Source organism: Mesoplodon mirus (genome assembly GCF_964341445.2).
Source record: "Mesoplodon mirus genome assembly, chromosome: 2".
Classification (NCBI taxonomy): Eukaryota; Metazoa; Chordata; class Mammalia; order Artiodactyla; family Ziphiidae; genus Mesoplodon; species Mesoplodon mirus.
In genome coordinates this window covers 95,911,918-95,984,006 of record NC_138977.1, presented here as the reverse complement: position 1 = coordinate 95,984,006, position 72,089 = coordinate 95,911,918, and positions in this window count along the sequence as shown.

The following is a 72,089-nucleotide window of genomic DNA, read 5'->3' as shown; positions in this document are numbered from 1 at the left end:
TCCCAAAACCATGGTAAGGCTTCATGAGAGACTAGTGAGTACAATTTTTAAGGAATACTTTGACAATCTACCCAGGCAGTTATATAACTGAGCTCCATGTAGAATAACTAACACTGAATGGGTGCTTCTTGAACCATTTTTGAGGACCAACTCATGCCCAGTGCTATGGCAAAGACTCCGGACTCAGAGAGGAACAAGATAGTCATATGTCCTGAAACCATGGACTTTATATTCTAGCATGACAAATTTCTGACACATCACATTTAAAGCTCTTCTTTTTAAAAGATATTATTTATTTATTATTTATTGCTTTAAAATGCAATAGTAATACATGCATAAATTAAAAATTCAAATATACAAGCGTTTAAGTATTATGATAAATCTATTTTATTCATTCTCCAGTGGAAACTAGCTTTAAATGCTTCAGTGTATATTCCTAGGTGTGTGTGTGTGTCTGTCTCTCTCTTCCTCCCACCCCTTTCCCTCCCATCTCTCTGTCCTCTCACAAACACACAATTTTTCAGAAGAAATATTACTTTTCTATCTATATATCTTATTGTATACTTATTTCTGTATAGTATTTTTCTTCCCAGGTTTATTTAGCAACACTTCATTATGCAGTTATCTCTATGTCAGTACTTATTAATTTATAATATTACTGTTTTTAATGGTTTTATAATGTTTCATAGTATAGTGGATACACTCATCATGATATATTTACTTTTTGGATTGTTTACAATTTTCCTTATAAAAGGTATGCTTCAGTGGCCATTACTGATCATAAATCTTTGGCTACATGTCAAAGGCTTCTGTAGTATAGAGCATTAGTAGTAAAATTATCAGCCAAAGGATATGTTTGACATTTTGTTACACAGTGTCTATTAGACTTTATAAATGTTATATACTTTATACTTCCATCAGAGGGTATGAAAATATTGATTTCTGATGCTCTTACAGATATGAGATATTAACATTATTTTTATTGATCAATTGATATATTTTTCTTAGTCAATAAAAAATGAAATTTGTTTTCTCTAACATATGTATTATTATTACTATTGAAGTCCTACTACTAGTTTATATTCTTAGGCTACGATTTATAGTTCTACTGAGAACTGACACTTCATTTTTATCACATGTGTTTTTCTATTGATTTTTTTAATTTTTGAGGATATTTATATATTACATGTATCAGCAATTATTTCCATTTCCCAAGAATAATACAGACAATCCAAATAATTATCATTTATTGCCTATCTATTATGGGTCAAGCGCTGTGCTAGAATCTTTACAGATACTATTTTTATTTCTTGCAACAACTCTGTGAGGGTGAGATTATTAATTTCCGTTTTACAGATAAGAACTAAGTCTCAAAGGAGCTAACTAAAGTACCTAAATAATATCAGAATTAAAAAGTGATGGGCATTCATCCTATATGTACATAAGGGGTAAGGATAGAATAATCAATCATCCAGGTTCACATGGCCTTAAGCAGTTTTAGCCCTGAAAATTACTACATCCAGGAATCTCCACAGTCCCAGACAAAACAGGAGAGTTGGCCGTCCTAGATGAGCACATGTCCACTAAATTGATATAAAGCAAATGAAGGTGGCAAATCTTGACAAGAAAAAAGCATAATTTGAAGATTAGAATTCTAAATAATTTGAAGTTACCCCTTTTCTGAAACCAGTCAGAAGAGTAAGATATGGTTCTGAAACACTCTACTATAAAGGTGGAATCTGTTAAGGCAGGTTTGTAATTGTAGGCCACCAAATCACTTCCATTTGAAAAAAATATATTCTGTCTAGAAAGCCAGTGTTCTGACTATGTAACAATAAATATGAAAATCTTGTGAGTTAAGTAAATCTGTAAGCTAAATTCTGTGCAATCAGTTGTTAAAGGGCAAAATAATTCTGACATGCAGCACTTTGAGGTTTTTGCAAATGTGATTATCGCTACAAGCTTGTCACTGATTGAGTTTTAGCCATTTTTTTTTCTTTTAAAATTAGATCCACAAAATACTTTTTCACTGCTAATTTTGTCATACATTTTTAGATTTTCTGTTATGGAGACAGTGGGACAGAAAATATTAAATGGCTAAGAAATAAGCATTTTCTGACCTTTTAAAAATAATTCTATATCATAAATACAGTCCATACACAAGCACCATATGCCTCAATTTTGGTCAGTAACCTAAGAAATATAAGAATGCTTCTTATTATTGTCTCTTTCAGCTACAGAAAAATAACTCATTTGAGGGCTTCCCTGGTGGTGCAGTGGATGAGAGTCCGCCTGCCGATGCAGGGTTCGTGACCCAGTCCGGGAAGATCCCACATGCCACGGAGAGGCTGGGCCCGTGAGCCATGGCCGCTGAGCCTGTGCGTCTGGAGCCTGTGCTCGGCAACGGGAGAGGCCACAACAGAGAGAGGCCCACGTACCGCAAAAAAAGAAAAAAAAAAAAAAAGCATGAAGTGTTCATGAGAAGCTTGGAGGGTTTGAGAAGTTTGAGAACCTCTGCAATGGATATTTGGAGAAAAAATATGAACACAAGTGGGCACCTGGATGGCAAATAAATATTTGAAAAGATTTTCAATCTTCTGGGTAGTGGTTGTTAGGAAAATCTGTATTAAATCCAAATCTAATCTAAACTAATGTGTATATCTAACTTGAAATATAATCTAAATTTAAAGGCAAATTAACTAATATAAAGTACATATAAATAAAAACCTAACCTGAATCGATATTAAAGTAATAAGGGGATTCATAGACAAAGAGAACAGGGAAATTACAAAGGTGAATTATTACAATATTTATCTAATATCTCTCCCAAATCATCCTACATTTCTGTACATGGAAGAGACCAAGGCTGGATGTTTTGATAACAAGAGGAATTTTAATAATCCAGAGGAGAAATGATGACAGTGTGGCCTGGAATCATAATAATGAAGAGGGAGAGAAGTAGATGGCTTTAAGAAGAATCCACATAAAATGACTCAACAGTACTTTATGACTCATTCTAAGTAGTTATAGAGTGAGAGAGAGTTCTTTACGATGTCATCCAAGTTGCCTGGTGTCATTTACCAAGATAAAAATATAGGAATAGGGACTGCCTTGAGTGGGAAGATAGTCTCAGTTTAGAAATGTTGAATTTCAAGTGGAAATGCTCATCTATTTCTACATAAATATTGAAATAAGTGCTTGGAGCCCAGGAAACAAGTCTCAAAAGGAGCAACAGATTTCGGAAGAACACTGATGGTGACTAAAGCCACAGGAATAAATAAAAAGTAGAGGGTTTAGAACAAGAAGGAAGAAGCTGTAAACCAGAACCTTGTGAGGGTGGCAGAGAAAAGAGAGCACTTAAGAAGACTGAGAACCAGTGGCCAAATGAATAGGACTAAAACAAAGAGGATGTGATTTCAAAGAAAAAGGCAAAGATGGGGATGGTTATCTATTTTAAATGCTTGTGAGAGATGAAGTAAGGCATAGATTGAGAAGTATCATCCAAAACGGGGTCCAAAATGTAAGCAGTGACCTTGACAAATACTGTATCAGAGGAACGGCTGAAGTGAAAGTGATTGAGAACTTAATGACAAGGATTGGGAAATGAATAAGAGAAAGCAGCTGTACTAATCAGAACACAAAGACCACATAAACAATTTGTAGCTTACCAAGACTTATGCTGGTATTGTGGGGAAAACAAGCTTTTCCCAATGCTGCTTAAGGTAAGATTTTAGGTACGGAAGATCTATGATGTTTCTGCTAACAGAGATTCAAACTACCTTGAAATATAAATAAGACCCTAACATTTACAACTGAGGGGCTTTTTTTAATTCAAATATCATGGTAAATTGATAAATGGCTCAAATACTTCAACAAATATGTCAAATTCAATTACTCTTATATCTACAACACCATGTATGTGAAAAGCAAAACACAAAGAAAATATTCTATTATTTTATTGATTGATTGGTTTTATTTGAAGTTAGAAGAATAAAAAGCATCTAAGTTCATATTGCATCTTTCATTGTTCAGTTTTCAATACTGTTATAAATATAATTTCATCTGTCCTTCCAATACCCTGTGGGACAGAGAGGAAATATTATTATTCCTGGTTTAGATAGAGCCTATAAACTGTTTTCCAAACAAATCTATAGTGTACATATATGGATTAACACTTAGTAAGCTGAATTTTTCTAACACTAGATAGTTAAGTGAAAAGCACTATGTTCTCCACCTATGAGTTATCTAACATTTATTAAATGCTTACTATATTCAGGCATACATTAAAATTTTTTATGCATTTAATTATCTAATTCTCAAACTCTGTGTGGTGGACTCTATTATCATAGCACAAAATTGAGAGTTGAAAAGCTCAGGAAACTTTTTTGTTTCACATAATTACTAAATGAAGGATATGAGTTAGGAATACAAATTTGAACTCATTCATTCATTCAATAAATATTGATTCTATCCCTATTATATGCTAAGCACCAATGTGAATTCCTGAAATATATTAATGAGTACAACAAAGAAATCTCTCTCTCATTTTGCAGCTTAATTTCTATTGGGGAAAAATCAGACTACAAACAATAAACATTAAAGAAGTTAGGCAGTAGGCTAGAACAGGTGTTGGCAAACTTTCTAAAAGGCCAGATAGTAAATATTTCAGAGTTTGCTGGGAATAAGGTCTCTGTTGTAACTACTGAACTCTACCACTGTAGTGTGAAAGTAGCTATAGATAATATGTAAAAAGATGAGCATGGCTGTGTTCCAGTAAAATCTAATTTGCAAAACAAGTGAAGAATTGGGTTTGTCCCATAGGCTTTAGTTTCCCAACCCTTGTGCTAGAAGATAATACATGTTTGTTTTGTGGGTTTTTTTTCTTTGTGCATGTGTGTGTGTGTGTGTGTGTGTGTGTAGATTCTATATTTGTCTATTAATCTATTAATCACATCCATTAATCACAAGGCCAAACTAACAACCAATGTTGTTTACATCTCCCCTGCAATCCAGCTTTCATGGGCAAGTAAAAATCATATTACAAACCCTCTCACCAATCCTGAGTCCATACCCCCAACTACTTCCTTTATCTAACTCACACACACCAAGCCAATATTTTCCCTGCTCTAAAACAGGGCAGGTTCCAGACAATTTAGAGATCATTCCTATATCCCAGAGCCTGCTGGCCTTATTCAAAGTAGCCAACACTATGCTGTTTCCCCTGCTGTTTCCTGCAGCAAATACAATGAAGAATCTGAGCCACGTTTTCCTTTCACTCCTCTTTCTGTCTCCAAACTGAACCTGGTGCTTCCCCTATGGCCTGCATAGTGTAGCATGACCCCTCCTCTCAGGAACTATAAGTAATAAAAATCTTCTTTAAATGGCATTGACCTCTCTGTGTCATCACTCAGTCACCAATATAAATCAAAACCCAGACATAAATCAATGCCATGGAGAAAAGAAAAAGTATAGCAAACATGTTTGTTTGAATCCTCCAGGAAGCAGATGCCAAGTCAGGAACAGATGCACAAGAAATTGATTGGGAAAACGTCTATGAAGGAGAAAGTGGAGGAAGCCAGAGAAGGCAAGAAGAACCTTAAACTGTAATGCAGATCTGACTCCTGTTAAGGAGAGATGGAAGGAGAGAATACTGAGTAAGAAGAGTCTTGACTGTAACATAGTTCTAGGAAAGTTTTAGCTAGTCTGAAGGGGGGGCTTTGAAGCAAAATCTTCCATTAAAGGAGCCCATACCTTGCAGAAATGGGCCTCTATTAAAACTCCAATAATGCTCATTTATTGACTGGGAGCTGAAGAGACACATGGAGAGAACAGGAAGTCAGGGGTATTGTCAGAGGTTGACAGAGAAGGGTAGCAACCTAAACATTAGTCAACTACTCGCTGACCTGCCAGAGATCTGGGCAGTGCATTTTCATGGCCAAAACTACATAGGGGGTAATGAAAGGACCTGGAAGTGGAGTGAGGATGAGTAGGTTGATCTCAGTGTTTAAAAGTTGATCAGAATAGGGTTCATTGAAAGAGCTGATATCTGAGCAAAGATTTGAAAGAGGTATGGTGTTTGCCAAGTAGATACCCAAGAGAGAGCATTCTTAGACAAAGGAATCCTTGGATTAAAATCTCTGGCTGTAAACCGTACCCAGAAAGATCCATAAGCAACAAGGATATCAGTGTGGTTGTAGAAAAGTCAGTAAGAGAGAGAGCTGGACAATATGATGGCAGGTCATAAAGGGCCTTGTGAGCCATAGTAAATATTTCAGCTTTCACTCTAGACAAAGGTTCTGGAAGGTTAGGACAAATGAGTAAAATTATCTGATTTACACTTTTTAATTATTTTTTTCTGGCTACTCTGTTAAAATACAATGTAGGGGACAAGGGTAGAAGCAGGGAGAACCAGTTTGGCTGTTCTTACAAGAATCAAGGCATGGTAGCTCAGACTAAGGTCATAGCTGTGGAGGTGAATGGTGAAAGGTGGTGGGATTTTGGTTATATTTTGAAGTTAGAACTGACAAGATGTCCTGACCCCAGTACCTGTGTTCTTCTTCATTACGTACTACTGAATTGATATCTTCCTGTATGTCCCTTCTATTATTTTTTTCATTGAAATGATAGTGTTCATATTCATTTATTCACTCATTCAACTAGGAATGTCTATAAATACTTGTTGCGAGACAAATACATTCTTAGTTTCTGCCATAGTAAAACTTTGTCTTCATTTTAAAATAACATTCTAACATACTCATTATAGATTACATATGGATGCTATAGACAGATGTAGATATAGATATAAATGATATAGATACCTGTATGTAGATAAAGGTATAGGTATATATGTGTGTGTGTGTGTGTGTGTGTGTGTGTGTGTAAGGATAAAGGTAAAGGTAGAGGTAGAGATAAAATTAGAGATAGAAATAGAGGTAAAGATTGAGATGATAACAACAATGCAAAACCAGGTGTGAAAAGTGGGGTGATAGAAGTTTGATTCTGATATGGTAAGGGCAAAAATGCAGATCCTACAGTTGTCATTTCCCCCTGGGTGAATGGAGACAGGATATATTTTACATAGAAAATGACAAGAGCTGTATTTTTAAACTGACAGCCAGAGGTAATAATAGAACGGGGAGAAAGAGGAATATGAGCTGATGAGAGAACATTGCAGGCCTTGGGATCAACATGATCAAAGGCTCTGAGGCAAGAAACAGTCTGGGAGGAAGCGAGAGATAAATCCAGAGCTCAGGCAGGAGCTAAATTATGGGGAAACTTGTAGGATACACTAAGAGGGTTTATCCTTTAGTTATTTACATACTAGTGAAGTTTCAAGTATGAGATTCAAAAAAATAAGAATTATATTTATAAGAAATCTCTTTGGCAGCAAGCAGTATACAGATTAAGATTGTGTAAGAAGTCATAGAGAAGTGCAGAACAAAATAGACACTGCTTTTTTTTTCTTGAAAGAGATTGTAGTCTAGAATGAGAACTGTATATGTAAACACAAGAGATCATGGTAAATACTGGCAGATTTTCCAGACAACCAATATTTCACAAAGAATACATAAATATAAATATTATATATATATTATATATATATATAATATATATAATACACATACAATTTTTCCACTAAGGCATAGTATTTCCAAGAAATAAAGTTGAAAACCTTGTAATAATGACCTTAATGATACTTTTTTAGTTAACAAAATATTTGTACATTTATTTGAAAATGAGAACTTCAGCCACCAAAAATTTGTTGAAATGGCAGATGGATTTATGATTTAGGCTGTATCAAAGTAATGAAAACATTGGTTAAGATGATCGATATGGTGTTTCTCAGAAACATAAATAGTGATTGCTCATTCACAGCATAAGAATGTATATCTGAAACATACTGGAGCTTTTGGTGTCTCCAGACAGATCAGATTCCTTTTATGTTACAAATGGATGCCTAACAATAGCTGCAATAAGAAAAAATCCTCCTGCTAGAATTTAAAATGACATGAATTAAGATCTCATCTTATAACAGTGGAAAGGGCAGCCTCCAAATAAAATAGAGCCCTTGTTTGTGCCATAAATCTATATAACTATATTTTAATGAAAGGCAATTAGTTGAAAATGTAATGTTTGAATGTTTTATATTTGATTCTCCATTTTATCTAAGGAATGTTCCTTCTAAGAAAGAAAATGGTTCTGAATGCTCTTGAATCTTCATTTCAAAATTACACACACATGCACATACACACATACAGGATAGCAGTTTGTTAAAGATAATGACTTTCACCATTTACTAAGATAAATACTTACTAGATATTTACCAAATATTTACTAGATAATACTCACTAGATATTTACTTAATAGATATTTACTAGTATAGATATCAACCAAAATGTGATATGTTATATTGGTGCCAATTACAGAGTGGGTTTAATTTGTATAGAGATATTTTCTTGATTTCTTTAAATCATTCTTCTGTTATAACCTTATTAAATCGTAATTTTGTTGTGTTATTTAAGTGGAAGTTATTTATAAAAATAAAGTTCCAAAAGATGAGAGTCAATTAATAGTTGAAATTCAAATCAAAGACTGCAAATCTTCTAACCTTCATAAAATCCCTGAATTACATTTTGTAAGCCATGACCTATGAGTTCTTTCTGAATTCCAGTGACTTTAAAATAACATTATCTGTAGGTCTCTGTCTAATTAGAAATGGCAGTTAATAAAAACGCTTTATATTATTCCACCAACTACCAATTTATTTCAGTGTTATATTTCAATAACCTGAACCAAGCAGAGATTTTGCTTGCCCAGAAATGGCCTTGCCTATCATGATAAGCAGCTGAAAAACACACATAAGCTGTGTGAACCCGGCAGAATCCATCTGGTGAACCATCTGTGTGAGGACTCACAAAAATTATACGCCATCTGTTGTTTCATTTTTGCTAAGACTGCCAACCTTGTCCTCACTCCATTATCTAACTATTTTCCCTCCCTGTGGCCCTTGTCTGTACATTTGCTTTTATTCCCCATTGGTACCATATATCTAATTTCCAAAGCACTCTCATTTTTGAAAGAAATTAATTTATACATTTAATTTATGCAACTAAGAATCCAAAAGTATTGCACTAATACCATGGTGTTCTTAGCAAATGAGTGCATTATTATAAATACCAATTCCTGCCTAGTAAAGCCTAAATATATACCTTCTTGCCAAACTAATTTCAATGTCAATATAATGTTTAAGTATAATGTTTATCTGATCGTCTCTTCCTCTTCTAATCTATTCTCCATTCTATAACATAATATTACTTCCTAAAACATTCCTATTGTCCCACTTCCACCAATCAACACCCATCAAAGATTTTCCAGTTCCCCCAAAATAAACTCCCCTAAGATTTTAGCTCAAGTTCTCATGTCTTCACAAAAGTTTTCTTAACTACACCTGTGGTCATCATAGGCACAGTCTATACCAGTAGCACTCACTTAACACTTGCTCCATAATCTCATTCTATGTTGTAAACATGGCTCTTGGATTTCCATTTATTTCTTCCAATTTTCCTTATTTTCCTTGCTGTATGTCTTGTATCCACAAGTGGCTACTAAGCCTCCAGAGAACTGGGGAAATGTCCCCTATTTGTTTTGCTTCTTTAACATGTACACAAATAGCTCTGAGCCCTGTCCACTTAAAATATTTTTGTTTAAAGTATGGAAAATTAACTAAATAACATTCGATTCTATTGTAGTAAAGACAAATTTTAAAATAAAGAATTATGCTGTCTTAGAGAAACTTCAAAATCTGTGTCTATAGACACCCATTAGAAAGGAAATACTATTCTTGGTAAAGCATACTCACTCTTTTTTGGCCCTGGCTTCAGAATAAACACCAGCTGCATTTGCTCTGGACTTTTTGAAATGACAGTATGATCCACACACCTCCTAAGAGTTAGTGTCTGTTCAACTACATTTTGGGACTTGTCCAAGCATAAGACATATTGTCATGGTGTCAGACCACACTGGAGGCCAAAGACCCTAATAGAAAATTATAGCAGTTGATCTCTATCTATGTTTGTGTCTATCTCTTTATCTGTATCTAAAACAGTATATCTTTGTTTCTATATCAACTTATATAGGTTATAAGTGTATCAACAGAAAACAATATATATCTATATAGATGTGAATAGATAGTTGTAAATAAAGAAAAAAATTATAAAATAGGACAGGGGACAATACATAAGTACAGTTATGAAGAATGCAGACCTGTGTTTCTAAGTAGAATAAAACCCCATCTATCTAAAGACCTAAGAGGAACAACCACATGCATTCAAGAGGAAAATGAATCAATAATTTCATGTGTTCCATTGTGAAACAGCACTCAATTTTCAAAATATGATATGCCTTGGAAATTAGGAAGAGACATATAAAATAATTACAGGAAAATTATAGTCTTTTTGAAGAGCAAGAAATATTAAATCACACAAGAACCTACTGTGATCACTTGCTCAGAAAGACTTTCCCTTACCCCCATACCTAAAATAGCATTATATGTCATTTTCTGGCAACTCACTCTTATTATTCTTCATAATATTTATCAGGATATGATTTTTAATTTACTTATCAAGTTGTTTATCTCTTTGATATCTTTCTCCATTAGAATACAAACTTCCTGAGAGTAGGGGCTTTGCTTTTTGCCTTTTTGTTCCCATGCTTGGCCCCAAACAGCTACTCAATACATTTACTCTTATCTAAGGAATGCTTAAAGAGGAAAACTCTGAGGGTGTCCATTTTTTCTATATAAGGCTACGTCCCAATCCTGTACTCTAAACTCAATTCATAGTCCTACTGGGTCAATAGTTCTAAATCCAATTTAGCTTTTGCCTTAATTATTTTAAATAACCACGTGAATATTGTTCATATATCCCAGACTTTCTGGCAGAAGAGAGAATAGCATCACAGTAATTAAAACCACACATTGTATTTCTTCTCTACATACTACAAAAAATAAGATGTCTTCAGCTTCCTGCCAGTCATTTTCTAAAGCTCCCAGGGTGTGTTGCAAATATGTTTCATGAACCAATTCTTTGAGACTGTACCCCTCTAACTCCAGGCCTCTGTGATACTGGTGTCGCTTGTTACTCTTAATGACAAAAGTAGGAGCCAAAGGTGTCACTAATCTGATGGAGCCTACCAAGGGTGACAGGGCTTTATTATTGGACTCCATCAAAGGGGACCTTCCTGCTGCCTGTGATGGTTGCCAAAGCTCCAATCCCAGGCTTCTGCTGAAGGGTTGTTTCCACTAGTTATTGTAATGGAGCTGCCAATGCCCAGTATTGAGGGTCTTAATGTTTGTCTTGTGTTATTATTGAAATCAGTGAGTTTTTCCCTAATGTTGTAGAAGGTGCTGGCAAAAACACACCTGAAGTGTATGTGTTCAATTTCTTGAGTAGATAATATTGGAGAACAAAGGAAATTTTTTATTTGAAACTCATCTTTCATTTCCCACGGTCTTGCCTAAGGTCTGAGGTATATGTCTTTGGTAGCTGGGTTGAGGGATTAACTAAAAGAGAGCTACGACCCCTTTTCTCTGATCCTGACTCACCATCCTTGAAACAAAACTCTGTATCATAATATCCTTAGTGTGAGTTCTTTCTCATGAGCCACCTTGTTCCCTCACATAAACTTTAGGGTGAATATAACTTAGTCTCAAGCTGGGATGCCTGCTATAGAAAGTACTGTGACTGAGCAGCACATTGGATCATCAATGAATTTTAAAGGCTTTTGAGTATGGTTTAGTATAAAAATTGTAAGCATGAAAGGCAGTAGTTAGCAGCCTTCTCAGGAGGAACAATATTCAAAGGTGCTTTGATGGAAACCAGGTGATTTTGTTTTTCTTTTCACACCTGGAGTGAGGCAGCACAGCAGCACCAGCTCTAATCTAACCAAGTCAGATATGCAGCAGCAGCCAGCTGTGACCCTAAGCCTGTGATATTCTGGCATATTTGGGGAAATGGAGTGTAAGGTATCTTCTTTATTTAAGGAATTGTTATGACAGGTCTAGTTCTTCAGGTTGCAAATTCTCAAAACCTGGCACCTGAAGGAGTATGATTTGTGTTACTGGAAGACATACATGGTGCATCTAAAAATAATAAAATCAACAGAGAATTATACAGGCTTCAGATTTGGTGTCATGACACATTCAAGTTACAAGGTTATGCCACCTATTGATTTGAGACATCTGACAACCCACCAGGGATTGGATTAAGGACTTCGAAGGAAAGATTGGATGCTTCCCCAAGTACTCTGTTGGCAAGATACAACCAAAATATTTGGCTTCTTTATTTTAGTGCCACTCAGAGACATTTGTAAAATATGAGAATCGTCAAAAAGAAAAAAAATCTCTGAACATTAACCAACTAAAGATTATATTTGAATATTAAATGTACGTTTTTTATACTTGTAAACTCATTTTTATTTACTCAGTTTCACCTCTACAGAATGCATCAGTATATACTATTAACTAAGTAAAGATATCTCCTCATTCCTGTTTCTAAAGAAAACCCGAGCTCATGCCTGGAAGGTGTATTTTTATTCAACACTTTCTGTATACAGAGTGTGAATGGGGTTTTTTTCTAGATTTTTAAGGCAGGAAAATTAAGTACTAAAATAAGATAAGAGTTATACCATTGGAAATACATGACATTCAAAAGCCTGCAACACTCTTACATATTTGAGGGGTCATCCATATAATGTTGTATTCTCACAGTCAAAAGTGGAAAATGGACTATTAAACTGATGCTCTGTAAAAAAAAAGAATAGTGCTCAATATATCTGGCATACTCTATTTTTCAGTTTATTTGGAAGTACTTTTAGAGTTATTTCCCATGCTTTAATGGGATCTAAAAGCATAAACCTGTCAGGGAAGTGTAGTGCAATGCCATATAATTGTTAGATGGATCAGCACTGTCAATGACTTTATTTGAACTTTATTGATTTACCTTATATTAGGTGATACTCTGGTCCACATAATGTATTTAGCTGTCAAGTTGCAGTAGCTACCAAACAACCAGATTTTATAATAAATCTGCTTTGTGGTTTGAGAGAGACTAAAAATGTGGTAGAAGAGGCAACTGCAATAATTATGTGGCCATTAATTCATATCTAGCTCTCTTTCTATATTGGTTTCATACTTAGACATTTCCCCAAGTAAATTCCTAGATCTTCTTTTCAGAAAATGAAATAGATCATCCAACTTCCTCCTGACCTTATTTCCAATGAAGAGTGTTAGAAGTCAAGAGCTTAGTTAAAATGCAAAAATACTAGTTGATTGTTTATTATGTCAAGCTACAATGGATACAACCGTGATTTATAAATTATACATGTACTGGTGGAAGTTACAATATGATGAGAAAAAGACACATAAGGCGACATAAAAATGTAATAAGAGAGTACTGAACAAATTGTTCTGAGAAAAGAAATTAATTTGCAATTTGAAAAGCTTTAATATAAGCTCCTAAGAAAGTGTATAAAACGAAGTATAGTTTCAATAAAAGTTAAATAATAATAATATTAAGTATATCATTACAAATAAATATTATTATTAAGTATATCATTACCTGAATAGTTTACATTTATATGATACCTGGATAGCAGAGATCAATCACTTGCCATTAAAAAGCATCATTTCCATCTATTAACATTTTTAGAAATAATTTCTTACATAAAATAGTCTCCCATGGCTGTCATATATACTAAATAGAGGTGTTTATACTAAGAAGGTAACACTCTTTATGTTCATCCTTATATCATTCTAATTTGTAAATCTATATACTGTGTACTTTTTTTTTACAATGCCAGTGGTTCTATTAGTTTATCCTGAAACATATAAAAGGGCCAAAACAACAGATGGAACATTTATTCTTTAAAGGACTTCTTATTTTAGAAAACACTGAAAATTAATTTTTCCTCCATGAATTCATGGAAGTCTATATGCAGCCTATAAATTTCTAGCCAAGATTTCTCTCATACAGCAAAAAACTCATTGTTCTGATAGGTTCAAGCATTATGATTCTGATACACTCTTAATTATTTAAAAATTTTTGCTATTTATTGAAAAGTCCTTTTGCCATTTGACTTATAACCTTTATATGCAGTTTATAGATAATAACTTTATTAGTTACATGATATCAACATAAGATGCTTAATGTTCTCCAAAGAAAACTCAGTTTCACACTCACAGTGTTGTTTCTTAAGTCAATGTTTAATGACGACCACCTCGGGGAGAAAGGAAGTGTATATGTTTGAGCAATGGTTTTTCTAAATATGAATGACACATCTGAAGGAAAGCTAGTTGTGGGTTGAGAGCAGGGTTAGTTTTTGAGGGAGCCTAATTAGCAGCATCCATTTGTCTTGCTAGGTTCTGAACAAAATGAGAAATAGGAGTAAGGCATTTAAGGTGAAAGCTAAATTGCTATTACTGACAAAGGCTGGCTGAGGAATACAGTTCAGTAGCCAGCAGATAGGACTACAAATTGAAGTGCATGAAGGCAGAGGGAGTGGCCCAACTCAAGAGGAATAAATGAGAGGGTGAAATGTCTGTAGAGATCTTAAAAACAAAAATACAACTGACTAAACGTTGGTTTGATTTTTATCATAACCATTCATCAGCAATCCAAAACAATATTAGTGGGGCTTCCCTGGAGGTCCAGTGGTTAAGACTTCGCATTCCAATGCAGGGGGGTGTGAGTTCGATCCCTGGTCAGGGAGCTAAGATCCTACATGCCTCATGGCCAAAAGAAAAACCCACCAAAACATTAAAAAAAAAAAACAATATTGTAACAAATTCAATAAAGACTATAAAAAATGTCCACATTAAAAAAATCTTAATAAAAAACAATATTAGTAATATAGAATTCCTTTCTTACCCAGTGAAACACCCTAAACCTCCCTCCACCTTGGTATAGCTTCTCTAATAGGCAAACGTACTGACTTAGTCAAAGGTAACTATGGATGAGGGCAGAAAGCCACCAGAGATGGAGTAGAAGGAAACTCTTGCTCCCCGAGAAAAAGAAGGAAAAGACTGAACTGTGCCTGCCTTGACGTTTCTTTTCCAATTTACCAACCATATAAATTATTCTACATCCTCTGGGACAAAATAAATAAAAGAAAGAGAAAACAGAAGTATAATAGTAACCAGGATTCCTAATCATGGAAGAAAACATGAAAATAGGAAGAAAAGAATCCTTCAAGAAGAATCAGATATATAATAAGGGAAGATGGAAAGAGAAACAAATAAAATGTGTAACCTGAAAAGGGACTATTCACAAACACTTGAATAGTATTTCGTTTATTTATTTATTTTGGATAGGAATAAAAAAATTGGAATCAATGGCAAATGGAAGCATCAAAATACCTGCTGGAATATATAAAATCATTAGTAAAAATAATGCAATAATTCCTGTTGCAGTAAGAGGTTTGATAACTAAATAGAATCTGAAAGTCAAAAATCTATATATTATTTTTTCATCTCTACTCAATAATGGGGATTAAAACTGCTAGCTGAATCCCAGACTTTGCCTCTGCTTATACTAATCTTTATGTTCTATTAGAGGTAGTGAGAACATACTTCTTTCACTTTAACTTACACCTCTTCTACTATTTTATCTCAGAAGAGTATTGCACGATTTGGAATTTTTACTTCTCTGCCTAAGTGATATGTTATCTTAAAAACACACTAACAGGTGTCTGTCTGGCACTCTAGCATATGTTTTAATAATTTATTAAATATGGACTAATATATTTTAAATATTTAAATGGATAGGTATGTTATAGAATCTGAATTTAATGGCTTATGGTATTTAATATTTCTCTAGGACTAGTTTCCAGTGTGCTGATATTCAGTCTTAGATTGCATGTGGAATTAGAAATTAGAATTTGCCCTTTTAAGATCATAGTATCTTTGGCATTAAAAATTAATCCAAACGAAATTCCTTAAGTTTCATGATAAAAAGGGGCTTCAAGAATAAATATTTGTTGGCATATTTTAAATCATGAGATAAAAATCCTTATAACTCAGTAAACATATAATGTCAATATATTTATAAGTCAATAAATATATAATGTTTCCAGAAGTTACATTTTACAAATATTAGATGCTATGATGAAATAGAAGTTTGCACTAATTCCTCTCTACACAATCTCAAAACACCTTCAGCACTTCAGTGCATACAGACTCATAGGCAGTATACAATTGCTTTGTATTCCACCATTATTTACTTTTTTTAAATTGAAGTATAGTTGATGTACAATATTATATACATTACAGGAGTACAATATAGTGATTCACAATATTTAAAGGTTATGCTCCATTTATAGTTAATTATCAAATATTGGCTATATTCCCTGTGTTGTACAATATATTCTTGTAGCTTATTTTATACCTAATAGTTTGTGCCTTTTAATCCCCTACCCCTATAATCCCCTACCCTTATATTGCCTCCTCACCCTTCCCTTTCCCAACTGATAACTCCTAGTTTGTTCTCTATATCTGTGAGTCTGTTTAGTTTTTGTTATAGTAACTAGTTTGTTGTATTTTTTAGATTCCACATATAAGTGATATCATACAGTATTTGTCCTTCTCTGCCTGACTTATTTCACTTAGCATAATACATTCCATGTCCATCCATGTTGTTGCAAATGGCAAACTTTCATTCTTTTTTATGGCTGAGTAGTATTCAATTATATATATATATATATGAATTATATATATATAATTATATATATATATATATATATATATATGAATTATATATATATAATTATATATATATATATATATATATATATATATATATATATATATATATATATATATATATATACCACATCGTCTTCATCCATTCTTCTGTTGATGGACACTTAGGTTGCTTCCATATCTTGACAATATTAAATAATGCTGCTATGAATATTGGGATGCATGTATATTTTCAAATTAGTGTTTTTTTCTCTAACATCAGGAATCTGAATCAAGGATGCCCACTATCATCACTTTTTTTTTTTTTTTTTTTTTGCAGTACGCGGGCCTCTCACTGTTGTGGCCCCTCCCATTGTGGAGCACAGGCTCCGGATGCACAGGCCCAGCGGCCATGGCCCATGGGCCCAGCCACTCCATGGCACGTGGGATCCTCCTGGGCCGGGGCACGAACCCGCGTCCCCTGCATCGGCAGGCGGACTCTCAACCACTGCGCCACCCGGGAAGCCCTCGTCACTTTTATTCTACATAGTATTGGAAGTCCTAGCCACAGCAATCAAACAAGAAAAGGAAATAAAAGGAATCCAAATTGGAAAGGAAAAAGTAAAGCTGCCATTGTTTGCAGATTACATGATACTATACATAGAAAATCTCAAAGATGCCACCAGAAAGCTATTAGAGCTCATCAATGAATTCAGTAAAGTTGCAGGATACAAAATTAATACACATAAATCTGTTGCATTTCTATACACTAGCAATGAAGTATCAGAAAGAGAAATTAAGGAAATAATCCCATTTACCATCACATCAAAAAGAATAAGATACCTAGGAATAAACCTACCTAAGAAGAAAAAAGACCTGTACTCTGAAAGCTATAAGACACTGATGAAAGAAACTGAAGATGACACAAGCAGATGGAAAGATATACCATGTTCTTAGATTCAGAGGATTAATATTGTTAAAATGGTCATACTACCCAAGGCAAGCTAAAAATTCAATACAATCCCTATCAAAATACCAAAGACATTTTTCACAGAACTAAGACAAATAATCTTAAAATTTGTATGGAAACACAAAGACCCTGAATAGCCAAAACAATCTTGAGAAAGAAGAATAGATCTGGAATCATGCTCCCTGACTTAGACTATATTTACTTTTTTGGGGGGGCTTCTCACTGTTGTGGCCTCTCCCGTTGCGGAGCACAGGCTCCGGACGCGCAGGCTCAGCAGCCATGGCTCACAGGCCCAGCCGCTCTGCGACATGTGGGATCTTCCCAGACCGGGGCAAGAACCCGTGTCCCCTGCATCGGCAGGCGGACTCTCAACCACTGCGCCACCAGGGGAGCCCTATATTTACTTTTTAATAACATTAAGAATTATCTTTCTGAGCAAGTAGTTCATTCGTTCTACAACTTTATTTTTTGAATTTTATTTTATATTTTTTATACAGCATGTTCTTATTAGTAATCTATTTTATACATATTAGTGTATATATGTCAATCCCATCTCCCAATTCATCCCACCACCACCACACCACCCTGCTTTCCCTCCTTTGTGTCCATACATTTGTTCTCTTCATCTTGGTCTCTATTTCTGCCTTGCAAACTGGTTCATCTGTACCATTTTTCTAGATTCCACATATATGCGTTAATATGCGATATTTGTTTTCCCTTTTCTGACTTACTTCACTCTGTATGACAGTCCCTAGGTCCATCCACGTCTCTACAAATGACCCAATTTCATACCTTTTTATGGCTGAGTAATATTGCATTGCATATATGCACCACATCTTCTTTATCCATTTGTCTGTCAATGGACATTTAGGTTGCTTCCATGACCTGGCTATTGTAAATAGTGCTGCAGTGAACTTTGCGGTGCATGTAGCTTTTTGAATTATGCTTTTCTCTGGGTATATGCCAGTAGTGGGATTGCTGGGTCATATGGTAATTCTATTTTTAGTTTTTTAAGGAACCTCCATACTGTTCTCCATAGTGGCTGCATCAATTTACATTCCCACCAACAGTGCAAGAGAGTTCCCTTTTCTCCACACCCTCTCCAGCATTTGTTGTTTGTAGATTTTCTGATGATGCCCATTCTAACTGGTGTGAGGTGATACCTCATTGTAGTTTTGATTTGCATTTCTCTAATAATTAGTGATCTTGAGCAGCTTTTCATGTGCCTCTTGGCCATCTGTATGTCTTTTTGTTCTACAATTTTTTATTGAACACCTACTATGTTTCAAGCACTCTTCTAGGTGTCTGAGAATAAAAGAGACAGAAGTCCTTATAGAACTAATGTTCTAGTTGAAAGAGACAGAAATAAAAAATAAGTGCAATGAATAAGTGAGTTCTGTGGTATGTTAGAAAGAAATAGCTTCTATAACATGAAAGAAATTGATGCAGAATAAAAGGGATAGGGAATGTTGCAGATGAGGTGGCTCAGTTACAAATGGTATGATCAAAGCAGGAAAGCCTCACTGGAAAAAAAAATGACATGTGAGTCAAGAGTTTGAAGGAGGTGAGAAAGGTGGAATGGTAGAAAGTAATTCCAATGAAATCAGTTTTATAGGAGCGGAGTCAGTAAGCAAGAGCAGAAGAAGAGGAGGTAGGATAGAAGAGGCCAGATCATATTGTGCCTTCTAAAATATCACATGAACTTTGGTTATTACTAAGTGTAAAAGAAGAGGCCTTGGAGGAATTATTGGTCTGAACCTCTGGAAGGATGGAACTTGCATCAACAGTGATTATAAAGTTTGTGGGAGAAGCAGAGTTTTGAGGGGCTGAGGAAGTATTTAGTTCAGCATTGGACATGCTGCATTTGAGATGTCTATTAGACATCCAAGTGGAAATGTCAAAGTAGGCAGATGGATATTTGCCTGCATTTTAAGAGAGTGGTATACCTGCAAGATGAACATTTGAGAACAAGTATACAATATGTATAGCCAGTATAGTGGATGAATTAACAATTAAGTGAGTATAAATCAGTGTACAAGTAGATAAAACAGAGAATCCTGGACCACTCTGTCATGAAAGGATCAGGAGAAAAAACCAGAAGAGGCTGAGATAAAACAAACTGAAGACATTAGACAACCTGAGATCCCGGAGAAGAGAAGAAGGGAGAGTAATCAACCAACATGCCATAGCCTGTGGTTTTCTATTAAGATGAGGACCAAGAAATTACAGTACTTTATATCTCTTGACATGGAAGTCACTGGTCAAATTGACAAGACTGGTTTAAAAGGAGGACAGATAACTAACTTGGGCAGGTTTAAAAGAGATTAGGAGAAGAAAACTTAGGACAGTAAGTATAAGCAACTCTTTCAAAGAATTTTGCTGTAAACATGAACATAAATATAAAGAAATAACTGGAAGAGGAATGAGAATCAAGATACAATTGTTTAAGATGGGAAAAACAGCATCATGTTTGTCTGCTGGTAGCACTGATCCAGAGGAGAGGAAAGAAATGATGATGTTAAAAAGGAGAGAATTGCTGGAGTATTGACCTTGAGTTGACTAGAGTAGACAGAAATTACTGCACAATTGAAAGATTAGCTGGAGATTGAAGCAAGGGGAGTTCATTTACTATTATCAGGACAAAAAGCTGAATTAATAGACACAGATGATATCAGGAAAAAAATGTGAATATGGAAATCTGTGGGCATTGTTTGATTTGCTTTAAATTCTTTAACCAAGTAAAGCAAGTTTAACAGCTGAGAGTAAAGATGAGGGGCAGATGTTGAAGTTTGAGAGAGGAGAAGGCATGTAATAGCTCTACAGAGTGGATGGATGAAAGAAATTTATTATTATTGCTAGGCAAAATTAAGAACATAGTCAAATTAATGGTAATAAAATTAAAAGGAGAGCTGTAACCTATATGTTCTTCCTATATGAAGAAGTTCTCAAAAAAGACATTACAGGAATATTGACCTCATATGGTAGGAATCCCCTAATTAAAGAGAGAGCTTAGTGCCAGAATGGGAATCAATTAGAATTTGGTACACACTCAGGAACTAATTTGGTGATATAACTGTGGCTACTGCTAGTCATATTTAGAGCACTGAATATAGGTCAGTGCTAAGCAAGGCTTTAGATTTAATGCTTCGCCTATCCTTCACAATAAAATTGCAAAACAATAATAAATATCTATTTTTAGACTAGTAAACTGACATTTAGAGGAAGTCAGTTACTTGCCTAACACTCAAATTGTAAGACCATTGTTTCAAGATTTAAATCCATGCAGCAACATAATCTGTCACTTCCCAACAACTTCTTGAAGAATATATTTCCATTTTACAAGTAGCTTCTTTCAGAAACCCATTAAGGGTCTGATTTTCTTTATTTAATTAGTCTAAGGCCACCCCAAACTTACTTACTGTAAAGTAATTCTTTGGTGTTTTGAATCCTATAAATATCTTTCCTGCTTTGTAGAGATGTAATTCAACGGCAATTAATCATTTATTAATTTCAAGTATTACTACTGAATAATTTAGAGAATACATCCATATTTACATAAACATCTTAGGAAATTTATTCATATCCCCTCTTGGTAAACACCTTCCCAATCTGAAAATCTTTCTAGGACCCGGTTATAACCTGACATTTCCGAATCAATTTCTTGCTGACCTTCTAACCTTTAGTTTATTTCTTCTATCCTCCTTTCCTTAGAGGCCCTTCCTTGAAAATCAATCTCCATATACCACACTGCAGACTTCCTGCCACAACTTTCAAAGACAATAACTCACAATTTCTTTATCTGCTGACACTGCCCCATTTTCTTCATTTGTTACCATCACTATGACCAAGCTAATATCCTAGATTCCAGTGTTAGCTATCACACTAGCTGACTTATATGATATTTAGCCTTTATCCTAGCAGTAATTTTATTTAGCATCTACGGTATGCAAGGTAGTGAACATACATGAATAAAATCACACGCTTCAATATTACCAAACCAAAAATATTTTAACTGATGAAAATCAATAGATGAGAAAGTCATGCTGGAACTGGGTTTCCAATAGAGTTTTATGTTCTAAAATCAGCAACTGGGGTCAGAACCAAATAAATGAACAAAATTTATAATTGATATAATTTTAGAGATGAATATGAATTCTCTAGTAAGTCTACACAGAGAGCTTTTTCTTTATAATTAACTGTCTCTTCAGTTGAACAGAAGAATGGCTTAAATCTGAGGGTCAAAACGTATGAAAAATATGTAATTTTTTACTCAGTATAGTGAGATTCTCATATGATGAGAAGCACATGGGAATTGAGACTGACTGAGGGCAGAGCAGTTCATGTCTATGTTCTTAGATTTATTTGGACATAAGCTTATTAAATAGAATAAGTCATCATACCGTGCATTGCATACATTGTTACAGCTCTTTCCTTTTTCCTATATATTTGTTTATCAGTTTATACCAAGAGCTAAATTAAATTTGTCTATGTTAAATGCTCATATGATGCTACTATACTGGAATTGTAAATCTACAGGCACTTATGAAACTCAAATACAAAAGAAGCACTAGACCTTGGTCACCATTAAGTCAGAAAGCCAGTGTTCTGATTCCAGCCCTATACTTTTGATAGATGTCCAAATTTCTCTAACTTCATTTAGTTTCAAGATGATGATACCTGTTTTGATTGTATCACAGGTATTTATGAAAACATCTTATAAACTCTGAAATCCTCTACAATTGTAAAAGTATTATCATTTTCTTCTATGATGAATGTAATATTATCAGAAGCAGATTTTGTTTGTTTGTTTGTTTGCTTTTTGTCTTTCTGCATAAGTATGAGAAAGCGTTTATGAAGGACAGAGAACCCGTTCTTGAAGAGGGAATAGAATTGCTTAGGATCCTGTTGATCAGAGTAGGAGTAAGAATATCGTCTTGTGTACAAAAATCAATTGTGTTTGAATGTGTGCTAGTAGAGTTACCAGGAAAGTTTAATCAGCCAGTTTAAACCATTTCTTAATCCCCGCCAACATCTTACCCTTTACACCGCTGTTTAATAAGAAAGCACAGGATTGTCAGTAAAGGGCATCACCATGGGAATGTAGCAAATGTAGCAATTAAATCAACGTATCAACAATTCCCATGAAATGCTGTTGTCACACCAGCTACCTAATCCAGTATTACTCCATTGACAACTCCGTCTTCAAAGAAATGTGAAAACAAAAATATTTGATTCAATTTAGATATCAGTCCTTCCTAGTACATCAGTTAAAAATTGCAGAAGCTAAATTATATGACTTTTCCAAAATAAAGTCAGTTTTCAATGAAGATGTCCACCTTCAGTATTTAGTTGGGATATAACACCATCTTATTACTGCAAGTTATAGTCATCATAGAAAATGACACCATATGAAATAAAAGTACTAATTAAATTCAGCTGATATCTAAATTATACAGTAAGCATGGAAATGTCTTCTTACAAACTTTTCCTAATTTTTGAACCTGTTTTTTGGTTCTTATAATCTTCCAACCTTTCTCCCCTCAATATCCACTCCAGTAATGATGTAAAATTCACTCACATTAAGTTGTAAGTAATTGAAAGCTATGTTGTTCCTACTGAATTTATTAAATTCAAAGTATTAAACTAAATAAATGAATATCTAAAGGTAGAATTTTAAGGGACAACCAATAGAATTATCATCTACTATGCTGAGCAGAAGACCAATCTTCATTGACTGGCTAATGCTTGCCAATGCTAATCTGCTAGAGAGAGTGTTTGTTATAGCAAACATATACAGCAAACCAGTAACATTTGGTGATTGCACCAAAGTTTGCTGATATTAGATATTTTAAAGTAAAACTAATTGGATAAATAATGGGCATACAACCTATATCACATCTGTTGCAAAATTGTCCTTTAATATGTTGATTAAGTGAAGACTATGGGATTTCAGAAAATCACTGGAAAGTCATTTATTACACTTGGCTAATTTTAGTGACACAAATTTTTACTGCCCTTAACCAGTCTCATTTTGCAAACTTTCTTCTCAGTGTCTGTTCTGACTGCCAACATGGGTGCTAATTAGCATCAATTTTGCTGGTAATATTTTTCTCCTTTTAGGGACTGAGTACACCTGTTTCCTAGGAACAGAAATGAGAGTACCCCCTGATTTCTGTGGACCAGTGGTCTGTGGTCATTTATTTTAGTCATAGCTAATCCAAGCTTGTTTATAACACCATAACTGACTATATATCCTATTAGCAATCCCATTAACCATCAAGCTTGCCTAAGGTGACAAGGAAAACAACTCAATAGCACCAAACTCAGTCACCATGGAGAACAAACTCACCTACTGTGGTGTGACAGGACTCACTTGGGAGACAGGCTTCTCTAACTGAATACATTTTCAAGAAGCTCTCTTCAAGCACTTAATGAAATGCAGGTTTCTTTATGACTTTCATTTTAAAATACATTATGAAAGCCACTTGGCTCTTCTTTGCTCTTGCCATGTTTTGAATACCTCATTGCCAGACCCACAGCAGACTATAACTAATTTCATATATTATGAAGATGTGATTTCATTTCAGTTTATGGCAGCAAGTATCCAAGTTTGAAACTTGTCCATTGCAGAAGACAAACAATATTATCACCTCAGTATACTGCGAAGGGAAGCATTTAACAAAACATCAGTGTCTGCTAAGATGGCTAAAATTTTGTTTTTAATTTAAAAATGGAACTTTGACTTCTATAGGGGTACTGGATGAATAATTTTGTGTATGAAAATTTCTAGTTGCCTCTAAGAAATCTCTACCTGAGCGCATTACCATTGAATCAAATAAATCATCACCACCAAAGACCTTCAAAACATCTCCCTATAAATATTCTGCAAATTCACAATTTAGTCTAGAATCCATTCACCTTCTTCCCCACATCTTCTTTGCCATTGAACACTGACATTTAATCTTTCAAACCATCCAATTTGTTTTATTCCTGTGACTAAATTCCTTTTCATTTCACCCCTGGATTATAGGGGCCACCTCATGATTGTTACTTGCCTTCAGTCAAGTAGTGTCCCACCTTGGTTCAGCCTGGAAAATTTTGAAAAATATGGATACCTGAGTTTCACTCCAAGAGCAACTGATTTAATTGGTCTGTGGTGCAGCCCAGGCATTGGGTTTTTTTAAAGCTCACCACATGAGGCTAATGCTCAGCCATGGCTGAGAATTACTGCATCTAATTTCTCTTTAGTATTGTCGACAGAGTTATCACATCAGGACTCTCACCAGCTAAGGAAACAACAGTAACCTTTTATTTGCTACAGTATCAGGTTTAAACACCTTCACCTGTGTTTTAAAGTCTGTCTTACTGCTGTGGCCTCACCCATTGCGGAGCACAGGCTCTGGACGCGCAGGCTCAGCGGCCATGGCTCATGGGCCCAGCCGATCCGCGGCATGTGGGATCTTCCCAGACCGGGGCACGAACCCGTGTCCCCTGCATCGGCAGGCGGACTCTCAACCACTGTGCTACCAGGGAAGCCCTAAAGTCTGTCTTTTATAAACCACATGCCTAATGACCTAATTTTATTTCCATGTATAACTCTCACATTTGCTTTCCCTGAACCAGATCTATGTGTATGAATGTTCATGGCAGCTTGTGCAGTAGCAGCCAAAAACTGAAACCAGCCCAGATGTCCTTCAAAAGATGAATGGTTAAACAAACTGTAGCACAACGATACCATTGACTACTACTCAGTATGAAAAGAACAACCTATTGATACATGCAACAATTTGGATGAATCATCGGGGAGTTATACGAGTGAAAAAAGTAAAAAAGTTACACAGTATAAAACTCCATTTATATATTTGATGTGACAAAAATTTAGAAATGGAAGACAAATTAGTGGTTTCCAGTGGTTGGAGACAAACGGGAAAGGTGAGGGGAGAAGGAAAGGAGAGGTGTTGGGGTATGGTTATAAAAATGTAAAACAGAGGACTCGTGATGTTTGAGCTGTTCAGTACCTTGACTTTGGTGGTGGATACACCAGCCTATATAAGTGATAAAATTGTATAGCACTTCACACACACACACACACACACACACACACACACACAACTAAGTAAAACTGGAAAATCTGAATAAAGTCAGCAGATTGTATCAATGTCAATGTTCTATAATATTATTCTATAGTTTTACCAAATGTTACCATTTTGGAATTTGGGCAAAGTGTACAGGGTCTCTCTGTATTATTTCATAAAATTACAATCTACTATTATCTCAATAAAATTACTAAAATATTTTTTAAAATTTTTGATAAAATTTAAATTTTAAATTAAAAAAATTCCTACCCATTTTTCAAGATCCAGCCACATACTGTATATTTGCACACATTTTGCTCATTACTCAACAGTTTCTCTGGATAATTATCAAGGTTAGGAATAGCACATAATACAAAATCTGTTTGTGTATGCTAATGTTTTTCCCATAAAGGCTAAACTCTATGCTATTCTTCTTTTTGATGCAGATTAAGCAACTGACATCAATTTATTAGTAAATTAAATATGTAAAGGGAAACATGGTAAATTTCACTCACATTTTTTCCACAGAAAAGTTATCCACTTGCAATTGGAGAAAGGGCACCTTGCTATACTTTCACCTTCTATGTTGATATACTTATTTCCTCTTTCCTTAAACCTTTTTTTAAAAATTGGGGAACAATGTACATACAGAAAAGAACACATATGCTAAGGATACGACTCAATAGACATTTATTACCTGAGATTTTACACATCCATGTAACTGAAACACAGATCAAGAAACAGAATAAGGAATGTTCAAGAATATTCTCCATACTCCCTTCAAGTCAGTACAACTCCAGGGGTAACAGTAGAGTTTTTAGGAAGTATATCATACAATATGCTTTGTGGCTGGCTTCTTTTGTTCAATAATGTTTGTTCATATCATGCACATTGTGTGTGTTGTGCTATGTTATATTGCATTGGGTGAATTTCCACAATTTATCCATTTTACTTTTGATGAACATTTGGGTAGTTTCTAGTTGTAACTAATATGGATAGTGTAGCTATGAATATTTTTGTCTGTACCCTAATTAACACTTCCTGAAGATCAATTTTCTCATCTTCATCCTCATTTCTTTTTAGATGATGCTTGGAAAATGACACTTCATAACATAAGCAAAGATGATCTTTTTTCTGCAGATAGTAGAAAGTCAAGCAGATTTGAAAAAGAAAAATAATTCAGAGATTCATTTTGTAGTTTTCACTTTCAGGAAAGATATATGACACCCAAGCTCTTAATTATCTTTCCTACTTCAAGAAGTCGTATAAGAAAGAACCGAAGTGTAGACATGAAAATTTCAGGCATCAAGAGCAAAAGAGCTGCTTCCTATTGGGTGGCACTGGGGACTCAGTAGGGACTCCAAGAAGCTCTCCATTCCTTTATGAGGCAGACTTAACAGGATAAATTATCTATTTGCTCTGAAATTCACAAATAACCAATGCAACTTCTAGCAAAAATAATTATAAAAATAAAGTGGATTGTTCTCCTAGGTCACAACTTCTCTGACTTAGCACAGCTAATGCAACTGAGGGTCAATTGCAAATGGCACTAATTAAAAAGCATTTATGTTGCATCTATCAGCTTAATTTGTCCTAAAAACAGTGAAAAATTGGAAACGTGTGATTTTTCAAGAAAGAGTGAAAATAGTTAGAAAAATAACATATTCAATACTAAGCACACTGTTTTACATCTGTAAGGCATACAACAAATCAGTGTTGAGTTCAATACATCATAAAATAGTAGTGAACACATGTAATATGATTTAAAGCTATATATACCCAATAGTAGTTTAGAGCTAGGGTTCAATGAAGGCTGAACTAATCATGAAAGCTCCTCAGCAGTTAAGGACCTAGTGTAGAAAGATGATTTACTCAGACAAAGGGAGAAGGAGGTGACAGATGACTGAGAAAGGTAACTAATTCTAAACCTAACTCCAAATGTACCATATGCTAACTGATTTTTCTACAATATTGAAGTATGAATTAAATGGCACTGGCAGGATTGAATGTGTTGCATTCAGGGTCCAGTGAAGAAAATAGTCTAACATTATAACTAGAGCAGAGGTAGGTTACTTGCTAGGGAAAAAAAGGAAGTAGGTTTAAGGATCCTTTGTATGTTCTTTAAACAATTTTTCAATATTAAGATATCTGCTCTCATACTTTTATAATAAAGTGACTTTTTACTTTGAAGCTTTATTTCAGATGAAATGACATTCCAGAACTTCAACTTGAAAGCATTGTTCTGCATGATGATCTGCATTAATTCATTCACACTGATGTAGTTTTTGGAGACATTTTTAACACAGAGCAAACTTCTGTTTAATCAGTTAATTGATTACTAGATATTTGGTTCTGTCTAAAACATCCATTGAGACATTTGGTCTATTCCCAAAGGTCTTTATATTTGATTTTACCAAAAATATCCATGAGCATGTCAAATGGTCCATGCCAAATGGTCCTTGATATTTAGTCCTGCCAAAAACCTCCACACTTAGAAAATGTCTGGGTTCAAATAGCTCATAATGCTTACTTGTACTTTTGGTTTATAGTATTAATACACAAAATATACTATAATGTTTATTGGTCCAATAATTGTTTTGTGGCTCTATTGCCAAAATAGCCCTCTTGCATTGGTAGTCTAGCTGGTAATGGCATAGGTAGATGGATCAGGATTTGAATCTTGCAGAAGAGTGGGATTTATATTAACTATTCACACAGAGGAATAGTCCTACAGACAGAGAAATGCACAGATGACAAGTCAAGGATGAGATCTGGCCATACATGGTGCATTAATATTTCATTAGGCATTTTGTTGGATATGGCTGAGTTCAATAAAGGCAGAGTTTGAAAGGAGGAGATTGGTCAAGTGCTGTGTAAAACGGGCTGCAAACCCTTTGACATAAACAGTTTACAGAGCATCTTGCTTGTTCAGGAAGAGTAAGATGGGTGTGGCTCTCTTACCACATAGTAGTTGGGTGTTAGAATCCCCATGAGGTGGGTATTGTGCACCTAATCAACCTCCCTACAACTATCTCATCACCCAGGGTTAATGGTGATGTTGCCCTTGAATCGATGTCCTATAGAGGTACATTTGTGGTAGATGCATGAAGTGTCTGACACTATTTGGAGAGGTTTTAGTGGGTGTGACTCCCACTTTTCCTTGCCAGTCAGCATGGACCACCACACCCTTGGTTGGTGCCCACCAGCCCAGTGCTTGATCCAGCCATGTTGAACCAGGTGTCTAAACCATAAGATATTAGTAAGTTTTCCCCTACCGGTAAACCAGTGACCATTGGTCAGTCAACTACAAAAGAAAAAAATGACATCTTTTTGAAAATTCTCAGCAGAATGTGGCAGAAATAGTATACTCACAGAGGCTAAAATGCCAGTACAACATGATAGTGGTTTTTGTTACCATTTCAATTTCCATTCCTTTAACAGAGATAGGTGTGAAAGGTACTGGTGCTGTGATGAGAGGAGAATCTGCAATGCCTGATGTACAACTAGTCAGGGTTTGGATAACATTATAATCGTTCAAGATAAAACAGGAAAACATCAGCACAATGTTGGTGTTGAAGGGGAAGTAAGGAAAACCCTGAATAGGTCAAAATGTCATACAGAAGAAGGACCAAATGCAACAGTATCAGAGGTACTTCCAAGAACACTCCATGATACTTATAAAGAGATCCTGTTAATGCTACCAGAAAGAAAGTCATTAAAGAGGCAAAGTAGATAGAATTCAAAACAGACATCGACCCCCAAACCCAGCTTCATTGCATGGAATTGAAATTCCAGAGGAGTATAAAGTGACCAGACTCAGAGAACTATTTCTTATGCAAGATTCCTGTGCTCAAGATGACAAAAAAAAAATATTTACCCAACTTCTGATAATATTCAATATTTAAGTGTCAGTACCACATTATTTAGTGATGACACCTTCAAGATGGCACCAACACATTTCACTCATTTACTGTGCATAGTATAGTACTGGGTTATACTATGCCATTGGCTTATGCACTAACAATGAAAAGGCAACAAGATATATGAAAATACTTGCATTCAATAAACTTGAATTGAAAATACTTGCATTCCTTGCATTTGCATGGGAAAGAAATCTTGAGAGTAACCCTTCGTTGTGTCTAATGCATTTCAAGATTGCAAATGTGAACATAGTTTGGTTACTCCTACCAAATGCACAAGTAAAAGTATACTTTTTTCACTTTTCACAATCACTTTGGTGAAAAATATCTTCTTTGCACCTAACACACTAGTATATGACAATGGAGAGTCATCCATAGTAAGTGTGCATCCATCTTGGGACTTCCATCTGTGCCTTTTGAAGATGTGAATGAAACCTGAGTATATTGTGGAGGATGCAGAAATTTTAGATGACCTAATGAATTACGCTGACTGAGTGTATGTCTATGGAACGCATGACAGAGACAAAACAAGATCAGAAGCTCCAAGATTTCCAGCAGAAACTTTGAAGTCTTTATACATCAGTACTGAATGGTGATCACAGGATGAACAATGCAATGGAAGGCTGGCATAGCAAATTTCAAAAGCTTATGGTAGTTCATTATCCTTTAATTTGGAGATTTATTGAAGTGTTGAAAGATGAACAGTAAAGCAATGAACCAGGTTACCACCTGGTTCAAAAAGTTACCACCCACGTTCTAAAGTCTCTGTCAGGCAACCCTATTGCCCCCACCACCACCACTCTCACCTGAAAAGACCCTGGGCACAGTAAATGTACAATAAATGCTAAAAGTCTGATTTAACAACCAAAAATAAACTATTTTTATGCAACGGCTATATCTCTGTGCATCGTATTAACTTATACCAACCAGAGTAATGGTTGAATAAAAACGTACCTTGATGTCCTTTAAATGTTGAACTACTATCCACACAGCTAGACATTTGCACAGGCTAGTTCCTGCTCATAGGAAAATTCTCTCACTTCATAGAATTTCTGAGTCAGCAACTTGACCTGCAAGCAAATTTGACCCTCTCAACCTGTCCAGATTATCACTTTAAAAACACTTCACTTTAAAAACCTGTGCTCATCTGTAAATTTAGATATGTTGTTATATCAATGTGAAAATATCTTTCCTCAATCATGAAAGCTGTCTGGAAAATAAATATTCAATGTCATTCTTTCAAGTCTCTCTGAAGACATTTCTCTTTATTTCAAACACTTTTCAGCATCTCAGTTCCAGCCTGGAAATTGCTATCAATTGTACTCATAGGATTTCAATCAGTGAAAGGAGGTCAAACTCCAGATAGCACAATAAAGAGTTAATTCATAGTCACCAACATAAGATGTTTTAGTCTTATGTTAATATACACATCCTCCAGGATAAATGATTTCAAGGCTGCTCTTTAGAACTAAAATCACTTTGCATATCATACAGTGCCTTGTACACAGCATGACTGTAATGGAGAATTGTGAAACCAAATGAAATATTCTGTTTATCTTTGAAGTTCCATATTACAAATGCAGAGGGTTTCTACTAATCTCTGAAAAAAATTGTGTATTTTTTGAAGTTGGTTGGGTAAAAAATTAGTCATTAGAATCAACAAATATTTATAAGATTTTTTGTTTTGACTACAAAGAAAAAAATGTACCCACTTGACAATGATGGAATGCAAGGAATCGGGGTGAATGTACTTGCAATGCAGAAAAATAAATCCTAGGGATTCAAATAAATGACTTAGGAGACAAGCAAAAAACTTGAAAGCTGCTGGTTAGGTTTTGGTAACAGTAAAAAGAAAATCAGAATTCTTTTTGCCCTTTCCTTCTTTAGAGAACAAATATAAAAGATAAAGTTTGAACTAAAAAAATAACTCTCAGTCTAAGGGCCCACTTATAAAAAGCATTCTCCTTTCCAAATTTTACTCAAAATCATAGTCCTCTTTAGTCTCCTTTTTCCCTCTGAGATTCATTAGACCACAATAAGCTTTCTTGTAGAAACCATGTTGTTGGTGATTTGAGTTCCTAAAATGAATTTCTATGAGCAGAGTTTTGAAACTATGTATCTATAATCAAAGTGGTTTTCACCAACCAATGCTATTAATAGTCATAGCTGAGGGCTTCCCTGGTGGCGCAGTGGTTAAGAATCTGCCTGCCAATGCAGGGGACACAGGTTCGAGCCCTGGCCTGGGAAGATCCCACATGCCACGGAGCAATGAAGCCTGTGCACCACAACTACCAAGCCTGAGCACTAGAGCCATGAGCCACAACTACTGAGCCTGTGTGCCACAACTACTGAAGCCTGTGTGCTTAGAGCCCACACTCCACAATAAGAGAGGCCACCACAATAAGAAGCCTGTGCACAGCAATGAAGAGTAGCCCCCACTCACCACAACTAGAGAAAGCCTGCACACAGCAAAGAAGACCCAACACAGCCAAAAATAAATAAATAAAATAAATTTATATTTAAAAAATGGTCATAGTTGAAAGCACATACTATTCAAACTACATTGGATAATATAACATTGCTCCAGCTTAAGTTGAAGGGCTTGATACCCTACTGGCTATGTCCTCACCAGGCCCCAATCCCCAAGCCTCAATTCAGGGTAAGGATTACAAATATATATATGACTTTAGTATGTGATTCATCACAGTCGTCTTTGTATGTGTTACTACTGCTAGAAATTGAGTACTGAATTTTACAAATGACAATCTTGATACTAATATTTTTTCTTAAATTCTCTTGGCTATGATTTTTTTTTGACTACTGCATATCATGTGTATATTTGTTTAGTATACTATTCTCTGCTTTTTCTTTTAAACTTTGTGTGATTTTGTTTTGTATACCACTCTCATATACAAAAGATTATGATATTAGCTGTTTTGTCCAGTCCAGTTTATTAGAATCTGCTTACTTTCCCAAATTCTCTGAAATAGCTGACTGTACATATGAGATAAAATTTACCCACAAAATAGGTATCATGAGCTGTTATCTCTTCTATGAAAAAATAAATTGAGATACAGAAATAATGGAAAATATTCCATGTGTGATAATGTGGCCAGTAAAGTAGAGGTTTACATACAGCTAGTTTTGACATTCAAATGTTCTACCTTCCCTAACATTGATTTTCCATCTTTTTCTTGGTCTTCTGGACTCCAAATGCATTAACTATTCTTAATTTTACATTCAGGTTTTTAATTCTTGTATCCAAATATGTCCTAGCTAATTATTAATAATAATTATGTGTTAGTTCATTAATAATAATTAAATAAACAGCTTATGTTATTTGGCTCTGCTTAAAATTTATTTTAGTTTCTGTTATAATCTAAGAAGATTTGCCTTTTAATAGGGAATCTCCACCCATTTATGTTGGTTGTTATAATACAAAATGTCCCTTTTTATCCCCTTTATTCTATTTTCTTTTATCTCTGTTGTTGTATATATTATATTTCCATAGTCTTTAGTGTCTGAGGTGTTTTAGAAAGCATTTTAGACTACTTTATGTCCTAATAATGTTTATCTTAAAATTTTTCAAAAAATTCATAATATCAAAAGTTAGTTTATGAACATACTACCCAAGACAGTCTACAGATTAAATGCAATCCCTATCAATTTACCAATGGCATTTTTCACAGAACTAGAACAAATGATTTTGAAATTTGTATGGAAACACAAAACACCCCAAATAGCCAAAACACTCTTGAGAAAGAACGGAGCTAAAGGAATCATGCTTGCTGACTATACTACAAAGCTACAGTAATCAAAACAGTATGGTATCAGCAACAAAACAGACACATATATCAATGGAACAGGATAGAAGGCCAAAAGTAAACCCACACACTTATGGTCAATTAATCTATGAAAAAGGATAAAAGAATATACAATGAAAACAAACAGTCTCTTCAATAAGCAGTGCTGAGAAAACTGGACAGCTACATGTAAAAGGATGAAGCTAGAACATTTTCTAACACCATATAAAAAAATAAACTCAAAATGGATTAAAGACCTAAATGTAACACCGGATACTCTAAAACTCCTAGAGGAAAACATAGGCAGGACACTCTTTGACATAAACTGCAACAATTTTGGGGATCCACCTCCTAGAGTAATGGAAACAAAAACAAAAATAAACAAATGCAACTTAATTAAACTTAAAAGCTTTTGTATACCAAAGGAAACCATAAATGAAATGAAAAGACAACGTATGGACTGAGAGAAAATATTTGTAAGCAATGCAACTGGCAAGGGATTAATTTCCAAAATATAAAAACAGCTCATACAGACAGAAGACCTATATGCAGAAAACCATAAGACATTGATGAAAGAAATTAAAGATGATAAAAAACAGATGGAGAGGGCTTCCCTGGTGGCGCAGTGGTTGAGAGTCCGCCTGCCGATGCAGGAGACACGGGTTCATGCCCCGGTCTGGGAAGATCCTACATGACGTGGAGCAGCTGGGTCTGTGAGCCATGGCCGCTGAGCCTGCACGTCCGGAGCCTGTGCTCCGCAATGGGAGAGGCCACAGCAGTGAGAGGCCCGTGTATGGCAAAAACAAAAACCAAAACAAAAAAAAACAGATGGAGAGATATACAATGTTCTTGGATTGGAAGAACCAACATTGTGAAAATGACTATACTACACAAAGCAATCTATAGATTCAATGCAATCCCTATCAAACTACCAATGGCATTTTTCACAGAACTAGAGCAAAAAAGCTCACAATTTGTATGGAAATGCAAAAGACCCCGAGTAGCCAAAGCAATCTTGAGAAATAAAAATGGAGCTGGAGGAATCAGGCTCCCAGACTTCAGACTATACTACAAAGCTACAGTAATCAAGACAGTATGGTACTGGCACAAAAACAGAAATATAGATCAATGGAACAGGATAGGAAGCCCAGAGATAAACCCACACACAGACAGTCACCTTATCTTTGATAAAGGAGGCAAGAATATACAGTGGAGAAAAGACAGCCTCTTCACTATGTGGTGCTCCGAAAACTGGACAGCTACATGTAAAAGAATAAGAACACTCCTTAACACCATATACAAAAATAAATTCACAATGGATTAAAGACCTAAATGTAAGGACAGGCACTATAAAACTCTTAGAGGAAAACATACAAAGAACACTCTATGACATAAATCACAGCAAGATCCTTTTTGACCCACTTCCTAGAGAAATGGAAATAAAAACAAAAATAAACAAATGGGACCTAATGAAATTTAAAAGCTTTTGCATAGCAAAGGAAACCATAAACAATACGAAAAGACAACCCTCACAATGGGAGAAAATATTTGCAAACAAAGCAACTGACAAAGGATTAATCTTCAAAATATACAAGCAGCTCATGCAGCTCAATATCAGAAAAACAAACAACCCAATCCAAAACTGGGGAGAAGACCTAAATAGACATTTCTCCAAATAAGATATACAGATTGCCAGCAAACACATGAAAGGATGCTCAACATCACTAATCATTAGAGAAATGCAAATCAAAACTACAATGAGGTATCACCTCACACCAGTCAGAATGGCCATCATCAAAAAATCTACCAAAAATAAATTCTGGACAGGGTGTGGAGAAAAGGGAACCCTCTTGCATTGTTGGTGGGAATGTAAATTGATACAGCCACTATGGAGAACAGTATGAAAGTTTCTTAAAAAACTGCAAATAGAACTACCATATGACCCAGTAATCCCACTACTGGGCATATACCCTGAGCAAACCGTAATTCAAAAAGTGTCATGTATCAATATGTTCATTGCAGCTCTATTTACAATAGATAGGACATGGAAGCAACCTAAGTGTCCATCAACAGATGAATGGATAAAGAAGATGTGGCACATATATACAATGGAATATTACTCAGCCATAAAAAGAAACGAAATTGAATTATATGTAGTGAGGTGGATGGACCTAGAGTCTGTCATACAGAGTGAAGTAAGTCAGAAAGAGAAAAACAAATACTGTATGCTAACACATATATATGAAATCTAAAAAAAAAAAAAAAAAAGGTTCTGATGTAGCTAGGGGCAGGACAGGAATAAAGATGCAGATGTAGAGAATGGACTTGAGGACACAGGGAGGGGGAAGGACAAGCTGGGATGAAGTGAGAGAGTGGCATTGACATATGTACACTACCAAATGTAAAATAGATAGCTAGTGGGAAGCAGCCACATAGCACAGGGAGACCAGCTCAGTGCTTTGTGACCACCTAGAGAGGTGGGATAGGGAGGGTGGCAGGGAGATGCAAGATGGAGGGGATATGGAGATATGTGTATACATATAGCTGATTCACTTTGTTATACAGCAGAAACTAACACAACAATGTAAAGCAATTATACTCCAATAAAGATGTTAAGAAAAAAATCAAAGTGACATAAAGCCAACATAAAAAGGAAAACCAAACAGCTCATACAGATAAATTAAAAAAAAAACAATGGCCCAATCAAAAAATGGGCAGAAGACCTAAATAGACTTTTCTCCAAAGAAGACATAAAAATGACCAACAGGCACATGAAAAGATGCTCAATATTGCTAATTATTAGAGAAATTCAAATCAAAACCTCAATGAGGTATCACCTCACACCAGTCAGAATGGCCATCATCAAAAATAATGGCCATCTACAAATAATAAATGCTGGAGAGGGTGTGAAGAAAAGGAAACTCTCCTACGTTGTTCATGGGAATGTAAATCGTTGAAGCCACTATGGAGACCAGTATGGAAGTTCCTTAAAAAACTAAAAATAGAGATACCATATGATCCAGCAATCCCACTCCTGGTCATATATCTAGAGAAAACTCTAACTCAAAAAGACACATGCACCCCAATATTCAGTGCAGCACTGTTTACAATAGCCAAGACATGGAAGAAACCTAAATGTCCATCCACAGATGAATGGATAAAGAAAATGTGGTATATATAACATATACAATGGAATACTACTCAGCCATGAAAAATAATGAAATAATGCCGTTTGCAGCAACATGGATGTACCTAGAGATGATCATACTAAGTGAAGTAAGTCAGACAAGACAAATATCATATGATATCATTTATATGTGGGACATATAAAAATAACACAGTTGAACTTATTTACAAAATAGAAATAGACTCACTGACATAGATAAAAAACTCATGGTTACCAAAGGGGAAAGCAGGGGAAGGGATAAATTTGGAGTTTGCAGTTAACATATACACACTACTATATATAAACTAGATAAACAACAAGGATCTACTGTATAGCACAGGGAACTATTGATATATTCAATATCATCTAATAACCTATAATGGAAAAGACTGAAAAAGAATATATGCATATATATATGTATAACTGAGTCATTTTGCTGTACACCTGAAACATTGTTAATCAACCATAGTTCAATAAAAATAAAAATTAAAAGTTATTTTTACTCTGAGTGTTCAAGTGTATTGTGTGTGTAAGTGTGTGTGTGTATGTGTGGTGTTAATATGCCTATGGGCAAGTCCACACACTTGTTTCATCCATAGATTCTATGTTGGCATGTTTATACTTCCTTATGTTATAATTAGGATACATCTGTCCAGCCTGTGATTCAGTAAATTAACATAGCCAGTCGACAGATTATCTGTCCATTTTTAATATTTGTTTAGTTTTTTGTTTGCTTGTTTTGGCTAAAGTACATGTATATATTGAATTCTTACTCCAAATAGCATTTCTAGCAAGATTTTACCTTCATTTTAGTGATGATTTATTTTTGCTACCATTAACTATAAGAAACCATATAATTTATGGTAATATTATAAGTGAAATTCTTGAATCCCTGACATAAACATCTCCAAGGTCTTTTTATCTCCACCTCTTTCTCTTGCAGGGCTTTGTAGAAATGTATTTCTTCTCACAGCAACTATGTCAGTATCATCATTTCCTTCTATATCTTTCTAATCATCATCTGCAACTTCAAGTCTCTGCCTAGATGGATAAAAATTAGCTAAATACGCACTTTAGGCATTACACTCTTTCAGTCTTACTAAGTAGTATCTAATATACAGAAATCAATATTTCTTCAAATTTTCTATATTGTACATATTTTAATATTTCAGTTCAGCTATAGATGGTATATAGATTATCATTTTTCCAATTGTATTATAATTTTTTCCTTTTGAGATGCAAAATAATTATATACCATGTGCTAGATATAAAAGATTATTAAATTCAATTTATCTATCTTATAATATTAGCTAATTTCCTCTTAGCTTTTCAGCTTCTCACATTTGATTGGATTTTGGTCTTTCTCTTTGATATTATGTTATTACTGTGAGTTTTTTGTGTTTTTATTACAATAATCCATATTTTGGGACTATTAAAGACACAGTTTTATGCCAGAAATAGACAAATATATTAAAAATTATTTTTCACATTAGGTTTCCTTTTCACTTTTTTGGAGTTTCTTTCCCACTGTTCATTTATCTTCGATAAAGTGTTTTTTTCTACCAGATCTCCACATAAGCAATTATAAAAAGATGAATCGAGGACTTCTATGCTTGAGTGATAATAACCTGTATACTTGATATACCTTTAGAACAAACAAACAAAACAAAACATATCAAACCAACCAACCAACCAAGAAAGAAATAAAGGATATGGGGGCATGATTCAGAGAGGCTACTTTATCTTGACTCTAGATAAGGACATAATTCTGAGGGACAAAAGAAGTCCTAATAGTCCTCAATTGGTTCAGCCCCGTCTTCAGATAAGAAAATTACACAGGAATTTGCTGTCAAAGACCTAAGCAGCATGCACTTGCCTGAAGTACTCACTTGCCTGGAGTATACTCTGGTTGATGAGACTTCTCAGAAAACCACAGGAGTAGTAAACAGATGGGCATGATTTAAAATGTTCCAGGACTGATCCTAGCCAGCAGTATCTCAACTCTCATAACTAATTGCCTCCTGAATGTTCTCACATCTAATTGCTTTTTGGTGGCATTGAGTTTTTGTCTTTTTTTGCATAACCATACACTCTGCAGTGCAATCATGAGAAAGGTGGGAAGGTACATTCTGAACAGAGAGAAAAGTATTTCTCAATTTGTTTTATATTCAGATACCTTATATCTATGCTTTCTACCAAAGCCACTTTTTGGTATGGCTAATGCTATCAAATAAGAAAGATGGAAAAGGATTAATTAATTGATAAATCCTAAGGGTTTTTAGCTAAAAGGCTAATGCAAAGGCCAAGCACTGTCATTATCACTATTTGGTCTGATTATGGTGATTATGTGACCTAGAAGAAAAATGTCAAAAGGGAGACATTCCCGTTAATTTGAATTGTTAATATAACTGTTGACAGCAAAGAAAAGTTTGCATGTCTGCATCAGATCCCCTAACAACAAAAATCCAGCTGTCTCGTATATTGATATATTTGATTAAGCTAATTTGTCACAGCCAGAATCATTATTGTCATTCAACACTAACATTAAATGTCTATTCACTCCAGCTAGAGAGCAATGTATATGAAGTATAGGGCTCAGGAGGATACATGAAGCATTTGTAGCTTTTCAGTGAGTGTACAAATAACAGTGATCTGTATTTAAAACAACAGTCTTAGAAACTTTTAGTTTTTCACAAAAAAGGATACAATAGCATTAGTATAATACAGATTAAAGTAAGGTAATATCCACTAATGAAGAGATAAATCTACAAATATATAAAGCTATAGGAAAGAAAACATTTTATTAAAAATACTCTAGACTGTCACTTAAAATTTTTCTTTAATCATACAATTAAATATGGCCTATAGGGACTTCCCTGGTTGTCCAGGGGCCAAGACCCCGTGTTCCTAATGCAGGGGGCCCAGGTTTGACCCCTGGTCAGGGAACTAGATCCCACATGCCACAACTAAAGATTCCTGCATGCTGCAACTAAGAGATCCTGTGTCCCACAACTAAGACCCAGCACAGCCAAATAAATAAATAAATAAATAAATAAATAACAACATAATTTTTAAAAAAAATATATGGCCTTTAAGTTTTCTAAGAAGTAGTTTGAAAAAGTAATGCATAGAATACATTGATTTAAATGTTTATTATCTTGAATTATAATCTTTAAATATTTGGAACTACAGAATGTAGGTCTCAATTTATAATGTTGCACGAGTCCTGAGCTTGTAAGGAGCAGGTCTGGTTTTTTAAATTTAGAGTTGTCTGACTCCTCTTACTTTCAAGCAAGATTGTAGTTTCAGAGAGTGGGCTGGCTCTGAGTGTGCTCCCCTCCACCCACCTCCACTGCCTAAATCTCATGTCCTTTTCCCCTTGTTTATATTTATAACATCGTTTTCAGAAGCTATTATATCCAAGCAGAGAGAGGTAAACATATGTATAGAAGATTTCAATGATTTAATAAGCACACAGTAATATGATATTATAATACAATTTGTATACAAACATATATATTACTATATATAATAGTATATGTGATAGTATAAATATAAACCATTATAGTATTGATACATGCGCTTACACGTGTGTGTGTGTATATATATATATATATATAGTGTGTGTGTGTGTATATATATATATTTATTGCAAAACCAATAAATATAAAATAAAAATTAAATTTTAAGAATAAATAATGCATGCTGAAGCATCAAATAGACTATGTTCTTTTACCATAACTCACTGAAATTAGAAATCAATGGTAAAAAGAAAGATTAAAATGTTCTCATATTTAGAAATTAAAAAAACAAAAAGCCCACAAACCTAAAATCATATACCTAAATGTAAAACACAAAACTCTAAATCTTCTGGAAGATGAGACAAGAAAAGAAATCTAAATTACCTTGACTCTGGTGATACAACCAGATACAACACAAAAAGCACAATCCATACAAGAAAAAAGATAGTTGGACTTCATAAAGATAAAAAACTACTCTGTGAAAGACACTGTTAAGAAAATAAAAAGATAAGCCACAGACTGGAAGAAAATATGTGCAAAAGACATATTTGAAAAGGACTTGAATTAAAAATATGCAAAGAACTCTCAAAATTCAACAGTAACAACACAATTGAAAAATGAGCAAAACATCAGAACAGACATCTCACAAGAGAAGGTCTGATGGCAAATCAGCATATGGAAAGATGCTGAACATCATGTCATTGGGGAACTGCAAGTTAAAACAACCATGAGATACTAATGCATACCTAAAAGAATGGCTAAAATCGAAAACACTGACAACACAAAATGCTGATAAGGATGTGGAAGCTCTCATTCATTGCTAGTGGGAATATGGAATTGTACAGCCACCTTAGAAGACAGTTTGCTGGTTTCTTACAAAGTTAAACATAACCTTACTATACAGTCCAGCAATTGTAGTCCTAGGTATTTAGCCAAATAAGTTGAAAACATAGGTCCACACAGAGACCTGCACATGAATGTTTATAGTAGCTTTATTTATAACTACCAAAACTTAGAAGTAGTCAAGATGTCCCTCAATAGATGGATGGATTAAAAATTATTTGCATCCTTAAAATTGAATATTATTCAGTGATAAAAGGAAATTAGCTATCAAGCCACAAAAAGACATGGAGGAAACTTAAATGCATATTTCTGTGTGAATGAAGACACTCTGAAAGGGTTACATACTGTATAATTTTAACTATATGATGCTGTAGAAAAGACAAAACAATGAAGACAGTACAAGGATCAGTGGTTGCCAAGAGCTGGGGGGCAGGAAAACAATAGGAAGAAATAGGTGCAGCAGAGAGGATTTTTTGGCCAGTGAAACTATTCTGTATGATTCTGTAATAGTGGACATATGATATTATGCATTTGGCTAAATCCATATAGAACTGTACAATGCAAAGAGTAATCCCTAATGTAAACTATGATTTCAGTTAATAATAATGTCTCAATATCAGTTCTTCAATTTTAACAAATATACCACCCCAATGCATGATAGTAATAATGGGGTAAACTGAAGGCAGAGAGAGAGAGATCATATGGGAATTCTCTGTACTTCTGTTTATTTTTTCTATAATTCTAAAACTGCTCTAAAAATCAAGTATATTAATTTTGAAAAGCAGCGAGATTAAAGCAGAGGTCATAAATAACAAGGTATTTAGAACTATATCATTATGAACACATATCTCAAAGGCAATAGTTAAAAGAAAGATTTTAAAACAAACAAATGTTACATTATTTGTATATTGTAAGATAGATGATATACTGATATATAGATAATCAGTTAATAAGAATAAATAATCTAATCCTGACCTAATTTGACTCTAATGATAGATAGTAAGATATCTTCAACTCAGTGATATCACAAATAATGTCAAGATGAATGTCTTCATACATATTAGCTGGTAATTCTGCTCAGATTTATATATATATATATATATATATATATATATATATATATATATACCCACAGGAGTTTAATTTTTTGGTGATTATGCTAACTTATTAAACTCATGCACATTTATATTTTTCATACAAATCTCTTTCTTCAATGAGACAAGTACCTCAGCACACTCTTACCTTCTATGCTCTGTTCTATGTCACCCTCACATTCTCCTCCTCCTACACTTCCATCCTGCTCTGTAACATTGCAAGTGATTTCCCCTGTAGGAATGTGGGCACTCCAGCTTGTACATACGAACTCCATTCACAATCCCTGCATATAAATGCCCATTGGCGGCCCATCCAGTCTAGAGCTGTGCACGAGAAGCAGTTTGATTTTGGAGGACAAAGCCAGTGCAGCCCTGGAAGACAAGTGGCTTGAGGACATTTGGGCAGAAAGCTCTGGGGCCCTTGGTACCTGAAATATTGTCTAGAAGTAAGTGGGGGCTGAGCAGAGAGCACCTGGAAATGCTCTTAATGAAGATGTCCTCTTAAGTCTCCCAGACTCCTTGCACCTGAAGTGAGGGCACAGCCAGAGGAGGACCAGAGTGGGATGCTATAAAGCACAAAGACCTTCTTGCTCGGGTCTCCAAGTGTGGCTGACTAGAGTTCAAGATTTGTAAATGACCTCTAAGGCATCCATCAATTAGAAGCAACAAACTAGAGGTCTATGATGCAACATGAATGCATCTTGTATGATGCTGTTGTGTCAGAAGAGTACAGAAAAGAATGAGATTTATTGAAAAAAATATGTAAATTTAAAAGATATAAAAGCACCACGTTAAAAAAAAAAAAAGTACCTGCCTAAGCATATGTTAAACCTATTAGTGTGGGTACCTATTAAGGTGGAGGAAATGGAGTACAGGCTGAGATGAAGGGAAGAACAAATAAATACAGTATGCCCTAAAATGAGCATATTTGATTCTACTCTTTACTTTTGTGTTAATAAAATAATAGAAGAAAGAAAAAAATTTAATAAGTAAATACTAGAACCATTTGCTTGCATTCATGCATAAGCCCCACCCTTCTTACCTTCGCTTTTGGTTCAGCCATCTCTCTTTGTGTGAAATATGATTCTCCATCCTAGCCTTTGTCTGTTGCTACCCTGCTCACAGTTTAGGCCGAGACCAAGTCTCCATTCATATTCTGTCTCTTTCAGAAGTCTTAGACAATTCTGACTCACCCTGATAATGTCCTTTCATGACACAAATTCACTGATCTCTCCATTTGTTCATTCAACAAATACTTATTGAGATCTAATCATGCTCAAATCAATGCACTGGTATTCATGGAGAAAAGATAAGTAACAAGTCCCATGGCTTAATGAGCTCACAGTCTAGAGAGAAACTCAGACAAGTGCAATAAATAAAGATTGAGTTTAACATAGGGTAATATGAGTGCTACAGTATATTGTAGCTATTAACCCTGTTCTCTAATAGTAGGCTAAAATTTTACATAAACTGTGTAATGGTTAATATTAAATATTAATAATAGTATTAGACCATGTTAGTTACACTAACATTCACCTATATAACACAAATACTATAAGTGGCAATATTAATAATATTATACCATGTCATTAATAATAAATTTAACCAAATAAATCTTGATGCAAAACCTGCTAGAAGTCATTGTTTATATCAACCACTCCTCTGAAATCTTCATATTATTGCTCTTTCCATTATTGCAAATAATCAGAAGTTGACTATGAATTAGCCACAAAAATTCACTAAGCAATCTCTAGTGGTGATCTATACTGTTGTCAGAAATATGCAAGGAATAAATATGCCTATAATTTTGTTTCTACAACTTGCAAATATATTTCAATATTTATGGTTCAAGGTTTGCTGATTACTTACGAAGTAGGTGACAGCAATCTTAGGAGATATAAATCCCTAGTCTCTCAAGGGCAGGATCAAGGCTGCATTACCAGAAATCTCCAGTCAGTCCATTTTTTTCCAGTTTGCAAAAGGAGCCCAAAATGTATCAGTACTCCTGCATTAATGAGACAATTACAAGTATAAAATGATAAATAGTAAAATGTATATTTTAGGAAAGTGTTAGCAAGCATTCAGTGACCAATTTGGCTGGATACTTCTATGCTTCCATTCTTTTTTAAGAACGAATTTTAGTAAAGTAGAGTAAACATTTCCTGATATTTCCTGTAGTGTTTGCCTCTGACCTACTATTTGGCTGCTTCATTTAAGTAACATTTCATTTATTTTCCCAATATATTCTTTGCCACATGTGTTTCTGAGGCAGCTATTAGTTTCAGCCTCATTTTCTCTCAACGATAATGTAAGTATGGATTCTTAATTCCAAGTGCATTTCATTCTCCATCCTGTTCTGGATATGAAGAAATGGAAAGTGCATGCAGCATTTTGTATATCTGAGTTTGCCTCAATATATTTCAGATATCTGTGTGTGACTTCTCCAACGGCTCCTGTTATTCCACTTTCCCTCACTCATTAAACAAACCAGGGCCAGCTTCCAGGGCATGAGACCTGTGCAGTTACACAGGTTCCCATGCTTAGAAGGGCCTTGTACTTGGTTTAATACTCTGCTATTGCCATCTTGAAACTGTTAATAATTTTTGAAGAAGGATCCCTGAATTTTCATTTTGCACTGGGCCACCCAAATTAGGTAGTTTGTCTAATATTTTTAGACTGTATCAAATAAGTATAGAAGAATAACAGAAGGATAAATACAAATGTTAACAGTAGTTATCTTTAGATGATGGTTTAAGAATGATTTTAAGGGACTTCTCTGGAGGCCCAGTGGTTAAGACTCCACGTCCCCACTGCAGGGGGTACAGGTTCTATCTCTGGTTGGGGAACTAAGATCCTGCATGTTGCGTGGTGTGACCAAAAACATGAAAAAAGAACGATGTTAATTTTCTTTTCATCTTTCATGTTCTAATCTTCCTGAATTTTAGAGATAAGGAAGTTTAAAAGTGTCAGAAATCCCTTGGAATGCAACAAGTAGAACTTATGAGATAGTCCTCTTGAGCTAAAGAATCTTGATCTGCAATAGACAAGATATATACTTTTTGGTATAACACTACATATGTGGTATTTTTTATTGAAGTATTGTTAATCTACAATGTTGTGTTAGTTTCAAGTATACAGCAAAGTGATTCAGTTTTATAGATATATATAGATATACATATATATATTCTTTCTAAGATTCTTTTCCACTGTATGTTATTATAAGACACTGAGTATAGTTCCCTGTGCCACACAGTGGACCCTTGTTATTTACCTATTATATATCTAGTAGTATGTATATGTTAATCCCAAACTCTTAATTTATCTCTACACATACTCCCCTCGCCCTGCCACTGTCACTTTGGTAACCATAAGTTTGTTTTCTATGTCTGTGAGTCTATGCCTGTTTTGTAAATAAGTTCATTTGTATCTTTTTTTTTTTTAGATTTCACATATAAGTGATATCATATGATATTTGTCTTTGTCTGACTTACTTCACTTAGTATGATCATCTCTAGGTCCATTCAGGTTGCTGCAAATGGCATTATTTCACTCTTTTTTATTGCTGAGTAACATTCCATTGTGTGTAGCCATTCATCTACACATTCATCTGTCAATGGACACTTAGGTTGCTTCCATGTCTTGGCTATTGTAAACAGTGCTGCTATGAACATTGGGGTGCATGTATCTTTTCGAATTATGGTTTTCTCTGGATATATGCCCAGAAGTGGGATTGCTGGATAATACGGTAGCTCTATTTATAGTTTTTTAAGGAACCTCCATACTATCCTCCTCAGTGGCTGCACCAATCTACATTCCCACCAACAGTGTAGGAAGGTTCTCTTTTCTCCACACCCTCTCCAGCATTTATTATTTATAGACATTTTAATGATGGCCATTCTGACTGGAGTGAGATAATACCTTATTGTAGTCTTGATTTGCATTTCTCTAATAATTAGCAATGCTGGGCATCTTTTCATGTGCCTGTTGGCTATCTGTATGTCTTCTTTGGAGAAATGTCTATTTAGGTCTTCTGCCTATTTTTTTTAACTGGATTTTTGAAAGATATTTTTATTTATAAGGGTACAGATGATTTTACATCAATAGTAGAACTTCACAGAAAATGAAATACAGTATACTGGACCCAGAAAAAAATTCATAAAAGTCTTGAGTTCTCATAACATTACTGGGTCACTGCATACAATTTCATTATATTCTATTTTCCCTGAACACCTTCTGTTTTGTTTTTTTTTTGTATGTGTCCCTATTTAACACATCCTTGTTCATGAGTTTTTTTAAAAACTTAATTCTAAAAACTAGAAGAAAATTAACAAGAAAAACTTTTACAATTATTTGGAGAATTGTATAGCATCAAGGTTTGAGTGTGCAGCAAACAAAGTTGGTTTGCAACAGCTGACAGATTTCATTTTCATTGCCATTTTACAATAACTGTATTTTTCCTCCAGAGGGATAAGATTCAGCTAGTAATTACTTAAAAAGAAAGTAAATAAAAAGAAGAAAGAAATCTTTTTATTCTGTTCCTTTCTTTGTCTATTCAAATTGTTAATAGTCTTTCAAGGGTGAATATGCTGGACATTGTTTTTACTCATTTTCATTTTTCTGTATGAATTGAAAGTAATGTATCTTAAAGCCAGGATTTAAAAAATAAACAAACAGTGTGAAAGCAAATTTGCTATACTCCCTTCAATCTTTCTGTGGCACACTCTGTAAAAGACAGAACTCTAAGGTGAAATGTATATAACTTTACATTCGGTTTCTAGAAATAGTCACCAATCAGGATATTTAGACAAATTGCTTTGCCACTCTTGGAATTACAAGGAAGGAATTAGAAAGTCAACATAATTTGGTGTTTAATAGTGTAGCCACTGGGGTCAGACTGTTGAGGTCAAATTCATAGTTGTGTGACTTTGGGCAAATAACCTCACCCTTTTTCTGAGCTTTATTCTCCTCAGTTGTAAGATGGGAATGATAATAGAATTAAGTGAATTCTAATACGTGTAAGAAAGAATAATTCTTGGTACATTGTGAAGTTTTTCAGAAGTGAGCAATTATTATTTTGTACTTTTTTTTTTTCATTTAAAAATCACTCTATTCACTAAATTATACAAAATCATCTCCTGAAAAAGAAACTTCAGGAGAAAAGATACAAGAATGTTTATGTCACTGATATTAGGGCAAAAGGATCATAATATCCTAAAGTACTGTGATGTGGAAAACTCACATTCAACCTTTTATTATTGAAGTAGTCCCTAAGTAAATTAAAACGTATAATAATAATGTCTTCATGTTTATCCTTGTGCAGCATTTATTTGTCCCTTTTTTTCTTGGAAGTTGCTACTTCCAGGACTTATATGAAGTGTATTTATCTGAATAGTGTAATGGGAGAATGCAATTGATGACATCATATAATTCTCTGATGTCCCTCCAGGACTGAAGGACGATTTTCTTAGCTCCTGTGAGCGCTGCTGGTAATACACTCTCAGCTATCTTCCCTCTTGTCTGACTCCTTGGGCTGATGGTAGTAGACTGGCCTAAGGCCAGGTCCCTTCTTAGGGCAAGTGCATTAACTGACTGATGGACACAATGAGGGTTTAAAGACTTAGCCCCCTTGCCTCTAAACAGACAACTTTAGGTGGCCTTCCAGCTTTAGCACTTCCTATGGATTGACTGAAGCATTTACTGGAGACAGCAACTCAGACCAACTTGTCCCTTGACCCATTCCTACTGTTTTCTTTCTCTTCCACAGGAGTTGATCCAAAGAGCAGTCTCTAATAAATTCCTGATCACTAATCTCTGTCTCAAATTCTACATCTCAAGGAATGTGATCTCTGATATAAGGTGAAGCAATTCTGAATGGTACCCAATGTAATACCAAGAGAATGGTCACTGAGCTTCAGTGGAGTGGAGGGGAAGGATCTGAAACAAAAAGAGGCCCAAGTCCTAAAAGGTGAGGACATTAGACAGATCGTTTGCACAAAACTGGATGGAGTTTACATGTGTTTTACTCTCTGTTGTGAGGAAAAACCCAGGAGACTTGTACTTGGCAGTGATGAGTACTGGAGAGGGTTTCAATAAAAAGTCATGCTTTTAAAAAGAATTAGCAGGTAATGTAAGAAAATGGAGTAGTGGAAAACTAGAAGAATGCTACCCAGTCTCTTAGATTTTGGAAGAATGATAAAACCTTAGTAGTTTTACCTTAGACAACTCAGGCTTCTATAACAATTTACCATAGACTGGGTGGCTTAAACAATAGACATTTATTTCTTACAGTTCTGGAGGTTGGAAAGCATGAGATTAGAGGGCCCTCAGTCCCTGTGTCTGGTGAGAGTCTACTTCCTGGTTTACAGAGGGCCTCCTTTTTGCTCTGTCCTCACGTGGCATAGAGGGCTAAAGTCTCTTCCAATTCTTATAATGACATTAATCCTGTCTTGGGGGCTCCACCCTCATGGTGTCATCTAAGCCCAATTAGCCCCCAAAACTCCCACCTTCAAATAGCATCCCATTGGAGATCAGGGCTCCAACATATAAATTTTCAAGGAGACACAAGTATTCAGTCTATAGCAGGTGTGGAGAATAAAAGTAAACCTTACCTTATCTGGGGAAAGGTAGTTTTCAGTTCAGACAAAGAAATGGGGTAAATATTTGTTTTAAAAGTAAAGAATGGGGCTTCCCTGGTGGCGCAGTGTTTGAGAGTCCACCTGCCAATGCAGGGGACACGGGTTCGTGTCCCGGTCCGGGAAGATCCCACATGCCACGGAGCGTCTGGGCCCGTGAGCCATGGCCACTGAGCCTGCGTGTCTGGAGCCTGTGCTCCACAACGGGAGAGGCCACAACAGTGAGAGGCCCGCGTACCGCGTAAAGAATGTAGGAATATTTATTGGCAATATAACAGGTATTTTAAAGAAAGGCAATGGGAAAAGTTTAGAAAAAAAATAATATAAAAAAGAGTAAGTCATCTAGTAAAATAGCTGGATTGGGCTGACTAAGAATAAATATGCAAGTAGGGGTATCTACGAATGAAAATTATTGTGTGGCTTTTAAAGTCGGTGGATCTTACAAATGAAGGAAGAAATCTGAATCATATACAAGGACAGTGTGAATAAAACAAGCTATCCTAATGGATCCACTTACGTAGAGGATTTATACCTAAATGCTTTAAAACCAAGAATTTTAAAACATGTGCTTGGTTGCAGTAACTGAATACCTCATCAAAATGATTCAAACATAAAAGCCATTTAGTTAGTTTACATAATTAGAGCAATGACTTAATGCTGTTACAAGAACCTGAACTCTTTCTACATTTTGGCTTAACCTTTACCTACAATTTACTCTAGCTACAATATCACATTTTTTTCCTTGCGCACTGCCTGGTGGACAATAGAGGGTTGCAATAGGTCTTGGAGCTCTCTATCCCAGATATTCCCTAGTAGACCTCATATCCCATCCTCCAGAAGCAGATCAAGAGTGAAACTGGAAAAGTGAGTATCTGGCAGATAATAGAAAGTAGCAGTTGTTGAGTTAGCCAACAAGTTATTGTGTGCACACTACCCAGGGATGCTTTCAAATCACAATCTCTAAAGAGGCAATGGCTATCACCATTCATATTTTGTCTGGAGAATCAGAGTACAGGTAGGTTAGAACAGTGAGTCTTGGATACCATGCTAGTTACCTAGGCTAAAGATAAAGTAAACAAACAAAATCACCTACTTTTTTTGGTATGATCATCACTATTTATATAGATATTATTAAAACAAATAAATCCAAATATCTGAAAGCTACATAAAATTCTGAGCAGAAAACAAAGCAATCCTTTGTCTAGTGAAAGGAGAGCAGAATCAGGCTCTAAGTTTAGAAACTCATTTTTGGCTTTACCATCTACTTGGAGTGTGTCAATAATTAGCATTTAACCTTTGTGAAACCTAGTTTTCCTTGTTATATGGAGATAAAAATAATAGCAGTTTACCTGAGAGGTTTGTTTCAAAGAGTAGTAAGATATTATCTTTTAAAGGCTTTGTGTTACTTAAAGAACAGTCCTATTGGATTTGTACTTCTTTTCTTTATCCCTGGAGTTTTCTCATTCTATAAGTGTGTGTAGACTTTCTTAGATAAAATAATTTTAACCTAAGTGTGAATCCAAAAGTGAGTCTTTGTGGTTATGGTTTTTTGTCTCAAAACATGTACATTGGGTGTAGACATCTGTCACAGAGAGATAAAAACCATGCTACTTACCAGAATGATTACTGCCGAAATACAGTTCAGATTTTTAAATTACCAAGAAGCATCTATTTATTTTAAAAATTGGCAGCCCCAACTACTAATGTAAAAAGTGTTCAAATGTAAATAAATGACTCATTTTTGCATGAGTTGTTTTTTTGTTTTTTTGGTTTTTTTGCATCAGAAATGCCCCAGAAGCATATTTTTAGTAAATTAAAACTGGAGAAAATATGGAAATAGTATGTTGTATTAGTGTTTTTTTATCAGAAATACTAAAACAGTTGCATTAATCATGGTATTTTACAAAGCACTCATATGATATATAATGTCTTCATTTATGTCAATGACACACAAAACATCATCATATGAGTCTTTTAAAGACTGCATGGCTCACATGCTTTTATAAACCTGTACAACATATAGAGGAAAGAAGGGACAAACATTGTTCTGCTCCTGCCTTACTATTCTTCCTTTCTAATAAATTAAATGATTTACTAAAATCCTATTATGATTTACATAATAGATAAAAAAAGAAAAATTTTATTCCTCCTTAATCCCACCCTCTCACTGAATCTCTACTCCCTTTCCTTTGAGAGATAGGATATTGTCATTTAAGTGTCAACTTGGCTTCACTGTGAACAGGCTATTTGGAAATGGGAACCAGGTGTCCTCCCTCAAGAAACCCTGAGCTTCTCACAATAAGACTGTGCCTTACTCATCCTCTGCATCACTAGAATCTACAACACTGTCTAGCATGATGCAATGAACTGTTTCCTAATTTAATAAATATGAAAGAACTACTATTGTCATCAAAACCAGTAGAAAGATATCTTTTCATTCCGGTTCTCAGTTTTGGTAAACAGACACTAACTACAAGCACTCATATCTGGTAGGTTGTTTTCCAGACTCTATTTGAAATATGAAGCAGATTCTCAATTTCTCTCCCTACTTCTCCCATGTCTAAAAAAAAAAAAAACAAAAAAAAACAGAATTTTATTTTTTACTAGTAATGATGGAAAGTCAAAATAGGATGAAGATAGAAACAGCAAATATAGGGAGTTTTGTATATAACAAGAAACCTTCAGAGAACTAGTTAATGCCAACACTAAAAGATAAATGGTGCTTGACTTATAACTCCTTAACTCCCCTCATGTTCTTCCATTTAAGTGTCCTAGCCATTCTTGTCTTAAATGTCAGTCAGTCCAAACCATCTATCACTTAAGTCTCCAGCCTGTAATCCTGCATCTCACCACCCACTCCAACTGCCCCTTGGGACCAGTAAGAATGCATGGTATACAGTAGATGCACACTAATATCCATGTACTGCTTGAATAATAGGGAAACTGTATCCCGTGTAATAATTTTTGTGTTTTAAGGTAGACTTCTTAGACATCAAAGAGATATGATGTGAAATGGAGCGGCAAGCAGTTAATGGCTGACACATGGCTCTATATGAAAGAGGAAAGCATTAAAGAGAATGTATGTCAAATAAAACTAAAATTTATTGAGCACCAACCAAATGCCAGGGTCTTTACAAACGTCTTCTCACTTAATTATTCTGTAGTAATATATTGTGGTATTTATTATCACCACTTCACAGATGCACAGATGAAGCAACAGAGTTTCAGAAAGGTTAAATAACAGCCTGAAGTGACATAACTCAGATTTTAACCTAAATCTGCTTGGATCCAAAGTCTCTTCTATCTCTAAGAAAGTCAACCTGCCTCCAAAAGTTCATTCCTGCAGTTTCAGTTATAATTTCTAAGTCATGTTCTAACTTGATTCTATGTTTATTCTGGGGAGAAATAATGTAATACCAGACCTATACAAAGGCAAAGCAAACCACTTATTCCCTTTGATTAAAGTCAATAAATATATTTATATTGTAAAACATAAAGAGATGATAATACATATGCTGATACTTCTACTTGTTAAATAAGTAGTGTGAAATTTAATATATCAGAGCTATAATTTAAATAATTACACTCTTCTCAGGCCCAGTTATTTTTTAGCTACTTTGGTAGGTGGCTGTGTCTTCCAGAAGATTGTGAGCTGCAGATTACAGGAAACTTGCTTTATTTATTATTTTACTGCCACCTATTTCTGAATACAATGTCTGGAATATAGCTGCTAATCAATCAATGAACAATGAAAAAGTGGCGAATATAGAGTTTTCTATAGTTCTATAACATATTTTATTTCTGCTCTAAAAATAACTGACTGCTTGCTATTTCAAAAAGCAACTCAGAAGTCCTCTTTGAGAGGGCTGCCCTGGTGGCGCAGTGGTTCGGATTCCGCCTGCCAATGCAGGGGACATGGGTTCGTGCCCCGGTCCAGGAAGATCCCACATGCCGCGGAGCGGCTGGGCCTGTGAGCCATGGCTGCTGAGCCTGCGCCTCCGGAGCCTGTGCTCCGCAAGGGGAGAGTCCACAACAGTGAGAGGCCCGCGTACTGCAAAAAAAACCAGAAGTGCTCTTTGAGAAGCACAGGCTAACCATGGCCTTTTCCTTCCTCACAAAGGACATGGCCATGAAGGATTAGAGAGAAGAAATAGGCGGAAAGAGAAAAAGAACAAAGACTAAGGCCTAGTTTTCTAAAAATATTATTCCCATGCATATTTGAGGATTTCAGTCATGCTGTCAATTGAGAAACAAAAGAATCCTCATATTCGTATTGTAGAAGAGGACAAAAATTAGATATATTTGTTCTTCCACATCCTTCTGATAGATTCATGAAATAATGCTTCTCATCTACACATTGACTTTGGCATCTGAAGTTCAAGATGAAGCATTATATTTACTGACAAAAAATACAGAAGAGGATTACATACTGATGTTGCCAAAAATGTCATTTTATACAGGGCTAGCATCTATTCTGCATTGTTAGGGAAGGTCAAAGAACAAATTTTACCCTATACACACCATAGCAAATATAATGATTCCTTACAAGTAGATGAGCCTATGCACTCATTGGAAGAATATGAATAATCTCAAAAATGAATCTTAATGTCACCTCAACTGCTTTGATTCTCAGTGAAAGGATTTCTTATTTATGTTCAACATGAGATTATATAACTTCAACAGAGCACCCATCAACTAATCTATCCCAAATGATTTCATGTTAAGTTCAATTGCAACAAACTACACTGCAATCTGAAATTCTGACTAATAGAATTTGTTCGCTAAGATCGTTAGAAGGAAGCCAGCAATAGTGAATGGTTTGAACTGCAAGGGGTTTATTTCTGCTTTGGTATCACCTAAAGCCTTTCACAGATAAAGTTACTGTTAAGTGTGGAATGTTAAGTGTGGCCTACTTCTGAAAACTGGTCAATAGGTGAGATTCTCTAGCCAGTGGAGACCTAACGTATTTGTATGATATGAAGCAATGATCCCCAAACTTGATCATGCATCAGAATCAACCAAAGAGCTTATTACAATACAGATAGCTAGATCAAACTGCCAGAGTTTCTGCCAGTCTGTAGCGGGGCTGAGGATTGACATTTCTAACAAGTTTTCAGTTAATTATCGTGGTGATGCTGGTCTGGGGACCACATTTCAAGAATCATTCATTGAAAGAAACATGTCTGAAGGTGCACTCTACACTCTGACTTCATCAGAGTAATGAGAATCACTTAGTAAGATGAAGATTCCCAGATACCACACCAGATTTACTAGATTAGAATATCCAGGATAGGACCCAGATATCTGCATTTTTTACAATAATTCCAAACAGTTCTGATGCACACTACAATTTAAGAACCTCTGTTCTTCTGTCCAGTTCTGACATTTTACTTGGGTTCTAACATGTGATGTGCTTTCAAGGCTCTGTGTATTATTCAGTGTTCCCTGTGGTAAAATTGTTTTCTTCATTTTTCAGGACCCAGCTCAAATATCCCTTCTTTGTAAGACCTTCCTTGTTAGGGAGATTAATTTATCCATCAATTCTAGTACCAGTCACTGCATTATATGTTCATATGTTTCTTTCCATTGATGAAAGATGAGGCTCTAGACTGAGAAAACAGGATTGCATTTTTTTTCACTGAGTTTTGCATCATTAGGTAAGGGACACATTAAACCATAAGGAAATAAAAATGAAGAAAAACAAATTTGAAGACTCAATGAAACTGAACTTTGCATTTTGCAGTATAGAAAAATCTGTTTTCATAATTATAAAGACTAGACTATTTCAAATGAACATGAGAATTTTTGTTTCAGTGAAAATTGTTTTCTGAAAGGATTTTCAATGAATATACATGTGCAAAAACGCATGCTTGTGCACCTTTTTCTGACCTTTTCAAAACTTCTCATTGATTTTTTAAGGAATTGGCTTGTCTGTTTAAAGAGTTTCTGCCAGTTTGCCAGTTTTTCCCATTTGTCTAATGGTAACAGCTGCTGCCTTAGGTAACATCTGTTCTCTATTAACTCTTCAGAAAGACATTTTTGAGAGGTCATAGGATCAGAAGTGTGATACACCTGGAGACTTGGCCTGGAAGATTTGATCAGTGGATTATAGTGTGATTCCATATCCTAAATTGCTTTAGGTATTATGACATCTACAGTTCAAAAGAAGCCTATGAGGATTTTAAAGATGATATGATCATTAACCAAGCAGGGTAAAAATTTGAATAATGCCAAGCTCTTACCATTTCAATTTCATTTCTATTATAATGATAATGACTTACTCAGTTGGTAATTATTGCTATGGTTTCTTCCTTTCTTCTTTCCCCTTTGAGATGAGGAGGATTGGCATAAAATGTCATGATGAAAACATAAGAACAGGAAGCAGAGAAAGTTTCTCACTGATAATGAAAAAGGACATTTTGGCAGGGCAGTATGTAGTATATTAGAGATCATTATAGATCTGAAATATGGTACTCTATGGATCCATTTTAACATTAAAGTAACTATAAGTTGACTAAAACTTTTAAAGATTTACTATTATGTAAAAGAGGGCAGAGAAAAGAGTGCATAATTTAGAACTCCTTTATATGAAATTCAAGAATTGATCTACAGTGTGAGAAGTCAGAATAGTGGTTATTTGGGAGAAGGGGGGTGCATTTTTTTTTTCCTGGGCCACTCAGTAGCTTAAGGTGAATAGTTTACAGCAGCCATCTTTCTAGTCCACTTTTTTTTTTTTTTTTTTTTTCTTTTTGCGGTATGCGGGCCTCTCACTGTTGTGGCCTCTCCCGTTGCGGAGCACAGACTCCGGATGCGCAGGCCCAGCGGCCATGGCTCACGGGCCCAGCCGCTCCGCGGCATATGGGATCCTCCCAGACCGGGGCACGAACCCGTATCCCCTGCATCAGCAGGCGGACTCTCAACCACTGCGCCACCAGGGAGGCCCTAGTCCACTTTTTTTGATGTCTAAATTTCAACAATCCTTTGACACCACTAAGACATACAATACCACCCATAAATTTTTCTGTATTTCCCAATACATTCACACTCCCATTCCTCTCACTTCAACACCTCTTCCCCCATTCACATTCTTAGGTGTGATCATACTCCTTATTTTACCAAGAAAATCTGAGCAAATATCTCTACTTTATGGTTACAAAAGTGAGTCATAAAAAGGTTAATTAAATTTCTCACAGTAAACAGAATTTAACTCAAGTTCAGTGACTTTAATATTTGTGTTAGCCGGGAGCAACCACAATAATGCTGCATAGCAAATTGCCCCAGAATTCAGTGGCTTGTAAGTAGTTATTTTAATGTTCCTGGCTATCTAGATTTGCTCCACTTAAGCCAGTCTAGGATAGGCTTAGCTAGGCAGCTCTACTTCGTGATCGGTTTCTTTGTGGACTGCTGGTTTGATTCAGTTTTATTCTATTTGCATTTGTTCTAGGACCTAGGTTTTCTTTCAGGAGTCAGCTATTACAGATATTATTTAGAAGTTGAGTGAATGACATTTTTTAGATGATAAATCTCAGGAATAAAAAGAATTTTCATTTTTTTCTAAGATTACGGGGGGAAAAAATATGTTCCCAGGTTAGAATTGCCAGAATTGTGATTCTTAAACCTAGACATTTTCTATTGATATAGCTAACTTTTTATCAGCTTTGAGCATTATGTTACTACTGTTTCACACTGGCACAATAGGCTAGTTGCAAAAAGAAAAAAACAATGACAGGTCTTTTCTGATAATTTTGTAATTGTACTTCAACCCTATCCTCACAAATGTTTGCTCATGAGAACAAAGGAGGTGATTTCATAAAAAGATAGTTTCACCTTTCCCTTCTGTCATACACAAAGGTGGTACAAGGTGGTGAGAGATAATTTGATTACTAGCTTTTTATGGTGGGGCATGAGTTAATTTTTTACAACAATTTGAGTTTTTTCACCCTGGAAGGCCAATGTGTAATACTCCCCCCTATCTTTCCAGGCAACACATCACATAAAGCCATGGCCAGCAATCCTTTTAAAATGTACTCTTTCCTTTCTCTTGGCCTCTGTTTGGGATTAGTAGATAATGAGTACGGCAAAATAGGTCACACAGTCCTGACCTTATGAGATATAGCTCATAATACTGAAATGTCATAGCTAGAAAAAAAATGGGGATCATCATTTTCTCATCCTGACATTTTTCCACATCATAACTCACAGGTACTTCATTAAAGATCAAAAATGAAATAGAGTAGTAAGACCAAATTGACAACCCCAGTAAATAAAATTTAAATGTATGTAATATATTTACAGTTGGGTCTTGACATTAAATTTGACATTTGGTTATATGGATCTTCATCATGAAGACATTTAAAATATACACTAACTACACACAGAGAAGAAAAAAAGGTATGATAATATTTATAGTCTGGACTGTTATTAACTGAGATGGAGGTGGTAGTGAGAGACACCTCCTTTTCCTGATCTCCATAAAGCAAATTATATATTTTAAGTGATATATATGTAAACATTAAGACATATGACCCAAATAAAGAGAGTCCATAAAATATTAATATATATAAGAAGAGCCGGAACCATATCAGTCATCAGAACAAAACATGGTATAATTTTATATTTATCCTTTAAAAGACATTTCAAAAATACCTCCAATATTAGACATCTATGAGTTTATTTTCTAAACATATATAAATGTATCATTTTAACATAATAAGGGAGATATTCTTATATAAAAATGATATAAATAACCTATGTAAATGCCAATGAAATGGTGTATATTTTAAGTTTCTGATAACATCTTTGGTTTTATTCATTCATTCAGTCATTCATTCAAAAAATATCAGTAACTACTATGCATCAGACATATAGTAGGTCACATAGGTCTAGTGATTTGTAAACTTCTTGGTAAGGCAGGAGCTATGATTGTGATGTTATTGTCAATTATTCCAATAACCCCTCTTTTAAGCAAACTACTGAAAGGCTTTTTTAAAATAATTCTTTTGTTTTTATTGTGGCTTAACACTGCATTATGGACTTCAGTGAAGTGCTTGTGCCAAGAAGCTTGTAGAGAACCTCAGTACCATTTACAGCATACGCTCATGTCTTGTGGTTGATTTTTTTGATTTCTGCACTGCCAAAAAATGTTGCATTTTTATAGGGAAAGCATATCCTTCCCACTCAGTTTCCTCCCTTCACTCAGTATGCTAGAAAGAAATTTTTCTTACCTCTATCAATTTTACAGATGGCACACATGTGCTGTATGCACACATAAGCCATTGTTAAGGAACCCAGTCAAATTCAAACTCCCTGGCCTCTCATTAGAAATATAATAATAAAAAGTATTTTAAAAAAGACAAAAATAATTCCAAGAAGACTGATTTTCAAAGTTGATTACAGCAAAGAAAATGTATCTTAGTTGAAATGATAGAAAGCTTTACCAAATCTTGTTTAGGTGAAGAAAGAAGCTTGTAGTTTTGACTTCAATGCTAAAACATCTCTCAAGCTTATGGTGATAGTTTATCATCAATTTGGAATAAAGCCTCAGGATGTTACATACTTTTTTTTAGGGAGAAACTAAATGATAAGATTTATTAACACAAATTCTGGGGTTACATTACTTAGACTTTACCTAAAAATTATACCATTAGCAAATTATTATTATTATTTATTTATTTATTTATTTATTTTGCGGTACGTGGGCCTCTCACTGTTGTGGCCTCTCCAGTTGCGGAGCACAGGCTCCGGAAGCGCAGGCTCAGTGGCCATGGCTCATGGGCCCAGCCGCTCCACGGCATGTGGGATCTTCCCGGACTGGGGCACGAACCCCCCTGCCTGCATCGGCAGGCAGACTCTCAACCACTGCTCCACCAGGGAAGCACAAATTATTATTTTTTTTAATTTCTATAGTACAGGACTAATGAAAAGGATTCTTTTTCTCTTCTATGCTATCAATCTTTATAAATGTTTTCTATTCTCTTTATCCCCACTGACACCTACTACACCTTATTTAACTGGCTTTTCCTGTATTCCTTAATAAAATCTAAAGAAGTTTAGTAGGCTGGGTGACATTCTCTATTCCCATGCTCAATTCTGTGGTCACCACCTAGAATCTCAGTAACATCAGATTAACGTAAGAGACATAAGACAAAGATTGGTTATGTTTTTGCCCTTACAGCTCATCACAACCTTTCTTATCACAGAGAGCCTTTTTTTTATGGCTATGACTTGACAAAAGCAAGTCATGGAAAGAGATTTGGGAATTTTCCTAAAGAGGTTATTGACTGAAAAAGAAATTCAATATGTATTTATGTTGACACAAATGAAGGTTATGAGACAATAACTATCCTGAAGCTGCTGAGGTAGCTTTTCCTCAGCAGAGGTTTTATATATTTACATTTGAAAAATTGGAAAATTGCATCATTTTTACTGAGAGCCATGTAATCAGAATATTCTGAACAATTTTGGAATTCTACATGTCAAAATAAAGATTAAATTATTCCCCTGATTTACAAAATTTGGAGTATTTGTTTGACAACATATAATTTTCTTGTTCAAAAGCATAAATCCATGTTCATTTTTATAAAACAGTGAAATTCGTGGAATTTTCCCAACACAATCCAACAAATACTTAAACATTTTTTGAATAGCTATATACATGTTAGTGCATTCTTCTGTATCATTTATTTTCTTTTTTTCCAATTAACACAAAGATGCTCATGAGCGCACATACAACTTACTGATTAAGAATCTGCCCTTGTTAAAGTTATCTAACAAAATTACTCAAATGGAGAGACACAGAGAAACTAAAAGTAATAAAAAATAAAAATCCCTTATGATTATTTTGCCCAAGTGAAGCCATATGAACCATTTACTCCCCAAGAGCAAATTGCAAAATGAACTAATTTTCCCCCTAACACTCATGAGAAATGCTGACCTATCTGATGGGGAAATGGAGTTAAGGGTATTCAGGATACAAATTGCTGGAAAGGTGGTCTCTCTTTACTCTCTTTCTCCCTTTATGTTTCTCTCTTTTTCTTTCTCCTATTTGCCTACCTACCTATCTACAGAAATCTCTATTAATTCAGAAAACTAAAGAATATGTTTTTGGATGATTGTATTATTTTTTCTTTCACTTTTGAAAGAAAGTAATATTTGAAAAACTTGTAGAACTCTATCAGTTTTGTGTTCATATGTAGATTATATTTTGTAGATTATATTTACATGTAATGTATAACATAAAAAACAAAATATAACTAATAATCTATTTCAGAATGATAACATGTTCCTAAAATTAAAGGAACTCCTACACATAATAGTAATATAGTGCTAACTTTATTGTGTAATTTGCTAAGTGGTATATGTGCATTATCTATTTTAATGTACAAAAAGTACTCTTTGACATAACAACATTCTTTTTGTCACTACAGGTAAGGATAGAAGTTTAGAGAGGTTCTTGTCTAATGTCACACAGCTAGAAAATATGAGAGCCAGTGGAGAAGCCTGAGTCTATTTCAGTGCATTCTCTACAGACAAGGATTTGGTGAGAAGGATTTAAAAAGTAATGTCCAAGATATATCTTGCTGATCTTCATGATAATGTTTTCTTAAATATAGAAACATTCAAAATGATGATTAGTTTTATAACCTATGATACTTCTTTATAATTAAAATCCTCTTAAAGTAATCAAGTATAAATCATTCCTGCTTTAAAATTCTATCATCACAGCACCACACTAATTTGCTATTGTTAAATTCTATGTTTGGGAATCATTGAAAGTGATGGCTATTTTGTTGGTCAGAACATATAATTGAAGTAAGCGTTCCAAAAAATATTGAAGACCATAATTATACATGTCAAAGACTGCAAGGATTTTGAAAATTGCCAATGGGGTCCCATGATTAATGTCTATTATTTCCTATCAGATTCCTCAATCTCATAGTCACTCTTCTCACCAGTGGTATTCAATTAAGCCCCCCTGAAAGTCTTGTTCTAATCTTTTTCTAGACCTTGTCCTGAACTTAGATATTAGTTCTAAAATGGTAACATTTTGGCATATTTGATTCATTTCTTTATTTTTATCATATCACAATATTTATAAATATCACTAAAAGTTCCTCATTCCCCTATGTTATTCCTTTCCTTCCCAACCTAGAGGTAAACATCTTAATGTTGGCATAGATTTGTATCTTTAATATATATATATATATATATTTTTTTTTTTTTTTTTTTTTTTTTTTTGCGGTATGCGGGCCTCTCACTGTTGTGGCCTCTCCCGTTGTGGAGCACAGGCTCCGGATGCGCAGGCCCAGCGGCCATGGCTCACGGGCCCAGCCGCTCCGCGGCATATGGGATCCTCCCAGACCGGGGCACGAACCCGTATCCCCTGCATCGGCAGGCGGACTCTCAACCACTGCACCACCAGGGAGGCCCTCTTTAATATATTTTGATACTTAAATGTGTTACCTTATAAGAATACTTTGGATAGTAGAAGTAAACATAAATATTATTAGCCTTACATATTCTCTTGCAATTTACCTATTATACTTAATGTTATATTTGTGGAATTGATAAAGTTTATACATTTAATTTCAACTCATTCAGTTTTGCTTTAGATCATTGTGTTATTATACCATAGGTAGAAGTAACCTAAATGTCCATTGATGGATAGAAGGGTAAAGAAAATGTGGCATGCACTTATAATGAAATATTATTCAGCTTAAAAAAGAAGGAAATCACACCATTTATAAAAATGTAGATGAGGCTGGAGGACATTTTTCTAACTGAAATAAGCCAGACATAGAAAGAAAAATACTATATTGTCTCACTTACATGATGAATCAAATAGTCAAAGTCAAAAGCAGAGTGTAATGGTGGTTCCAAGGCACTGAGAGGAGGGGGAAACTGGGAGATATTAGTCAAGCACAAAGTGTCTGTTATACTACATACGTAAGTCCCAGGGACCTACTGCACAACATAGTGCCTATACCTAACAATACAGTATTGTATACTTCAAAGTTTGCTAAGAGTTTGGATGCTATCTTAAGTGTTCTTATCATCTTCATCATCATCATCATCATCATAATCATCATCATCATCATTATCATCATCATCATCAATAAGAGGTTGGGAGGAAACTTTTGGAAGGGATGGATAGGTTTATGGCATAGATTTTGGCAGCAGTTTCAAGGATATATAGTTATCTCCAAACTCATCAAGCCTTATATATTAATTATGTAAGGCTTTTGCATGCTGTTAAGTAAATAAAGAAATAACAAACTAAGTGCCTATATGTTATCTAATCAGCATTTCATATTTAGCATGGCTAGAGTAGAACTCTTGATTTTCCCCTCAAGCTGTTCCTCCAAAAGCCTTCTTCTGTAACTTAGTAGAGATAATCATCAGCCACTGAAGTACTCAGGTGAAATATCTAGGCATCAACCATGATTCCTCCATTTCACTCACCAATAACCAATATATTAGCAAGCTCTTAATTGTCATTCTCCAAATCAAATCTTAAACTTGTTCATTTTGTTTATATACTAGCTGAAGAAATCATCATCTATCACCTGGATTACCACAAAATTTTCTCAACTGGTTTCCTTGTTACCATTCTGCTTTTAATGTATTCTTCAACTAATAGTTACAGTAATATTTTAAAACAGTAAACCTGATTGTATCCTTCCACCAGTAGCTTCCTATCTATTTTAAATACACACCAGCCCCCCTACCATGGTTTTAAAAAAGACCCAATAACCTGACTGTCTCTCAGACCTCACCTGTACTTGTCTCCAGCTAGTGCAACATGCTCCAAGCATACTGCTCCTGCCTACTAGCCCTGGTCTCAGGCTCTGCTTTTTAGATGGACACAAGCTAAGACATTGGCATGGATGTTTCTTGTTTTTTAATAAGTTGTGGGGCATATATTTTATGAAGTAATTTAATATGCCAAATATGCACAAATCATTTTAATTTTGCCTGGAGTCATCTGTCCATTCTATACTCTTAGAAGTTAATTATTTTCAGACTTATGAGGTAGTAAACTGATCATTACTATATATGAAGTGTGATCAGTAATACTAGCCTGAAGATGAATAGGGTTTTCCACCCATGCACCCCTATCTGAAGATGAATAGAGGTTTCCACCCGTGCACCCCTATCAGCAGAATAAAGTTATGAAATACAGCTAACATCCATGATAAATATGGACCCAGTACATGAGAAAAGAAGGTTTTCTTTGAAAGAGTCAGAGATAGGACAGAAAAAGAAGAAAGAGTAACTATAGATATTAAACATTCCACTTGCTAAGAAATAATAGCAAATTCACATTTATGATTTTATATGTTTTGATAGCAAATTTTAGGTGCTTTGTCATATTTCTGTTTCTCACTCTGAAGAACTATATATCCACTCTCTTAAAGAGCTTAAAGCTAAAACACAGATTTTACTGTTTAGGAAAGATTAACATTCTAGTTTAAGAAGATTATACTAATTTAATCAAACTAGTAAAAAAATATGTTTTTTTTCCCCTTTGGGAGTATATTTTATTCTTTTACTTATTTCACTTCTGTACTGTATACATATCTTTGGTGCCACAAGATGAGATATTGTTCAGTGCTTTTTGGGTTCAAAAAGAAAAGCACTGAAATAGACATAATAGACTCTATAAACATATCCCTGTAAATATAAAGGATTTCTTGGTGATATGAATATTTAGATATAGAAGTTCTGTCATTAGAAATCAATAGTGATATAGTTTCCCTGAAATATAATTATTCATTGAAATCATAAACTAACAGTGAATAAAAGCTAATATAAAAGCATAATAATCATCAGAGAACATTTAACATGAGAAATACATTATTTTAGGTAAAGTATTATTTTATTCATATTTGTCAGTCAGTAAACCTTAAAGGTGTGAGAGAGTAGACTCATTTCTGAAAAGTAATATGATCATTAGAGGCTTATTGAAATTCATAAGCTAGCATATTTCTGCTAAATCCAAAACTCAGCTCAAATATTGAGTATCCTTATACTATGCCCAGAGTGAGTATATATAAGTCAAAAGCCAGTTTCATTCAGTATTAATGGATAATATGCCCCAGACATGAGAGAGAACTAAACTAAAACTCTAGCTTTATAATTTGCAAATTATTTTAGAATATCAGGATTTATCTATCCATTCATTATCTAACCATCCATATGTATATTTGTAAATTTGGGACATTTAAAATTATAGTAGATTAACATTTGCTCTAGGATAGATTTATTCATCAAGTATTTTCATTTCCCTATTACAATGCCTAGTACCAAGTAGAAATCAACAAGTATTTGTTGATGAATGAATAAACAGATGAGTTAAAGCTGAATTCCTAAGGATTTTATTTGTTTTCCTCTTCAGGTATGTCTGTGAGTTGAATAACTTAGTTTAATTTTTCCAGTGCTAGTTTACTTCAGACACAATCAAGTAATGTTATATAGAATCCATGTTAGGGAATATTTTGATTGAAATTAATTATTTAGAATGATGCTCACTGAATTATATGGAGCCACTCAAAAGACTTCTGATTTTGCAGTCTAGTTGTAATGATTAGACCTGTTATTAAGCATTTACTTGGTAAACAACATAATGCCATGACTTTTATTTCAAGAGCGATTCTAAAAACTTTTGTGTGAAAACGGCATTCCTTTTAGACATAGATGCAATTTCAAAAAGTCTGTACCCTTCCCCCTTATAATAGGTTATATCACACTGAAATTAGTTGAATACAAACTGAAATGGCTCTAACCTAAAATTCAGCTACTTGAAGGAGATAATTCAGGATTATCAATGTTTCAGAAAACTTGAAAGGGTCTGACACCAAGCTTTCACCTTTCACATTTTACTAACAAATATATTCACTAAGTCATCTTGATATTTGATATGAAAATGATGATAGTTATGATTTTTTCATATATCCAGCTGAGAACTAACTTAAAGATTTTCATCTAACATTTCCTCTAGTCTGTCTTTCCTTGAAAATACATACACATGCACTCCTCTTCCTTGATATCATTGTTTTAGCTCATGTGAAATTACTGATTTCTGATTGAAATAGAAAATACCCAGAAGAAAAAGTGATATATAAATATAATTTAAATTAGCATTTTATGTATTCTCAAATTCTAGTATATTAATTTTCCTCATTTAACCCACTATTAAATACAGTTTTTCTTCCCCTAGGTAAAGCTCTTGAAGTTATTCAAGGTACCTAAGGGAATTTTACATATTTCTGGTAAAATAATGATGATTACTTTTACTAAATTATTTTTCACTTTTTTAAAAAGCAATATTATTAATGTATACATCTGCTATGAGTAAAAACCCAACTGTATCATGGGAGGCTGGGGGGCAAAATATCAAATATGTTAAGCTGGTCCTGTTAACATTTCTATATAATATGTCTTTTAACTTATAAGTTATTATACTTATATGTGCTTAGGTTAGAAAATGTATAAAATAAAAGTACAATAAAACACATAAAAAATAAACTATAATCTCAATGCCTCGTGTCAGAGTTTACATTTGGATATTTCTAATCTCTTCTTTTCCATTGTATAATTCTTTATTTTCAAATCAATATATACATCTATACTTTTAGGAAAGCTAAATACAGATAAATGTCAATTATATATAACCAATATTAACATTTTTGTAAAATTTTATGATTATATGACTTCAAATGTACAGAAGGGTTACAAGACTATTGCAAAGAAATGTTATGTATCCTTTACTTAGACTGACCAATTGTAATAATTCTGCCAATTCACTTTATCACTACCTCTCTTCCCTTTCTTTTCCTCTCTGTCTTACTTTCTCACTCTCTCGCTTTCCCTCTCTCTCTCTTCATAGATAGGTAGATAGATAGATAGATAGATAGGTACAGATATACATATACATATACATATATACATATATATATATATATATACATAATTTTCTTGTTGAACCATTTGAGAATAAGTTGTACTATCACAGAACTTTACCTTAAATAATTCAGTGTTTAATTCCTGAGAACATCTGCAACCTATTGCATAGCTGTAGTACAATTATTAAAGCCAGAAAATTTATTATTAATAGGATGTTATTATCTAAGCTATAAATATATTCAAACTGTATGGGTTGTATCACTAATATCCTTTATAATTATTTCCCTGTCTAGAATTAAATTCATGATTACTCATTGAATTTGGCCTTTATTTCTCTTTAGTCAGTTAATTTCAATTAAGTTTCATCTCAAGTTTATGTCAATGGACTGATTTACTTTTGAATATGACTCTCATTTTTTTCCTGTTATGCATATCTCAAGGAAATATTTATTGTAAACTGGACATCTTGGACAGTATATGATAGAGACTTTGTTTTGGCTTATAATCCACACAATAGTTTTAATTTTCCAATCTTGCAGTCATTAACTTGGCTCAACTCAACTCTGCCTTTCTGTGGCAGACACACTCTAGAATGACCCTATGTTCAAGCATGGATAATCCATTTTAGTGGGACCTGTGACTTACTACCAACCAACAGAATATGGCAAAGGAGAGGAGATATTTCTTTCATTATGTTACATTATATGGCAAAAGTGATAAGGTGCCACACTCATTATCATATTATATTATATTATATTATATTATATTATATTATATTAGACACTGTCTTAGCCTAGGGAGACTCTCCCCTGCTGGTCTGTGGAAGCAAACTGCCTTATCGTGGGGAGGGTCTTGTGTCAGGCAACTGCCGGAGGGCTCTAGGATCGGAGAGGAACTGCAAAGAAATTAATTCTGCCAACAAATGGTGAGCTCAGAAGATGACTTCAGTCTTCATATGACACTCTGGCCCCAGCTGACTCTTTGCAGCCTTGTGAGACCTGAAGCAGAAGATCCAGCTAAGCTGTGATCAGGCTTCTGAATTATAGAAACTGTGAGTTAATAAACACGTTGTTTTAAGCAACTAAGTTTTTGGCAATTTGTTATGCCGTGACAGAAAACGAATATACATCCCCGTGGTAGGTCACAACCAGAAGTCCCCATTCATTTCCTCAGCCTGCCAGCTGATGCCACTTTCCACCAGAATCTTTGGAGTCTTCTATTTACACGCGTACTTCTGGGGTCACCAAAGCCCTGAGCCTTCTTTGCTAGAAGATTTCTTTCCAGGATTTCCCCCTGCCTCTTTAGGTTCTTTGGCAATCCTATATTCAATTCAATGACTTCTCAATCAAGCCGTTATCTTTTCCTTTGAGTTCAAGTTGCCTTGCCATGAAAAGCCACACAAATAAAAATCTTTCCTGATGCATTATTCTTAATTTAATATTGAAGGACTCTTTTCCTCCCTGGTTTCTGTCTACTTTTAATAGATCTCCAGTGCCTTCAAATAGTTGAATTTTTAAAAATTGTCCGAAGTTTATATTTATTATCTGAAGAAACTTTAGTCTCAAACAAACAATTTTTTCATTTCCAAAAGTAGATATCCATCATTAACATTCTGATATATATATGCCTCCATTCTTCTTCCAAATATACATATTGTGAAATAAGTCAACTTAAGAGGTTTGAAATTTTAGAAACTCATCTGTTTAAAAACTTTCTAGAAAAGGAAAGGGGACATCAAAATGAAATATTAAGTGTAAATAAAGATAAAATAGAATCAGGGTTCCTGTTCCTAGTAAAAATATAAATATGAAAATTACCCAAGTAATGGATTTGCCACCACTGAAGCAAAACAGGAAGAGAATTAATTGTGAATACCAACTTTAGATTTTTCTTGAGGAAAACTTTTTTTCTGGATAAATGTGGGGGTAGGGGAGGAAAGGAACAACTACTCTGGAAAACAGAATTCAAAATAGAATTCTGTCCAAAGAATTCCAGAGCAAGAAGCAGTGACAAAAATTATGGTGACAAGTAGATGTGACTTTGAAAATCATGAGAGCTAGCTTGCATTGGAAGAATATTCAGAGAAGTTAAGGTAAGTTCAGTAGAATGTTCAAGACTTTTGCTTAGAGACACTCTTTTGATAAATATGGGATATCTTATAAAATAATACAGAGGATTCAAAGATCACTACGATGGAATACAGTATGGCAGCTTTAAGTAAGGGCTCAAGAACTAAATTTTCCACCTTTACTACCTTTGTGATATTGAGGAAATTAACAAACCACTCTGAACTTTAGTTGATTTATCTGACAGATCAAACTGATTAGTCCAATAGATCAAACTAAGCCATTAAATGTAGCCAGGGTAGATGGGTGATACACAAAGAATTAGCACCAATAAGTAGGGCAAATAATAACATAATTTGAGATGGGAGAACAAAAGTGGACTGAGTCTGTAACTGATTATTCTATTCAGTGATGCTATGTAGTGGTTATCAGATGCACTGAAATGGTATTATGTTGCAAAATAGGGAATATTCTTGCTTTTTAGGTCCCAAATATGCAATAAATTGGGGCTGTCCATGTGAAGTGAAATACTAACTCAAACACTGATCAGCATAAGAATTAAAATTAACAGTTATGGGAGACACAGAGGAAAAAAATAAGTTGAAATAAATTCTTGATTTTGTGGTCTTTATTTTCTACATCCCCATTTATCTTATATTTATAATTGCCTAGGCCGTTAGCTACTAATTCTTCTTTTATGTTTTATTGTTTTGTAGAATTAATTTATCTGATTGAAGGTTTTGTTTTTAATTTTCATCTTTTTTAGTTCATTATGTCATGAATCCTTATGTTTTAGCTTAGTCATGTGTGTTGTCATCAAGTTACATACTCATATTATGTAAACAAATATAAAATATGGTGGTTTTATTAAAGAAATATTTATTTAACTTGTCTTTTTTCCCCTAGTTTGTGGTCATATTTCTTGTCAACCATATAGTTTTGATTCTAATCAAGCAAAGGATGTCCCTCAATCATTACTTCTTCCCTTGTGTCATAAGAAAGTTTCAGGCCTCCATACATGAATTTATCATGGTGGACATGGTAAAACAAATCTGGGGGTCTGAGCCATTTATTGACTACATTGCTACCTGTAATTTATCAGTTTACTTGATTCCATCTGCCATCAAGATATATATAAAGGAAACAATTATTGAGAAGATAAATGGCCTGTGAGAGAGCTACAAGTCTCTGGAGTGTGGGGCAGAGGGCAGAAATTCGCTTTGGTCAAAGCCTCTGTTTGCATCCATATGTCCAGGCAGTGTTGAAACCCCCAAAATACTGTTCCTTAATTCATAGCTTCACCCACCTCTCAACTTTATTTCTGTTCTCTCAGTCATGACTCCACAGAAGTGCTCCTGGCCTCAAACTGGGATTACTCTTACTCTACTGGGGAAATAATAATATATTTTGAATTAAAGTAAGCAGCATTCATTGAGTACCAGCTTTCTCTAAGAACTATCTAAGTCTCTCACAGTGTTTCCTGGATTTAAGCCTTAGTGGCAGAAAATGGTGGCAGAATATGTGACTACTTCACATAGACAAAAGATAAATCTGATAATTTGTCAGATAGGCCTACATAAATCAATCTTCAACCAAGAAAATGTAGGCACATCAAAAAGGAAGGAAGGAAAAAAGGAAGAAAGGCAGGGAAGGCGGGAAGGAGAGTAGAATTTGCCACCCCAAAATATGCTTCTTTGGCATAAGGGTTATTTTTAGGGTGATGATTATTTTTAAGAAACAGCAGACACAGGAAAAGCTGAGAAAACATTTTCACAGTGAAAAAGGGTAGAAGCGAAACTTTTGTAAGAAATATTTACATTTATAAAAGAAATCCCCATTTGTAAATGTGTCTCCCTCCAGAAAGAGGAGGATGACCAAATCTCTAGAAACCCTTACCAATGGAGAAGTTACTGATTTAAATCTGCATAACAATCATACCTTGTTTACTCTGTTTTTCCTGGTAACCTCCCATAACTGGCCTCCCCCCACCTCAACATCTTTCTTTTGTCTTCAGCTGGAGATTGTATTTAAGGTGTTAGCTTGGGTCATTTCTGAGAGTAATTCAATTTTCCTGGGTATCTCCCATGTATAGAGGAGGTATCTATGTTATTAAACTTCTGTTTATTTTTCTTCTTTTAATCTGTTTTTTATTACAGTGTGGTCTCAGCCAAGAACCTAGAAAGGTAAAGGGAACATTATTTTTCCTCCCCTACAGTAGGAAGGAAGGATGAAAGGAAATATCAACTGAAAAAAATATACAACATATGAGCACTGAGTTTCAGTTTTACTGAAGACTATAGTCTGGAAGACAGCCTCTCAGATAACTCTGAGAAACTGTTCTGAAGAGGTAGGGGAAGAGCCAGTGTATATGTGTGTGTGTGTGTTGGGAGGGGTGTTGGGTTGGCCAAAAAGTTCGTTCCGTTTTTTCTGTAAGATGTTATATATATATATATATATATATATATATATATATATATATATATATATATGAATTTTTTGCCTAGGACATAATGTAGTCAAGCATAAAAATATTATTTCTAATCAAAGAACAGATACTTCAAGTTAATCATTTTAGTGCTTTGCTATGTAAGGGAAGATACAAGAACCTGGGATCATTGAAATTCTTCCTTAGATATGCATCATAACTATCTAGTGGCCCCAAAGCACAGAATGCTTCATCCTGTTTTTTCCATCCTGAATTCCCCTCAGGACACACTGTCCAGGAGTGACTGCAGTTGGTTGAGACTTAACTTTTTGTATAACTGAATGATGAGCAACATTCTATTTTCTTTTTGTTTATGGAAGGAAGGAAGAGAGAAAGGAAGAGGGAGGGAGGGGAGGAAGGAAGGAAGAGAAGGGAAGAGTGATAGCCTTAGATGAATGAGGAAAATGTTTACATTATGAGTGACTTATGCCATAAAAAAGGAATAACAAAAGATTATACAATATCTGCATAATAGCCCTAAAGGAGATTCAAGAGAACACTGCCTCTGTTAAGTATGAGAAAAAGACAGGGATAAAGTGGATCATAATAATAATAAACCTGAAAACCATTAGAGAATAGGATGAAAAACTAACCACATACATAAATACATAAACAAACAAAGAAGTAAATAAATGCAACAGAAATTAAGTGCACCCTGGAAGAAATAAAATCAGATTTGCTCTGCAGAAAGTAAACTGTGAATTAGAAGCCACCATTGAAAAATACTCCCCAAACCAGAGGATGTAAAGTATATCAAAGAGATAGATCAGTAGGATACATCGTGGAGATTCATATATAAATTATAGTTATTACATAAAGAGAAAACAAAGCAAGGAAATCAGAAGGAATGTTGCAGTATAAACATAAGAAAATTTTCTGAGCTGAAAAAGAAACTGGGCTTGGAAACCAGGGGCTCTCACCCTTGAACCAGATATAACCTGTTTAATAGATATAGTCTTTGAGCATTCAACATATTCAAAAACAATGAAAACTTTCACATGCAGCTAAGCTGAAAAAACATCCCAAGAGTCACATATTCCACCAATATTTACTGAGCACCTCCTTTGTCCCAAGCCCTGAAAGAGAGTGGTAAGGAGGCAGCCATAGTCCTTCCTCTTCCAGGCTTTCAAGGTTACTGTAGGGAAGGCCAAGGTGCTGAGAGAGCAGCACAGTAATTGTGAATGTTTATTGAGCACTTACCTAGGCCAGCACTGCTCTGTATGCTTTAGGTATTTAATTCTCATTATCTATTTTACAAATGGCAAGGCTGAAGAGCAGATAGGTTAAGAGACTTGCCAATGTAACAGAGTTTTTAGGTGAAGGGAGTTGGAATTAGAACAGATTGTCTAGTCCCACCCTTCTGATTTTTTCCTACACACCTTAAGGGGTAAAGGATTTTTAAATTGAGGCCAGCAAGTCCGTAGTAGATGGCTGAGCAGGCAGTAGGTATTTTCTAAGTAGAGAAAATGACTTGTTTTAGAGACCCTAAAGTGAGGGGGAGCTTGGGTTTTGGGGAATTTGGAAGAAGACCTATCTGGTGAGTCTTAAAACTGTAAGTGGCAGAAATCAATGGGGTAAATTTTCTTTTGACCACTACATATTATTTTATTTTATTTATTTATTTTTTCTAATAACTTATTTTATGGTTTTTTTCTGTTTGTTTGTTGTTGTTGTTTTGGCCGTGTTGAGTTTTTGTTGCTGCACGTGGGCCCTTCTCTAGTTGCAGCGAGCGGGGGCCCCTCCTTGTTGTGGTGCTTGGGCTTCTTATTGCTGTGGCCTCTCCTGCTGCGGAGCACAGGCTCCAGGCACACGGGCCTCAGTAGTTGCAGCACGCAGGCTCTAGAGCGTGAGGGCTTCAGTAGTTGCAGCGTGTGGGC